Source organism: Cyanistes caeruleus, chromosome 6 (genome assembly GCF_971803275.1).
Source record: "Cyanistes caeruleus chromosome 6, bCyaCae1.hap1.1, whole genome shotgun sequence".
In the NCBI taxonomy this organism is placed as follows: Eukaryota; Metazoa; Chordata; class Aves; order Passeriformes; family Paridae; genus Cyanistes; species Cyanistes caeruleus.
Genome location: NC_141706.1, coordinates 45,010,549 through 45,082,637, shown reverse-complemented (window position 1 = coordinate 45,082,637; position 72,089 = coordinate 45,010,549). Strand labels below are relative to the sequence as shown.

The window sequence follows — 72,089 nt, the reverse complement described above, 5'->3', positions numbered from 1 at the left end:
TGTCTCTCCTGACAGGTTTTTTTCTTTTCAGTGGATATAAAATACAGAAATAATCACTGCAGCAGAAGTAACTCTGCTTTGTCATGAAAAATGCCTTAACCTCCAGGCTACAGGATTTCCTTTCTCTGTCCTTTTGTGATCTGACTGCATTTTGTGCAAGGCTTTATGCATAAGGCAAATTAAGCTGATTTTATTCATCTGAGATCAAAGAATAAGCATAATACAGAAGGGACAATTCTTGTCAAGTGTAAAGTCAAGCTGCACACTAATGGGAAAAATGTAAAGTAATTTACAGGAAGGAAAATCAGCATGCTGGGGAGGTGCCTCTAGAGGGTTAAATTATGGTATAGCAGAGGCTTTGAAGGTCCATTCTTTAATTGGAAGTTGTAGCATGATGCCTAAAATCCTTTATGAATCCAGTTGGGTGCTCTCTGGGTAAAATATGAAGGCTAGTCAGAAAATATGTGGGGTGGAAATTCAGTGTAGAACAAATCCATTGACTACAATCCTTTTCTCCACCCCTCCATGTGAGGGCACAGGTGCAGTCCCATCAACCTGCCACCTCATCCTTATACAGTCTCCTTGTACCTGACCTCTCCTCCCAGGAGAAGTGTCCTTGGCATGCCCAGACTGCCCTGAAGGATCAGGCATAAGCAGAACGTGCTCTGCCAAGTAAGAACACCTTATTTGTAGCTGACACACAGAAACTATTGTTCTTGGGTTGTTTATGCTTTATTCCCTGTGGCATCTGCTAATATATTCTTGGTCTGATTCTTATCTCTTACTGACACACATCAGAAGCATTTCTAAACCTCAGGGTGGAGAAGGGTTTGACATTTCTAGTTCAGATCAATATCACATCAGCAGAGATGAGTCAAACACTTGCAGCCCTCATTCCTGTATTATTTATCCACATTCAATTGTCTCTCACCTCTTATTGACCTTTTCTATTCAACTAATATGAAACCAAGGCCCTTTGAACCCAAGTGCCAAGCGGTGCAGCTGGATTTCAGGCTGCCTGTTGTCCTGAGTTATGGGCAGCTAAAGCAACAACAAGCAACATTCACCACTCATTCGTGCCTTACCTGGGAAAATACTGCTGAATGTAAACCAACCTCCCAAGGGGAACTTGGCGTGTTGGTGGAGTATCTAAATTAGATTCCTGCAGACCCTAACCTCTCCCCCCAATTACAGTGTCTCTGATGAGCACCAAGCACAAATTACAGTCATTCTGTTTCATACCACATAGAAGTAGACAAAGCTACGATGGCTGAAATCTGAAACCAGCAGAGCAGCGATGACAGCCCCTCCCTTCACGGGCAATCCCTGAACCCTGGCGATCTTCAAGGGCAGCCTCTGGCTGGCATCACTCTAAATGACGCCAGGAAATGAGGCCACTTTTTGTTTTCACATCCTATTATTCATGGCTTGTTCTAAATATGATTATATGGATACTAGGGTTGTTTTTTACCTTCAGCTAAAGAGTAGTTAGGGCTTTATCTTACTGTATGAATAGCTGCATATCCTTCTCAAGCGTTCCCAGAATATGAGGGGAAGAATAATCACAAGTGTCCGGATATGGGCAGAATGGGCATACACCACTGGGTACAGAATTTGCAGAGGAGCACTTTTCCTTTCTCATACACACCACCACAGAACAGAGTAACAACAGGCTCAGGTGGGACTCAGTCTGCACAGATCTACAGGAGACACAGGATGTTCATGTGTTTTCTGCAGCCCTGAGGTATTCATATCAGCAGAAAAAGGACTGTATCTTTGCTGCTGCTGTATCATATAATTCAATGGAAATATAAATCAATCAAACCTGGCCTAGCACACAACTATAATACAAAAATTAAAAAAACTATATTAAAATAGCAGAACCTGCTCGTGAATGAAAATTGTAGATCAAGTCTGCCTTGTGAATGCGTAATTGCTAATGTATGGAACATGTGACTATGCTCTGAAATTATTTTTCTCCCATGCCTTTAGTTTTAATAAACCTCAATCTTTGTGAAACATCTTCATATGTAATAACAGAGATATTCACTTCATTTAAATAGGGAAAAACTACCAGAGCTGCTAGGATTTTAACTTTCACTTGAAAGAAATGCAGGTAAGTCACATCCACTACTTAGAACATGAATCATTTCTGGAAAATAAAGTTAAGATATTAACTTAATTTTCTTATTTTAATTAGACAGAGAGTAACACCCCAGTCCTGACTATTCCATGCCCTGGTGTGTGGGAAGTCAAAAGTCAGACACCAATTCTTTTCTTCAGCCTATCTGCATTCAAAAGGGATTTCTTCCAGAGCATATAAAGAACTCCCTTGTCTGTATTTCCTGTAAAATTTCAGGCTCCTAGGTACCAACTGATGAGTATAGAACCATTTAGGATAGCAAAAGTATTGCTCAACACACATTTAGCACACAAGCGTAAAGGACAGTACTGCTGGCCTTTTTACATAATAAATAGGAAAGGAAAAAAGCCATGTGCCATGCAGAAAAACTCTCTTTTCCCCCTTCAACAGTATACAGATACTCTGCTTCTATGTCTTGCAAGCGAACAATGAGGAACATTTAAAACAGACTTTCTTGAGAAGGAAATGCTTTAAGAATTGCCATTATATAAAAAGGGAAAGGAGGGAAATGCATCAATAAAGTGAACCAAAGCCTTTTTAGTCTGTCTAGTCTCACAAAAAGAATGGCAATAAATATTTCCATAAAAGGTATGTTTACCTCCCATAATCTCCATGACAACAATTATTTCACTAGGCTCAGAATTTTCTTCCTTCCTTTTATTTTTTTCATTTTGAATTAGCTGCTTGTGTAGACAAGCATCTGCTGCCTCTCCATCTCACAGCTGCTCCTTCTTGCTTTTATTCTTACTAGTCTGTATCCCTTACCCATTTTCAAGCAAATACTACGAGACACTCTCTGAAATAGTCAGTCTGGGCAAAAGTCCAGGAAGTGAAATCAGCTCTTTACCAATAGATTTCCTTCTATTTTCCTTTATTTCCCTAGGAAATTTTGTCTCATCCCAAAAAGCCTGACAGTCCTAGAAGTTTGTTGCAGAATTACAATACTATAGGAATAGGAATTTACTATAAACGTAGGTGTTTCTCACTTCAAATGGAAATGCACTGATTTCCAAAAATGCTTTTATTTAGGTCAAAATCTGATAAAATACTGGAAACATGTAATAGTATTGGGGTAAATCTGAATTAGTCTCTAATTCTCCTCTTTTGTTTGCTTTTTTCCTAGGATGAGAGGACATCAGAACTCCAAAACCTATGGTTTACATTGGCTACTGATAGTACCCCTGTGGACCATGAAGCAAATCGCATAAAAGTGGCGTTGAACTTATCACAATAATGCTTTTTAAGGATGACCTTTGAACCACAAAGTAGCTTCAAGGCTGTGAACATCCCTCAGGACACAGTGTGTCTCCTGCAGATGCCTAAAAGGATATGCTTGAAGACCCACATGCTGACTTAATGTGGTAACTGCCTCTTTGGTTGTGACTGTCCTTTGCTCCACGTGGCATCAGGCTGCTGTGGGGGCTGCCCAGCTGTGCAAACACACCTGTGGGCACCAGCACCAGCTCACACACCAGTGCTGCCACATTGGGCAGTGGCAGCACATCACAGCCCCTCGGCTCCCTTTGCCACGCTGGTACTTTGGCACTGGTGAATAATCTCTCTTTTCTTTTGATTTCTTCCCTGTTTTCTTCTTTTTGCGTATACTCCCCATTTTCCTATTTTCCTGACTACTCTTTTTTTTTCTGTGCTGCATCTCCCTCTCCCTCTTCCTCTCCCTCTCGAGACAGGCACAAAAACAGAACTGAAAGCTCAGATTTTGCAACATGCAAAACAATGCAGCAAGCAACAAATGGACCTATAGGATATGTCAAACCACTCAAAGCTCTGACCACTGCTGGGTGTCTGTTATTCAAGGTACGGAGAAAAGAGAAGATGATGCAGGGAGCTTTGATACAATGATGCATTTCAGTGCTTTTACTATTTCTGAAATTGTTTACTGCAAAATAGACCATATGGCCATACCCACCTCCAGTTCTTGTGGACCCCCTCATGCCAATGTATACTCAACACAAAGCTCACATGGGACAAGACAGTGCTACATAATACAGGAGATGTGAGGAATTTGGAGGCTGGGATGGAACTAGTATGAATTATCCAGTCAACAAAAGGGAGGGAGCTAGAGTGAGAATGAAAAATATTTATACTCTACAGTATTTTTGGAAAAGATTTAGTGTATTTAATTTGAGAGTTCTGGAGTTCATTTCCCCTAGCTAATTACAGAATGGGAATCTTCTTTACTAACTCCATTGAAGATGAATGAAAGTGTTAACAGAATACACTTTTTTCTCACATACTTAGCAATGGAAACATGAACATAAAAACTGATCAGGCTTTAAGGGGAACATATGCATATTGGGTAATGGTACAGCCACATCAATGCAGTTCATCTGCTAAATGTTCCCTTAGCAGGTTAGTTATTAGTTATATTTTACACCTATGTCATAAATGTAACAGATATACCACTGTGTTCATACCAGCAGTTAAATATCATTCCTTGTTATTAAGTCCCATAGCTACGTGATAATGTCACTGGAAATTATTATTACAGTAGACAGGGACTTGCATGACCCCTGCTGGGTTGTCTTTTCCAAACTCTGTAAATGAACCTTGTAATTGACAAAGTCTTTTTGAGAGATGAATAACTAAATTCTTACTACCATGCAATTTGTTACAGTAAGGCAGAAATTCTTATTTTCATTTCCTATCTTGTTCTCTGGAAAAGTAACAAAAGCATGCTGGATTCCACCTGGCATTTTTACTCATTGTTTCAAGTTGTTGGACTGAATGCAGAGAAATCAATGAGAAATCTTGTCACACTGTTGAAACAAGATAGTTCTCATTGACTCCAAGATGGACTTATTTTTAAAACTAAGGTATTTTCTTAAAGAATAATACAACTGTTTAGTGAGAAAATACTTTGGCTAAATGCAAGTTATATGTGAAATGTAGGGCTGCCTTATTTGATAAAACATATATATATATTTATTATATAATAACATATATTTTTATATAATATAAATATATGCATATAAAATAAAAACAAACGTATTTTCTATAATATAAATATATTTATTTTTATATAATATAGATATTGTTTCATGGAGCACCTAGTGACAAAAGGAGGATTTAACGCATAATTTTTGAGGCACGCTGCCAAGTGACAGCAATTTTCACTTGTTTAAAATGCCTGTTTACATTAGGTTATTTAAATTATTACCTTTATCTTAGCAGAACATTGAAATATGGGGAGTAAGTCTTAACTTTACCCACAACAAATTCAGCAGAAGGATATCTGGATCTAGTAGAGATACTAGTTGGGATCAGAGGGAAGGAGAGAGCTCACAGGGACTGTACAGCCTGACCACTTGTAGACTCTGCAAGGCTGCAGCAAGCTAAAAGGCTGAAGCTGTGCAAACAGGCAGTGCTGCCAGAACACTGATCTCCACTTACTGCTCCCTGTCCATAGTTTCCAGCCCCAAACAAATCGGCATCATGTAACAAACCAGGTGATAAATGGAGGTGCACATCAGCAGCCCTCCTTTACACTAGCAGAAAAGATAGCTGCTTCTGCTATTAGATACTGTCTCCAGGTTTTATTGCACAACAGCTAGACAAATCTATTTCCAGACATTTTCCTGTATCCCCTTTGGGGAAGAGAAATTTACTGTCCTTATGCTCTACACATTTTAGTGTGACATGATCATTTTACTTGCCCCCTTCGAAGCAAGGCAGATCTCTTTTACTGCACCATCCATCTACCTCTGAGAAGTAAAATATGGCTTTTAGCAGGATCTGGATACTGTATCCCTCAAGAAGACTACTTCTGATGAAAATACACTCCCTTAGGCCCTAGCAGTAGCTAAGTATGTGCTGATATACGGATAACATATTTCCTGATTAGCTGCAAAAAGAATAGTTGTAATTTACCTTATAAAAATACAAAATGAATCCACCCTAAAAGAGAAAAGTAGTTTTATTAATTCAGCACTTCTCACACAGCTCCTTAGTGAAAACGTGTTATTATAAGATAGATACCGTTACATAATGAAATAAAAAGCCCCAATGGATTTTATTAAAATACAATTAAAGCAAGCCTCTTTTTTCAAGGGCTAAGATCTTACACGAAAAAGACTAAGGAATGACTACACCTAAATAATGCTTTAACTATTGAAAGCAACAACTACATTAGAGCTTATACATCCATCAGTTTAACATTCACATTTGTGTAATAAAGCCTTCTTTATATGTAGAAGTTTTAGCTGCCTCACATGCAGACTGGTACCAGCATTTGCGTGGGGGTAGTTAATCCTCTCTTTCAAAAAAGGACTTCTCCAGAAAAAAAACCACGAAGAGTGATTTCTTATTTACCTAAATGTAAGAACTAGAAAGAGCAATAAAAAAAAACAGAGGAAGAGCTGTTTTCTGGAGATCCAGCAGACCTGTTTTTTTAAAATATTTTGCAGGACATTCAAGAGCAATGACAGGAGAGGAGAGCAGGTATACAGGCAGGTCGAGTAGATGCACAGCCACTGCCTCTGTTTTCAGCTGACAAAAGCCTTCAGCTTTGGCAATACACTGTTTTCATCTTTCTGGGCAGTACAAGTTCTCCCAATGAGACTGGACTGCCCAGGGCACTGGTGGCTAACCTATTGTTTCTAAACTGGTTTGCCAGTTTGCTGGTTCATATATAGCCTAGGAAATTAAAGTCATGGCCTGTGTGAAATGAGCCAGCAATAGCCATCAATTACCTGGTAGAGAGGCCAGCCCAAGCAGCTCAAATCATGCCCTTGGCTGACAGCTGAGAAGAGATGCAAGGGAGTAAATGCTTTCACGGACTGAGCTGCATTCTCCTCCTCAGGGACAGAGTCCTAGGTTTGAAGAATAACATGAAAATTTTGGGGCTTCAACATTATTCCTTCTATTTATAAAGTTTAGCTTCTATTCAGCTATAATAAATGAACTCAATTTTGAAAGAGAAAACAAAGGGAAGCTGTAGGATTGCAGTGGAATATTAGGCAAAGCCTTGTAAGCATTCGCCAGTAAAATGGCAAAAGTAAAACTGTAGCAAACTCTCTTCTCTCTCAAACCTATCATCCAGATTTGGGGAAAATGGCTCAAAGTACTAACTTGACAGGTATGTGCAGAAGCACAGCTCTTGTACATCATCAAGAAAAGCAGGGGGCTTAAGGAACAATTTGTTTAGTTTGGGCACATTTAAAACTAGAAACAGTGAAGAACTAGGGATGTGAATAGCAAGTTCTAAAGACTCCTGATGCAAAATTAATTGCGTATTTCTGGCTTAAAATGCAGGCAGGCAGTAAGAATCTTCATGTGCTGATCCACACAGGCACATGGCTCAATGCCTCTGCCTTGGTGCTCTGTGGAGAAGAATGAATGCAGGAGTTAAAATTCCAGTAGGCAGCAAGTCTGAATACACAGCTGCTACAACACCAAATACTTTAACTGAGGTGGCCATAAGCATCTCGACGTCTTTCTTAACCAAAAATCCTATTTCATCTAGAATTAAACCAACAAGATCTTGTTTTGTTCTAAAAACCTATTTTCCATAAAACCAACTCTACTGGCACTCAAATGAACTGCAATTACTGAGAAATCATATGTTTTAAAAACTCCAGACACATTCTTTATTTTTTGCTTTTTTCTTCTTCTCCCATGCCTGCCACCCATGGTATTCAAATACTAGAAATTTGTATTTTTTATTCACAAAACCAAAAACATTGACATGGGTTTTTCCAAAGTAATATCTGGAAAGCAAAATGCACATATATGCCTGCAGTTTCATGCCACATAAAATATCTGGGAGAGACTCAGATGTATGCTATATCTGACCGTACGCATCAGGCAACAGCACACAGAAATAACAGTAAGGAGTAGGAAAATGAGGCAACATGGGTACTACATTCAGAGTAGGATGCAGAGGAACAGATGCAGTGGATCACTGAAACTCATTCAAGAGCTACTGAAGCCAGAGTAGGCACCTGAAGTATGATGCATTTAGGCCAGCCTGCTGGAAAAGCATGAGCTGAATCAGTTTTTGCGATTGTTAAATCGCCCCTGTATCGGGAGCTATGGGGTTGATTGCACAGCCTCACCTCACCAAGAAACCACTATCCTTCGAGGAAGAAATAACTGAGGCTGGACCGCTTTTCTCCGGAAAGCGCTGTGCAACAAGCTAACAAGATTGGCCCGGGCATCTCGGGGACTCGGGCCTGACACAGGGCCGGTGACCCCTGTCCGAGAGCTGCGGCTCTGGGCTTCGCCACCCTCCGGCCCTCCGACAGCGGAGAAGGCAGCGTCCTACCCCGCGGCTGGACACCCGCCCGCCGGGCTGGGCGAGCGCTTCCTGGCGGCGCCGGGAGCTGCTTGTCCCGGGCCCTCCAACACAAACGGAGGATGCCGAGGTCACACGTTTCCTCCGGCAGGTCCGGGGCAGGGCCGTGGGAGCGGGGCCGGCGCGGGCAGCGGAGGCCAGCCCGAGCCAGGACCGAACGCCACCACAGCCGCAGGGGCAGCCCGCGCCCCTCAGCCCGCCGCGTCCCGCCGCCGGCATGAGGCGGGCCGGGCCCTGGTGCCTGCTCCTGGCTGCGGCCTGCGCCTTGGGCCGGAGCCCGCCGCCCCCGCGGGCCGCCGTGCGCTGCCCGCCCGCCGGCGCCTGCTTCAGCGCCCACCTCGCCAACGTCTCCTATGCCGAGGCCCGCGGGGCCTGTGACCAGCGGCGGGGCAGCCTCGCCTGGGTCAGCGGCGAGCCGGAGCTGCGCCTGCTGCTGGAGCTGCTGGCAGAGGCGGCCGTGCCCGCGCCCGCGCTGTTCTGGGTCGGCCTGAAGAGAAACGCCCCCGCCTGCACCCACGAGGAGCAGCCGCTCCGCGGCTTCTCTTGGGAGGGCGTCGGGGGTGGGACGGACCCGCAGGAGGTGCCGGTGGCGCTCGGCCGGTGGCTGCAGGAGCCCCTGCGGTCCTGTCTCACCGCCCGCTGCGCTGGGCTGCACCTGGCGGCTGACCTCGAGCACGGCCGCAGCTGGGGCTGGAAGGAGCGGCTCTGCCAGCTGAAAAGCCCGGGCTACCTCTGCAAGTACCCGTACGAGGGTGCCTGCCCCGACCTCAGTCCCGCGGGCGCCCTCCACCTCGACTACCGGCTCCCCTTCGAGGAGCGCAGCGGCGGCCCCGGCTTCAGCCCGCCGGGCACCGTGCTGACGGTGGCGTGTCCCGGCGGGGAGGTGCGGCTCACCTGCCAGCCCGAGCCGGGCGGCTTCGCCTGGAAGGCGACAGAGAAGCCCCTCTGCCCCTGCCCCTTCGGCGGCAAGAGCTCCGACAGCGGGCGGTGCGCCCAGGCCGCCGGGTGCCGCGATGCGGGCGGCGGCTTCGCCTGTGCCTGCACCACGGGCGGCCCGGACGGAACTCCCTGCCCGGACACGGGGCCGGGCCCCACCGCTGCAGGCGGCCCCGCGGAGCGGTCGAGTGCCAGGGCGGAGGGGCGGCATCCTTCCATCCCGACACCCGGCGGTTCCACGGAGCCGCCCGCCACCACCACGGCCTCCGCCGGCGGAGAGAAGGCTGCTCCTCCGCCGCCCTCCTCCTCCTCCAACTACGTTTTCATCCTGGTGACGGTCGCGGTGGTGGTGCTGATCATCCTGGTCATGACCGTCCTGGGGGTGTTCAAAATCTGCTTTAACAAGAAATCCGAGGGCCGGGGGAACAAGGAACCGCCGGAGGCCGGCAGCAAGACGGAGACAGGCTCCGGGGAGCCCAGCGGAGCAGCGGGCGGTGAATAGCCCCGGACCGCCGAGGCCGCGTCCCTCGGGGCTGCGCTGAGCGGCTGCTCCCACCCGGGCCAGCGCTCGGCTCCCCACGTCCCTCCTGCCCCCGAGCCCTGCTGCCGCGGGGAGCCCAGGGAGAGGCGCCGCGGGACTTGGCTGGGCAGGGCTTGCACGTTGCCAGACGCAGGAGCGTGTAGCGACGTTCTTTTGAGGGGATTGAAGTCTTTGGACAGTCATGAGTTTTTGTCGGTCTGGAAAACAGTTATTTCGGTGCTGATTTCACTAAAATATAAATAGATCAGCCTGGCCGACAGAGCGATTGCAGCTGCAAGAATTGTGCATTTTTATCCTCTCAGAAACTGTTCTTCGGGTGCCTTACTTGGAGCAAGCATAAAGTGGACCAGTTTGAGCACTTGCATCTTGTAATTTAGAAGTCACTCCTTGCCCGAGTGCTACTTGGAGGCTCTCGTTTTCAATCTAATTGCTGGAACTTTTTGGAGAGGTGAACTGCCATAATTTTGGATGAAACTGCAACCCATATACTTTCGTACTGACATACTTAAAAATGAAAAAGCATTTCTATACTTAGAAAGTCATAAAACTGCTGAGGAAGTGAGAGGTTAATGGGGAGTCAGTTTTATACTTCAGCTGAGGAAAAGAATAAAGGATGATGTAAATCACTGCCCTGTTTTTTATTTCAGACTCGTTTTTATTGTAGCGGAGAATAAATTTTTCTGTTACAGTTTTTATCCTAAGTCGTGTTGTTGTAAAACTTGCTTTCTGTATGCAATATGTGGCTCCCTTAGAATTGGAAAAGGCGCTGATACACTCTACTGCAAGAGGAGTTAACGTGAGTCCAAATACATCATGCAAATCTCATTCCTTTTAGTCAGATATATTGTTTTCCATGGAGTCTCTTGAGAATAAGGGAAGATTCACCGTTTGTGCCCTTTTCTAAATGAGGTAAACACTTCCTCTGTGATTTCCCTTGGGAATTCCTGTAGAGGGGCTTTCATCCTGGCTGCTGAACTTGCTTTCTGTGCAGTTCAGAGTGCTGCTCACTTATTATTATTATTATTATGGTGTTGGTTTTCAATTAAAGTTGTAATATTAAATATTGATTCAAAGTTTTCTGAGTGCAGTTATACACAGCTAACTGGTCTCATCTAAGCTTCTTGGGGAAAATAGGGAAATATTTTCTTCCCTTAAGAGGACTTTAAACTCTGAAGTGATTCTTTAAATATACTTGTTTTTTTTCCTCTCTTAAGAACTGACATTCTGACTACTGCTTTAATTTTGACACTTTCTTGTTGAGTTTGAAGAACTCTGTTTCAAAAAAGAATGTTGTTATTATTACCTGTTTTTCTTGCAAGCAAAGACTTGATGATAAATATGGTGTAGACACCTGCTAAGGATAAAGAATTATGCACTGTAAGTTTTTTGTTTTTCCCTCTCCCTTTAATGGTTATAGGCAGTTGCTATCTGGGAAAGAGTCTTTAGCTTTTGGTAAGGAGGTCCCTGATATTTGTGAGCCATCAGACTGACTGTAGCCATAAATTCATTTGTATCATGACAGGAATTAAATACAGCTAGGTGAGAATGCTGCTCATTACAAGGTGACTCATAATCTGCATATTTTTCTAATCTGTTTATCTGGAATTTATATTTCAGAAGGCAGGAGGCTTGATTCTACATTCAGATGTGCACAGATTTGGAAAATGATTTAGCCATTAATTCCTTATTTCTTAACACTCCTGTTGCTATCACTGTAAGTAATTTCTTTTATGGGGTGGTGTATGTGGAGCTCTCCTCTTCTATCAGGGGCTGTATAAGCAAGTAGCAACTAAGATGAATAAGAGCCTCTCTAAATTATTTTTTTTTCTGTGTTTCAGTCTTTCTCACAGATAGCTGAGCTCTCGATGGGCCCTTCCAGGTGTGTTTTTCTAAACTCTAGGAACTCTCTCATTCTCTGTTTCTGGAGTCTTACCGAGCACACAATTAAGTGCTGAGTTAAGCATCTGTCTACTTATTTTGGCATCTCTCAGTATGTGACTCAGGCTATTTAGTTAAAATATACAAGTCCATGCCCTTGCAAGCCATTCAGCTGTCTCATAATTTCCATTTTTCTCTTCCTGTGAAATCATGTTTTGATTTGAGAGTTCTTTTTCTCACACAATTCAGGATCATGGGGCATTTGTCTAGAGGAATACACAACGGTTCTACTATGTTCCCCCAGCTTATAATTTGGCTCATCTGCAACCAGACTATTTTGCATCTAAGGATGGGATCCATCTTATCATGTGTAGACATCGCCAACAATTCATACAGACTTTTTTATTTACCTGGACTGTCTTACTGCTTATAGAGATAAATATGTGCTTGCAATTAATCTCATTTTAGACTAGATGCTGAAAACAGGACCAATGAATTACATCCTGAAAGTGCCCTTTCTCTGCATTGACTGTAAAGAACGCATATGGAGGCTACTTATATTTAAATGCCTGTAAAATATTCATTTAGAATTAAATCAGAAAAATCGGCTCACTTAAGTCTCCATCTGTGCAAGTCACTTTTCTAAAAGCAAGCTCATGGTGCCTTCTGTCTCTTCAAGGCATGGCTAAATGGTCATAATTTTATTATTGCTTTTATTGCTTTTACATGTTAGAGATTCTTGTTTAGTACATCTGGGGTTCTTTACCTTATTTTTGCAGTCAGTAGAGTACAAAACAAATAGCATTTGGATTTGTTTGGAACCTGAGCAGGTTTGAAATGCATGAATTTTTCTTTATCTAATGGTTCAGACCAAAAAGAAGATGGTTTGGGAGAAAGAATTGATAATTTTTGCTTTCCAATCTTGATCAAATTTGGTCTTTAGTGAATAAGAAACCAACACATATCTGTCATGCAACCATTGGTTCATATCACAACCATGATTCACTGTTCTGCAAGGCAGGTTCAGAACAGGGTTTGCTGTTTACATTCATAGAAGGAGAATAAGTAAGATCATAATGAATACATATAATCATAACAAATACTGGGATAATAAAAGTGTCTGGTTATGAAAGTGGATGCAATTTTTTTTTTAAAAAATGTAACACCATGTAAAAAACACATAACCAAATGCAAGTATTTTTCCAAGACATGACAAGGATAGAGACAAATCTTGACTTTTCTCTCATGTTGTATACATGTCCATTGACTAAACATTATATAAGCATATTATATTCCAACTGTTTTTCCAGCATAGGAAAAAATATTATTTCATCCCATATTGAACCATATAAATCACATATAAACTTTGTAACTGTGAATTTTACAATGTTTACATATGTAATGAAACAGTGGTAGCAGGAAACTGTTAGTCTACATTTGAAAATGTGATTCCTGCAAATAGGTATGTCCAGATCTCTTGTCTATCACAGTTATACAAAAAGTGTCCCATGTTGCCAATTTTGGATTTCCTTAATTTGTTCAAAGATAGTTTGACATATAGATAGGTAGGCATATAATTTTTCAGCTGCACATTTTATTTATGAAAAACTGATGAATTTTTAATTGTTTGTTTCATCAAATAATCAGAAATAAAATTTTAATTTCTACATATTTTTTAAAATAATGATTTATGCTGCTAAGGGCTTAATTAGGTGTTCTATGGCATTGGATAAGAGGATGTGGGAAAAATTTGAGTACTTCTGACATTTCTCCTTGTGTATCATATAGATTAAAGAATATTAAAAGTATAATGGAACCTGTGATTTCCCTAGAAATTTCCTATCACCTTATTTTTTTCATGTTTTAAATCCCAGTTATCTTTCCTCAGTTATTACAGGGAGGTCAATCTGGTAGATGCAATGTAATTACTTTTAGAAATAATATTATTTATTTCTTCAGTATGTGGACACTTACCAAGACTGTAGAGTGGCGATTCATCTATTTCTCTAAAGATACATAATTGACTCAAAAGGCAAACACAGCACAGCAACAGAGAAGTAACCACATTCCCAGGGCTTCAAAACATTAAAATTAATGTCTTTTCTTCTTTCTCCAATATGCAGCCTTGTCTTTGTCTTCTGGGCTTGTAGTCTGGGACTGGAAGACTTGAATGTGGATGTATAAAGGGAGTCATCTGTTAGCAAGTCTTTTCCCTTTTCTGTACTGCTGACTAGAATCACAGAATCATAGAATGGTTTGGGTTCAAAGGGACCCTTAAAGATCATCTCGTTCTACCCCCATGCTGTGCGCAGGGACACCTTCCACTAGACCAGGTTGCTCAAAGCCCTATCCAGCCTGGTCTTGAACACTTCAAGGGATGGGGCATTCACAAATTTGCTGAGCAAACTGGTCCGCTGTCTCACCACTCTCACAGCAAAGAATTTCTTCCTCATACCTAATCCATACCTACCCTCTTTGAAGCCACTCCCCTTTGGCCTATCACCACAAGCCCTAGGAAAATGTTCTTTTTCAGCTTTCTTGTAGGTACTGGAAGGTTGTTTGTAGGTACTGGAAGCCTTCTCTTTTCCAGGCTGAACAACCCCAACTCTTTCAGCCTGTCTTTGTAGGAGAGCTGTTCTAACCCTCTGATCATCTTGGTGGCCTCCTCTGGACTCCAGCATGTCCACATCCTTCTTATGTTGGGAGCCCCAGAGGAGAACACAGTACTGGAGGTGGGCTGGAGGCAGCAGTGGAGCTGCGGAATGCAGAGATGTGGTGATGGTCCTGCATTTGTTATGTCCTCCTCCTCCTTCCACTTGCCAGTCCTTTTGCATTCTGAGCCAGAAAAATGGGAAAACAACTACTATTATGTATTTTATGGATAATATAAGAGAAAGAAACTGCAGGTCCACAGAGATGAGGAGCTGAGGAGGGAAAGATGAGATAGGCAAGCACCCATCTTTACCAGGATGTATCTGTCTTGACCATCTTGTTGCATATGTTTTCAGGTGTTACTCAAAATGTGGTGGATTGCAAACAAAAAAGCATTTTCAGTCATTAAACCAGGAGCAGCACATGGGCTATAACCTGTCATAAAAGCATGTTTTTGTTTGTGGAATATAACCAGCAGGCCTTGTGTTTTTAGTTGATAAGAATGATTTACACTGTTCTCTGGAACATAACGTAAGATTATAAATACAGATAGCTTGAGTGAGATTTTAAGTGATCTAAGTCCATAATGTCTGTGCAGAGGAATGTGTTACATTACTTTTCATTCTTACGAGTATATATTTCTCTAAGGGAAAGGATTTTTCCCAGTCATTGTACTGAAGATTCTTTTCAAGTAAGAAATTCTGTAAATTTTACTTTATGATGGTAAAAGAGCACTGAAAATTCTTCTGTATTCAATTTCTGTCTTGTCAATATGGGATTCTTCTTGGTTTGTGTTGAGCAAAAAATTGTTAAGACTTTATTTTAATGATAAAGGAAAATGTCTGTGAAAATCAAAGCATCTGAAAAATCCAAGCTAAATTAACATTCAGAAAATTTTATTATCTATCTGTTTCTGCCTTGTTTTCCTGAATTTCTAGTAATTCCATAAAGGACCTAAATTGTCATTTAGTTCTTAGAAAAAATGTCTAGAGACTTTATAACCTTCAAAAATAACAGCCAGCTTTGAAAACAGCAGCTGACATAAAAAGCACAACTTCATATTTTTTGGTGAGTTGAACGTTCATGTATTTGCTGTATTTTAAACAGTGAAAGTTAGTTATGTGAAAGAGCCAAGTCCTGCTTTACAATGCCTCAACTGGACTCTACTTATTTTCCACTGTTCTTAACAAAATGGCCATCACATACTTGATTTTTCTCTGTTTCAGATTCCTTCTCTCTCAGTATCAAATATCCACCAGTTTTGCCTTCTTTTATATCCCCCAAATATCCTGCTTTGCCACTTTTTGGACCTCTCCAGTTGACTAGCAATCCTTTGGGCTTTCCATTGTGAATCTGAGCATGGGCAAGCGCTGTGTGAATGAGCCGAGCTTTTGCCGTAATCAGCCCGTGGCAGCGGCTGGTGTTGCCTGGCGTTTCTCAGCTTTAGGAAGAGCAGTGTAGTGCAGCACTGTTCAGAAGCTTTCCCTGGGCTGGGAGGGCTGACACATGCACTGACAACAGCACCATCACCAACTAGGTAAGTGGAGACAATACAACCCAATTGCAAGTCATAAATGCAATACAATTCAGATCCCAAGTCAGAAATCTGGTAATTGTTGTCCTACAGCCTCCCTGTGCAGTGAATTTGAGCATTTCTATCTGAGCCTTTCTAGTTAGGAAGCTCAAGAACCCACAAAGCAGCCCTTAGGCATCTTAGACAGTGTAAGAACTTGTATAGAAAATTTTTTTTTTTTTTTTTTTTTGGTTGGGTGTGGTGGGGCACAGGAATGGAGAGTAGAAGGAATTTTCTGTACATTTTTATAGCTTTTAAGGTGACTCTACCCATCATAGACATGATAATCATATAAGGACGAATGTATTCCATCCAGACTGGACCCAAAAATACATATACCTCAGGCAGGATACATCACCTTGCTATCTCTGTTTTATATCTACTTATTGCTCTGCCAAACCCAGATTTTAGGCTTTTGGAGAAACAAAGTTGGAAGGGAGTGGGCATAGTTAACTTTTATTGGAAAGCATCTGTCTTGTCAAAGTTGTGCTTGGTTTCTAGCCTTCTAGTGGTATACTTTGAAACACTCTCAGATTCACCAATTTTTCTTGCCATTTCTCTCCACAAAATGTAATATCTGAAAACACTTTTCTTAAAAAGAAATCTAATTAATAAACCATCCTTTCTTCCCATGGCTTAGCCTGAAGTTATCAGCAAAATAAGGCTATGTTGAGGAGGATGGAAGTGCTGAATACACAATTCAGTAGAAATATTTTATTCTCCTCTAGAGATTCATAATTCACATTCTTGTCTGTAGAGCCCTGGTGTCAAGTAAGGTTCCTAGGGATTGAAATCACAGAGTTTAGAACACTGGATTGGTATTTCTTTCTTGGTTAATTTCTTCTGACTTTTTGAAATTATTTTCTTGGTTCTTTTTTTTAATTAGGACTATAAGACATTAAATTGTCACTATTCTAGAAATATGGCAGAGTAAGGTCAAACTTTATATAACATGAATGTATTACATCACTGGGTTATTTTATTTCAATAAGACTTAGTTCATTATTTAGAATTAGGATGCTGATTTTGGAAACAGGTTAAAATAGAGTGAATAGTGTTCATAGAACATGCCACATACATTAGACATGCAGATTTCCAGAAACCACCGGAAAGTCTCTTTTAAAATTCTGATTCATTGGAAAGCTGGCATTTCAGAAATTCTTGCAACACATTCAGAAAACTGATTCTCATTCTCTGTGAAGAAATCAAATGGGTTTTAAGTGTCAAATGCAAAAAACCCCACACTCTGTGTGATGTTCTCTGCTGTAGGGACCATCTGAAGAGGCAGAACATCTGTGTGCAGCCATCACCTTTCTCATGCAGTGCCCAGATATAAAATGCCTCTGTGACTAGTCTTGTTCAAGTCCCCTAACTGTAGATAGCAGCCAGCCTCAGGATTCTGAGATGTGTTGTCTTTGCTACTGCGCTGGGAAGCCTGGTGAGAAAGAGAAGTGATGTCTTGTGCACCTTTGTTTGAGCGGGGAAATGCTGCGGCTGCTGTGTGCTGCCCACCTGATGTGTGTTCCATGTGAAGACTGTTCTCTGGGATGCATACCACAGGAAACGGTCCAGGCCATTGACTGGATACTGCTTAGAGCTGTCCCACTCCTGGGATCTCAGGCCAACAAAGTGCAAAACTTGCCTGTGTTCAGTGGCTACAAGGCCAATTTCCATAACAAAGTGAATGCAATATTTTTAAAATATTAAAATAGAAATTTTAAAATATAAACCAGAACTCATGGGGAAAAAACAAAAAAATTGCTAGTGGTTACAAATTCTAATTCGCCCACTTGCAGCTGTATAACAAGTCAAAATGTCACCAAGAAATAAACCACTGCCCTCTTTTTTTTCAGTGAATTAGGCATTACTTGAAATGATTTTCATATGAAATCTGAATGTCCTTATTTGCCATTTGAAAAGCATTAAAAAGAGTTCTGTTTATTTTCTGGTACATATTATTTAATGAGATTTTTTTTTCTTGGTAGTTATGTTCTACTGTTTAGAATAGTAACACAGAATGAACTACCTAACTTTCTTTCTAGCTAAATTGAATGATTTACTGCTGCTGATCACCTCTCCCAGAGTGAAAAATAGCAGGAACAACTGTTAGTTTGGGATAAACAGATTTTGTTTCCAGCTGAAACCACACAGAGTGTTTTAGCCAGGAACCGTAGGGGCAGTGCTGGCTGGGAGTGAATCAGCCCATCCATCTGAAGGCAAGCCTGCCATCTACTGAAGCCCCAACCCGACCTCTGCGATGTGCCTGGCAGAACTGAAACCAAAGTGCATATGCTGGTAGGTGTGCAGGCTTCCTTTGCAACCTTTACGAGGCAAAGAGAAAAAAAAAAATGAAAGAACAAAACCCAGTTCAACTTTTCATCAAAACTGAGTATGCAGTATGAATCTTCATGCTTTTTCACTCTTGCTTCATTGTGTCTGATGTTAAACAAATTTGACAGTAAAAAGTAGATTGACTCTCTCTTTAATCTGACCATACATAAGAATATGCTTGAGTGAAAAGGACCACAGAAGATTATGAGATTTATGCCATCTTGAAGATATTGTGAGTGAAAATTCAAGTGAAGCCCTGGCAATAGCATCATGGATATCATGGGGCATTTTACTGTTTTGACAGATGTTTGATTTCTGTGAAAAGTTAATTGTGCTAATAAAGCAATTTCATCCTTATTTCACCATATGTACACATAAAACATTACAAAATTTAGTATTTGTAAGTTTTCTTTAAATTGTGTCCACTAGGAAGTAAAAGAAAAGAAACTGTACAATTGTCAAAGCTTTTCATGAAATATTTTAATAAGGATGTAACAGTTTCCACATTAGCAATTTTTAGACTAAAAGGAGCTGACTCACAGTCCATTGAAGTGAATTAAGATTTTTTTTTTCTCTCATTTTGATGGACTTTGAATCAGACAACTTTAAAATACTAAATTTATACATTCATTTAACAGTACCTAAGTTTTGGTGAAAGAAATGTACAAAGTAGCATCCTGCTTTTTGCTGCTGAGAAAAGTTAAAGGGTATAATTTAACAAAAACCTGTAGTAAGTCCACCACCACAAATACTAGATGTCTTAACTGTCAACCTTACACTTAACACTGTACTTAAGCACTGCAGCTACGAGTACAATGCTATGGGTATGCTGCTACTAGAGATTTTTTCCAGTCTCTTGCTTGAAATTGCCAGTAGTTAGAATTAATACAACCACAGTATTGTGCTAGAGAAGTGATTTCTCACAGCACCAGGACACTTGCCACTGTGTGACACTGTTAGCATAGGTGGTAAAAAGCAAAAAACGTAGCTGCTTATTTCAACTCAGTCCATACTGACTCTTCTGTGTGGGGTAAGAGGGAGTAGGGATGGATAGAAGGTTTAGTTTGATCAGCTGTCATTTACCAAAGAAAGCTTCATCCATCTATATGAAATTTGTTTTGTCACAAGAGGAGAAGAGAGAAAATTCAGGAGAGAATTTCTGTGGGGGAGACAATGTAAATGAAAGAGTTAGAAAAAATGACAATGTTTTTATCTGGAAAGGAGCCTTCTTGAGCATTAGCCATTTTAAATGCAACCTTGCAAGTAGCCACCACAGATGTAAGTACACAGTATAAATTGCTTCAGAAAAACACGTTCACAACACTAGAATCAAATAAAAAATTAAACAAGAAGACATCTGGCACACATTAAAAACAAGAATTCTCAGAAATGAAACATTAAGAAGCTCTGGGTCAGTATATTACATTGGCAACATATGAAACCCATTTTATTGGGGTTTTTTTAGTGCAACAGAAGAAACTGGAGCTAGGGGTAATAGCTATTACTGAACAGCTACTTTTTCTGCCAAGTATTTATTTCAGAGACTGGTGGAGATTTTTAAATGACTCCCCCTTTTTCCATATAGGCTAAAGTGACTTTTCCATCACCCAGGTCATTCAAAAACTGTCTCAACTCCCTTCATCGCTGTGTCACAGCTGATGTGTGAGCAGGCTCAACATAGCAGATTCACTGACTAGTGCTCCTTTTAAACTTTATTATCAACACACTTAATTGTGTGTGTGGACAGAATCAAACATTTCCCAGCTCAGCAGTCCCCCCAGCTCCCATCTCAGTGAGTCCCAGCTCTCTGCTCCCTATGTGTCACGGGACTGCTTATCTCCCATTATCAGCAACCTGCCACAAAGCTCCAAAGCACAGCAATAATCAGATCTTTTCTAAGATCTTTCCTGCTCTGCTTCTGCCAAGAAGCACAGAGAGCCAAAGTCACAGTGAGTTGGAAGCTGTCTGCAAAGCAAATACATATCTCTGTGACTATGCTGCTTCTTTCTTGGGGACTTTTTGCTCCCTGCTTTCTTTTTTATTCCAAGGGGAGGGAAGGCTAGGTGCAGAGAGATGCTACACACTCCTTCCTGGGGGAGGGCAAGGTGTGTGTTGGGGGGAAATTTTTCCAGCATTTCTAATCTCTGAAGGGGAGGTGTGTACTGACAGATGTTGAGCAGGGTCTTTTGCAGCTGGGGGGAGTCTGAGCCTGAATGCTGGGGCTTGACTTGAGGCAGGCTCGACTCAGTGACCTGGGGTGTCCCACCAGCCAAGGGGAAGGGCAAACTATACAAAAGATGGAGGGAGAGTCACTGCAGGACCTTTACAGCCATTTGTCAGACACAGAGAGGAGTGGCACAGCCAGGCTACCAGACCCTAACCTAACCCATGAGAGCCACAATTCACTAAGTGGATGTCAAAGCATCAGAGAATGCACCCGCTTTCAAGGGCGGCAACCAGGTTGCAGGGGGGCAGCAAATCAAGAATGTGGGGTTTTCCTCGCTCTTTCTTGCGCCAAATACTGCTGGCAGTGGGCAGGACCAAAATCCCCTCCCTCCCAGCCTCCCCATGCCACAGCCCTGGCTTCGCTCACCCTCCAGCTGGGGGGCAGTAAGGGAGCTGGGGGACAGGAATGCTTCCTCAGAGGGTGGTAATCCTGGAGGTGCAAGTGCCATTCCTGTACATGCTCCCTGACTCCAAGTTGTCTGGGGGAAAGTCCTCCACGCTGTATGCCCTGCTCTTGAGGGCAGTGGCATAGTAGTCGATGGGTTCCTCTGCAGCGTTGTCCATCCAGCTGAGGCAGAGCAGCCGCTGGAAGGACCGCTTGAAATTGTCTGAGAGAAAACCATAGAGGATAGGGTTGGCACAGCTGTTGGCATAGCCCAAGATGACAGAGAGCTGGCTGATGGTGGCATCATCCTGCTCTACAAAGACATTGACCAGCTGCACAATGTAGAAGGGCATCCAGCAGATGACAAAGACCATCACCACCATCATGACCATGAGGGTGATCTTGCGCTCTGAGCGTTTGCGTTGCTGCCAGCCAGCCTTCAGGGCCACCATGCGCATCTTAGCAATGATGAGGATGTAGCAGAGGCAGATGGCCACCACAGGCAGCAAGAAGCCCATCAGAAAGGTGTAGACCACAAAGACCACCAGCCATCTCTGGGTGGGCTCTGGCATGAGCATGTTGCAAGCCACTGTTCCATCACTGTTGGCTGCTGTGTTGGAGAAGATGATGATGGGCAGGATGATGAGGATGGAAAGCACCCAGACACCCAGATTGACCATCTTAGCCACAGTGGGTCGGCGGTACCTGGCCGCCTTGATGGGGTGCACCACAGCGATGTAGCGGTCCACACTGAGCACGGTCAGGCAGTAGATGCTGGTGAACATGTTGATGGCATCCACACTGAGCACCAGGCGGCAGAGCAGGGAGCCAAAGGGCCAGTGGTGCAGCAGGGTGGAGGTAACCAGAAAGGGGACGCTAAGCATCAGCAGCTCATCCGCGATGGCCAAGTTGAGGATGTAGATGTTGGTGGCTGTCTTCATCTTGGCGTAACGTAGGATCACGTAGATGACCATGGAGTTGCCGCACAGCCCCACCAGGCACACCACGGAGTAGATGAATGAGATGAGGATGGCGCTGCCCTGAGACTCACTCAGGGTGCTGTTCGGAGCGCCGGAGGAATTCCTGCCGCCCGAGTCCATGCCCTCCGCCGCCGCCTCCTCCGAGGCGCCACCGGCTCCGCCGCCACCACTGTCGCTGCCGCCGCTGTCGCTGTCGCCGCTGTCGCTGCCTGCACCGCCCGGAAGCCTGGGGCAGGTGCCATTGGGGAGCATCCTCTGCCCGGACCCCCCCGCCCCGGCTCAGAGCAGCAGGCGTCCGCCGCCGGCTGCGCTGGGCACCATCCCGTCAGGGATGCGGCGGCTGCGGGACGCGGGCATCGGCAGAGAGGCGGCTGCCAGCGCCGCTCGCCCCGAGCGGCGGCAATTGCTGCTCCCCGGCTGGTGAATGATTAATAGCAGCGGCGCGTCACCAGCTAAGGAAAGAAGGAGGGAAAGAAAAAAAAAAAATGCAGGAGACGTAAGTGGGTGTCCCTTCCCACCCCCCACTCCCCTTGCCCGCCTCCCATCCCGCCCTCCTGTTCGCAAATCCGACAGCTCTAGGGCAGCCTGTTCCCTGTTCCCACTGCCCCACACTACTCAGTGCCCCCCGATCCAGCACTTCTCTCCCCACCCCCTATTGCTTCCCCCACCTCCCACTGATCCCCCCCCCCGTCCACCATCCTCTCCTCCCCTCCATTCTCTGCTGCTCTCCCTCCACGGCACCTAGGTCCAGACCAGGGGCACTCCTGGCAAAGGGACCGTCGTTTCTCCGTTAAGAAAAACGCCTGTGTCTTGCGTGGGGGGGCAGTGTTACCTGGGCAAGCATGGCTCATGTCTACGCAGCTGCTGTAACCCTCTCCTGGCACCGCACCATGTGCGTTGCCCACCTCACAGTGCTGGCACCAAGCACGGCACCGACCGACAAAGCACGAACGTTCAACCCTATGCACACAGTACTGTCCATGCCTCCTAACACCACCCAGCTCCTTGCTCCCTACCTTGCCCTGTCCCACCACCACCACCACCACCACCACCACCACTAGGTATCACGCATGAGCAGCCCTGCCCCTCTCCACATATTCTGTCCCGAAAAATGCCTCCCCACCCCCCCATCATATTCTAACACCCCGGCACGTTTTGCCTCTGTCTGTCACATCCAAGAGTGAGTGAATTTGCACACTGCAGCTTGACACGACTATTTACACAACAGTGGTGCCAAGACCATCTCATGCTGTCCACTCCTCTGTCCCCACACATCTGCTTCCAGTCATAGGAATCCAACCAAGCTCAACCAGTACATGCTGCCTCACCAGTGTTACAGCCCTCTCTCTTAATATTGTACCTAAAACATATGTATATCCCTGATAGGATTGTATCCACACCAGGGGAGTCTATAAACCCTCCTGAGCCTGTACAGTGACACAAGCCATTGGCATCATCTCCCTGTCACTACATAACTTCTTCCATGCTGTGCCCACTGACCACTTCCATACATTGACCTATTCTGTGCTATTTTTTACATACACCCTGATTCTAGATGAACATATATGCACCAGTAATACCTCATATTGTCATCTCTAGGCAGACACTGACACCTTAAACACCTCATCCACACCACTAGTTCTAAACACACATGAAATTTTCAGATAGTCTTAATACTGCATCTCTGTTCCCTGGCAAGCAAAGTTTTCTTAAAAAAAGAGCATGACCTTCCCATACACCTCTCTTTCTGGGCAATATGTTTCTTCTCCCAATATGTTATTGTTCTGAGTATACAATCTGTCCTAATATGCTTGTACATAACTACTAAATCAATTTTCATATATCACCACCATCATTCTTTATATACCACCTGATCATTCTGTATTAGCTAGACGTGGTTACTCACTAGTGCGCACAGACCCTCACTCTTGCTCACTGCATCAACACTCCCTCAGTGCAGGCATGCACACAAAATACTCAGTAAATGCTTATTTATTCTGTTGGCTGGAGACCCCCATCTGTGTGAGCAAAGCACACCTGTATGGGTAAAGACCTGTCTCTTCACATAAACTGCTGCCTAAGAGCACCACCCACTTTTGTCGAGAACAGCAGGTCCACATCACACAAATATCACCACAGTGCATATGCTGCTATATGCTCCCCACAGCACCACTATACTCAGCATCACACACGCATCCTTGCAACCTACGCATTTTACCATGCATACCCATCACCTCCTACTGTTCACACATCTTGTTATCACCGTCTGCCCACCATCACAATTATGCATATTATCACTACCCACCACTTTAATATGCAGATACATGCAGCATTACCATCAATTGATTACAACCAATCATCAGGAATTTATCTCTCTAGAGCTCTCTAGAGCTGTATATATCCTTATACCCCTCACTAGCACCATCTCTTCAAACACATGTAACCTCTCTGTATGACTTTCCTCATACCAGTCATCACCTCCAGTCATACACACCTAGGCACTCCCATATGATGGGCATGTGCTGTTTGACACCTTGTCAAGGGTATTACATTTAGCACATGCACACTTTAGCATGACCCTTACCAAGCTGTTTCATTTTCTTCTGTGTTTAAAGAGCAGATTGTGAATACATATAGATGTATATATACACCCCTACACATTATAAAAATAACCTTATTCAGTTTTTAGGAATTGCATACAAGTTCTATTTGGATGATTCTCTGTGACTTCTGAGGACTTTTTGTATTTATATTCTAGTATAGAAATGTATTTATTGAGCAGCCTTTGCAAATGTTCTTACCATTCTTAGGACTGTTCCTGTATATGGGGGTTTTAGATGTTTGAACACTTGGGGGTGTCATACAAATTAAAATTCATACTTACATTTGGGGTTTTAGAGGCTGTATGTTCTGATGTGTTAGCATCAGAGCTTCCAGCATACAGAGAAAAAAAAAATTATTTAACACCATGGAAAATTTTTTCTTGCAATGTGCTATCTGACACTGCTCAAATTTCTGAAATTACATAAATTCAGCTGAAGAATTATCTTCCTTAAAGTTTACATACTGAGAAAATATGAATCAGCTTTCAGTCATTGATATGAGAAGGAGCAGAAGTCAATAGCTGCAAACTCATCAACAAGAACATCTGGTTGATTTCAGCACTTTAGTCTGTTTGAAAACCTGTAGTTCAAATATAATCCAATTTTGGTTTACATTAGCATTTGTTTTAAGGGTCATTTACTTATGGAACACAAATCGAAGGGTTTTCCTCTTTCATACTGTTATAAATTGGCATTTAGACATTTTATTCATGCTGTTGCCCTTTTCCACATTACTTTGCCATGCTTGGATCTGGCCATGCCCTGCACCCAAAAGGGTCAGTAAAAACCCTTGTGTTGAAGTAGATGTGGGTATGGTGTTCTTTCTTACTGCATTTATTCAAAATAAATCACTTATAAATTGTAATTCCTGCAACAGTACTAGCCCCATTAGGCATCACACACATACCTGCTTGACACAAGTGCCCAGGAAAAAGAAATGCTATCATAGGCATAATTATAATAATGTACCCTGTGTTACAGCATGCACTGAGAAGGTCTGATATCTCCATTCACTGAAGTTTCCTTTGGATATGCACTATTTCACAACAGAGAATGTTATCACCTTCCAAAAAGGAATTGTCTGAGTGCCTGCTTAGTCACTTAGATCAATTCCTCTAACAAAGGTTATAGGTATTAATTTACTGAGAATTTATAGCTATTGATCTTTACAAATGTTCAGTGTTGCTCAAGATTTTTAACCTCAGCTATTTGATAAAGCAGAAATGTTTGATCAGAAATAACACATTTTATTATCTCAGTAATGATACACTGTCATTATAAATCTAGAATCACAGGACCTTTAGATTGGAAGAGGCCTTTAAGATCATTGAGTCCAACCCAGATCATTGAGTCCAACCCAAGATCATCGAGTCCCACCCAAATACCAACATTGGAATAGTTTTGACAATCAAAGGTTCTTTTAAAGTAGAAATTCTGACATAAACCAATTCTAACTTGGGAACATACTTAGAAATTTTATTTTCTTAGAGTTCATTATTTTGCCTAAGGACTTTATCTGGAAGGAGTGGACCAGAGGCCTAAACTTGTGTTTAAAATCCACTTGTCACAAAATGGGGAAGGACAGCTTGACATTCTTAACAGTCTGCAGGTTGGCCAAAGACATACACAGATACTTTCCAATTTTTTTTTGTAGTAACATCTGCCTCTCATGGATGGGAGGAAAAAGAGTTATCTCTCAAATATAAATAAACTTCTGGGCCATGCTGGGAAGTCTAGGACTAAGACTTAGGCTGTGCCTGGAGTTAGAATTAGTATTGAGACAAGAAGCCCTTAGCTCCAGTGGGGGTGCAAGGGGGAGGATCAGTGGAGGGGTAGTCTGTGCAAAGAGCTCATACCAGAACACTTGTTTGTGCCACTGGGGTAACACTGGGCATCTCAGGCTACAGTTCATCCCATGCCTATGCTTATGGTAAGGTCAGGACAGAGACCAAGCCAAGAGCTCCAGCTGGAAGGGGTTGAAAAAGGTTTAAAGGCTGGATAAGGTAGGGGAAGACTCCAGAGATGCTATCTCCTAACAGTTTTCTCCCCTGTGCTATAGGATGGGGACTCTGGGTAGGGTAAATATTTTGACTGCTTGTATCTGACCCTTGGACTGGGGCTAGAAAGGAGACAAAGCCAAGAGCTCCAAGGCAGCTGAACTTTAAGAGGGGCTGCTAAAGGGTGAGGAGAAGACTGCAATATTTTTTCCCCTGTCCACATTCTCCTACAGGAAATGGTGAGGTTGTCAGGTTAGGGTCCATTCCAAGCACATTGTAGGGTTAGACTTAGGTGAGGCAAAGCCCAGAGCTCCACATGATGAAGCCCTTCCCAGGGATAATCGGATCTCAATCCCTTCAGCTCCATCTGAAGTATTTGAGGCAGGACTGCCAGTGGCAATTAGAGTAGCTTGCTGGCAAATATTTTTCCTGATGGTGGCGAAAAGCTGACACTCAAAATCTCCAATTTAAAAAAGCCTACAAACAGCTCACAAGGCAGATGATATCTTTTCTCTCTGTCAAGATACATTTCAGCTAGTGAAATGTGTCTCGAGTATTGTGGCAAGAAAAAGGAAACAGTCATGACACATAAAATGAGGCCTATGGTAATTCATTAAATATTTAAACTTGAATATTAACGTTTTCATATGCATATGAACAGTTTTCTTCAGTATCTTTCAGCTTTTGATCACAGCAATGATGTGGTAGCGCATGAGACTGCTCTAATTTGCATACGCCATGAACTCTAAGTAAATTCAAAAGAGTTTTTGTGGGCTGAGTAATTTCAACAAGGTCCCACTGACTAATTCAGTAAAGTGTCTCCTATTCAGACTGTAGACACCCTGTGCACCACTCAAACCAAGTGTTTCATAAATCTTGCTGAGAAATTAATGAGTGAACACTCTTTTACAACCATATATTTCTACAAAATAGCAAAATGTCATATAATTTGGGTAATCAATTGAATTATAACCTGTTCAAGTTTTGTTAAAAATCGTTCAGTACCCATTTCAATTGCATATCTTTGAAAGTCATACATTTTTCATGACCTTTTGATTAAGATGGAAAATCTTGTGCTGCTTGAACCACTCAGATGTAAATTCTGTCCTTACTTTTTGACTGATACCATTAAATGTGCTATGAGTCAGCAGAAATTTTAACTTTTCATTAGAACGTCAAGATATTTTTAAAAGCTTTCCTTTTAATACAGCTATTGTATCTTAGATGTCATGATTAAGGTTGTAATTTTACTCTTAGCAGAGGGCCTAAACTTTACATCAGTTTTAGTTATGATTGAAAATGAAGTGCAAATAGACAGATGGAAGTGATTCATTACAGTAGTATGTTAGAAAGCATTTTCTCCTAAAAGAAAAAATTTGTAATTTATACCTTACAATTAATTGAGAAAGGAACAATTTTTCTTTAAAAACAGAAGTGTTAAACAAGATTCATCAGAGAAAGAGTCAAGCTGTTGCTTAGAGAACGCATAACTGAATCTTCGTGTCTTGATCCAGTTGCATTTATTTCAAACCTAGCTGCTGAAAAGTTAAAATCAGGGAGTTACATTGCAATTCTTCCCACTTCATCATGTTTTCTACTGTAGGAGTTAATAACTGGCATAAGGCACCATTATTTAAATCAATTATCCAGAAGCCATACAACAAAGTGCTTTCTACCACTAATTCTTTTTCAAGAAGAACTGTGCTGACAGCACACTCCCAAGTTCTCAAGAGCAAGGTAGCTGCCCCAGCAAATAAGATATAATATAGTATCCAAATCTGATCTCATACAAAGTTTTTCAAATCTGAATAATTTTGTCTACTGGTAGTTAAATAAATGTGTATAAATGTGTAAGTGGCTGGATCTTGGGTTCCATCTCTTGTCTCCTGTCAAAAAGTTACTCAGTGACAAGTGTCAGCAGCAGCAGCAGGAGCAACTGAAATGCTGCTGAGTTTTGGCTGTAAACACAGCCAAGGACAAATTGTATTTAGCAGATTTTCATCATGCCTAGCTAAAATGTGCCTGGATCAGGGCAAGAGTTTGTTGAAGAAAAAGCTGTTAGGTTTTCTGCTTCTTGGCTTTTGTTGAGATGTTTCCCTAGGGCAGATATTGCTCTCTGCTGCTTCATCCAGCCTGGTTTTTGAAGGGCTCAGTTAGTCTTCAGCAGAGTCTTTACAGTAATTGTTACATTTAAATGTATGCTGGTTGGATACTGTTACCCAGTGCTAAGTATTTATTTTAGCACTATAAATATTGCACTAAATGTAAGAGGAAAATGAGGAGTGATCAATTATGAATGGGGTGGGCTGGAGCGAAGGGGGGGTGCTGTTTGCACGCAAATAACTTTAAACAAATCAATAAATAGTTCTATGATTGAAAAGAGCAAAGTAAATTTGTAGGATAACCGCAGATGTTGTATGGCACCCAGTTAAATTTTATCACTTATTTCATATAGGTTGCAGAAAGAGTCCTCAGAGTGTGAGTTTTCATTTAAAGGTGATATGAATAAATGATACAGATCTTCTTGATTAATGGCTTCTCAGCTTTCTGAAACATGTTTATACAGCAAACAGTCATTAAACTCACAAATCTTGTTAAAATTTGATTTTCATCATATTCTGATGTGTAATTGTTTCTTTTCACTTGAGAGTAATGGGAAGCTATTTTTATAATAGAAATTATAACACACAATTAAAGGGAAATATTGTTACTAACAACTGAAGTTGCAGTACATGTCACACAGTGACAGCACCCATCTAGTTTGTGCTGCCTGAAGTTCAAGTCCAGCTGCACGAGACTGACTGAAGAAAAGCCTAATCCTATAGCTAACTTTGGTTCTCTATTGCTTGTACACCTCTGGAAATGGTTCAGCATTTGGGGAACATTATTTTATACACCTGACAGTCACTGAAAATATTTCAGATTTTTCTTTTTTTTTCAATCTGTTATCCAGTATTCTCATGCCCTGTGCTTTAAGCAGCCACCAATGCTACTGCAGAAGGGAATACTGTTGTGTTCTGGATTCAGTAGGAGAATAATGCTGATAACACACTGATGTTTTAGCCATTGCTAGGTGTTCCTCACTCTGAGTCAAGAGCCTTTCAGTGTCTCATGCTCTGGCAGTGAGGAGGTGCACAAGAAGCTGGGAGGGAGCCTGGCCAGGGCAGGTGGCCAAATGGGCCAAAGGGACATTCCATCAGTATATAAACTGGGGGAGTAATCCAGGAGCTGCTGAAATCTGCTTGGGGACAGGCTGGGCGTTACTCAGTGGGTGCTGAGCAATCACATTGTGAATCTCTTGTTCCTGGGTTTTATTCCTTTCTCTCACTCTCCTGTTCTTTACAATTATTGCTACAATCATGATCATTATTGCTATTATTAGTATTATATTTTGTTTTTATTATTGAATTGGTTTTATCTCAACCTGACAAAGTTAACTTTTATTTTACTTGATTCTTCTCCCCACTGGAGGGGTGGGGAGTCCGTGAGCAGCTCTGTGATGCTTAGTTGCTGACGGGAGTTAAATTATGACAGAGTGTGAAACAATAAAGTGTACTGTGTTATTTAACACATATATTTGCTGCCTATTTATATATTGCTGCCTCATAATGTGGACAGGGGTCAAAGGGAATGAAGACATTTCTATATCTTATGTAAAGGTACTATTAGTCATTTTCACAGGCAGTTGCACACATATAAGTGTCCCTGTTTTTCCATGATTTTATTTTCACCTCAATTTAAAACATTTCTTACCTATCCAGATTCTTTTTGACACACAAAACAGAAATTGTTTTCACTTCTTTCATGCTAGCTACCATCTTATTTATCCAGTTGCTGTAATTTTCAGACAGGAAATGCATTTTGCTATTTCCAAAACTATCTAAGGAGACGATGACTAGGTCAAGATCACAGAGCAGGCAGGGATGGTAAATGTCTGTTTCATCTCTGTCACGATCAATAATGTACCTTACATCACCTTAGAGTGCAAGCTGAGTGTGATAATATGCGAATGAAATACAGAAAAGAAGTCAGTTTTTAAGTGCCTGCACTTGTTAGATGTTCAGTCTTGAGCTCTTGGATTAGCGAGAGGGTATGATAAGTAGAAAAATATTATAGATAGCATCCATGTTTATCTTCCTATGTTAATAATGGCTCACATACTTTTTGGCTCCATTCAGAAGTAATCCTTTGGTAGTGGGATAGAGCCTGGATGAGCACAAATGAAGTCCCCTGATTTAGTGCCTGTTTGTGGTGGCGTTCCTGGGGCACATATTCAGCTTTTGCACTCAGGCACCAGTGCAAAGAGAACTGAACAGTGATGCTAGGAAATACACTTGAAAAGTGATCCAAATTGAACCACTGATTTAGACATGCCCAGAGGGGTTTGGTATGGTATGACATGCTCCACTGAATATTAAAGGCAAGCACTGGATTTTATATATACTGAACACTGTTTTAAACAGGAAGTTTGTAAGCATTAATACAAGGGATGTGAGACACTCTCTGGACCCCTCAATCTTTCAAATAGTGTGTGCTGAGAAAAAAAATTTTAGACCACCACCAAGATGGAACTTCTTTCTCTTTTCTTGTTTCGCTATGATGCTGTACACCTCTTCCCCAGTAGTTTGCATCATTCCCTTTTTTGTGCCATACAGTCTGTGGGGTTTGTACTGTTGGATTTGGTGAGTAATAGGACAAAGCATATATTTAACATACTTCTCATCCTGTGAAACTTGCTTGTCCACAGTATGCTAGGCCCTCATTTCCCCCAAAAGATGACTTTTCAACTGGTGCTTCTGAGATCAAACATGCCAATAACAGAAAGTTAAGAGCTGTGCAGTGTGAAAGCTGCCTTAGGAATGCCCTATGTAATCTAATATTTTGCTGTCTGAATGAATAATGGCAATCACTACTGCAGGGTCTGTGAGCTAAGCCCTGGGGGCTATGGCCATGCCTGGTTTGTCAGCATGCGTTTCAGTAGCCAGCAGCTCCTGCTTTTAGCTGCTGGGTAATCTGGCTGCCAGTCTCCAAGCTCTAGGGGAAACCACAGGGAGCAGAGGTCTTTATGTGTTCTCTAGGCATGGCCAAGACTCTTAAATTTTACCCTATGGCTCAGATACCAGCAGACATACACAGGAGATGAGAACTGCGAGACAACTCTGTTTTTTTAGAATGCAATACCGGTTGTATCCAGATAAGAGCAGATGTTTTGCCTTGTGGTTTTTCAGGATTCCCACAAAGACTCCCATGCAAAAGAAGGCAAATAAACCTATATGTGGTTACTGTTTTCTCTTATAAAACCTAGAATGCCTGAAAGATGTTTATGATTTTAAAGTCCTCAAAACAGAATGTATGGTATGCCAATCCAGTTGTGGTAAAATGTTCACTGAATTAACTGAAGCCAATATTTTATCTGAGGCAGACTGTGGAGAATGAACAAAGAACTGAACATTCCCTCTACTGATGGAAATAAACACATCACATAGTGCTAATGCATGATTATCAGGTAAGAAACCCATGACTATAAAGATGGGGTTTTCTAATTAGACTAGAGAGAATGTAGATATAGTATACCACAATACCACATTGCCGCTTTTTTAGCTTCCCCAGACTGAGCAGCTATCTCTAAATATGGGAGAATGAGTGGAGAAAAGTCTGAACTGGAGTATACCACTAGCAGTGGTAAAAAAACCAAGTGTGACTGCAGTTCCTTCCCTTCCTTTCTATCTCAGCATTTATTTCTGGAACAGTTTAAGGGAACAGTGGGCTATAACCCTGATGGACAGCAAAGTTCTGAGTTTTTAGTTCTTGGTAGCCATGGTCTCATGACCTCTATTGTGCTGTGGAATAGGCAGAATTATTTTTAGACTTATGAATTTGAGTTGGTCATAAAGTTAGGACATTATTTAATACTAACTACAGAAGAACAGGGAGGGGAGAATTTTCTGATGGCATTTGTTTTGAATGGACTTTATTTGTTTCCTCCTGTCATTGCTGGTCCTTACTCATATCAGCCCTGATGCTGCAATCTTCATGCACTTCAGGTATCATCTATTGCCACAGAAGCTGCTCTGAAACAGATTTTGAATGTTTAGTTTGAGTACTGGTTTCAGAATTGTCCCTTTTCAATTTGGTATTTGGTATTGAGTATTCCTCTGATTCTGAAATTAGGCCTTCCAGAAAAAAAGAAATGTTCATTACTGACTATGCATCATAAAACCCCTCTGCATATCAATTGTATTGGCTTTGACTTTTTGTACATTAGCAAATCCCATTGAAGGTTTAGGGTGTAATTGAATAGGGACAATTCTACTGACTTCAGTCAAAGCATTACCAGACTCATTTTCTGATATGGAGGAAAAAAAAAACAACATCTTTGGAGACTCCTAATGCTTATATGCTGAAATAATTTTAAAGCTGTTGTCTTACCATCTTTAAATAAACTCTTCCATAAAAGAGATATAAAAAAGATGCAGGAGATTGTTATAGAAGCCTGCCTCATCTTTTAACTTCTCATAAGCTGCTAACACTCAATTTGCCAAAAATTTTTCCTAAAACCTGTGTTATTTGGATAGTATTTTTAGAAATAAAATACTACTCTTCAGGTTGTGAAGTTGTTATTTTAAGGCGTATAGCTCTGTGGAGGAATATCCATCTTTGATATCATCAAAGTGAGCTATGTATTGATTAATGAATAAGATTTCTGCTGAATAGTGAGTGACACCAGGATCTGACATCTTAATGGATAAAAGTATCACAAGAAATCTTTAACTTCACAGGCCAATCTAAGTTTCCCAGTTTGGTCCTAATTTTTATCTACTCTGCTAAGATTACAGGGTTGGAGATTTACTAAAATATACATTCCACTTTGTTTCAGGTCTGTTCAATTAAAAGCCATTGTAAAGCAATGCTGTTTCTTTCTGCAGCTATGTAGATATCCAGTGAATATACCCAGGCTCTCCTCTGCCAGGGCCCAAATTTCCTGCTCAGCATGTTTCAGCAGTCGTCATTCACACAAGCTTCCCTGTGGACGGCAAACCTTCCATCCTTTCCATACACGGCCACTCCAAGAAAACAAGGTGGAGCTAGCATACTCATACATTCATAACTTGGTTTTCTGTCTAAGAATGAAAAGATGATTTCATCATCTGTACATTTCTAATTAAACTCAATACATTCCATGCATTAATGTGGTGTTAGTCCTGTGGTCTTGTAATTTGTGGACCTCTATTCTGAGCTGGGGTGGGTGGTAAACTCTCAGTGTCAGAATTTTAAGATGCACATGAATGGGCTGGTGAGAGAGAAGGGTATGTGCTCCTGTAACAGCTGAAGAGCTGTTCTTCAAAAAATTGTGAATAAAGTAAAAGGGAGATGGGTTTTGCAACAATGACCATTGACCTTTCTCCTTTTAGCAGTTTAAGGAAATGGGTTATGAATCAGCTGAACACTGTAGTAGTGGCTTCTTGCTTCACTTTAAGTTTTGTTCAATGCATATTTCTTACCTATTCAGTCCCTAATTTTAGCATTGATTTTGCTCTTATGATTTTATAGTCTGCATTAATTTATTTTCTTTCTCATAAGAAAGGCATTAAATAATCCTCCTAAGTGCAGTTTGAATTCACATATACGTACAAACCCGTTTCCTGTTGTACTTTTCTGAAAGGCTTACTCAAGATAATTTAATCTTTACTATGGGTTAGTTTATTTTAAATAAATATACAACAAACACTACAAACCAATGTGTCAGTACTTTCAAAGCATTTAAGATAGATATAGGAAATGGTATTTTTAACCTCTTAACTTTTTAAAACCATTTTGAGTTTTTACTTAATATTGCCAACTCTTACTTTGATGAACTAGATCTACTGGGCTTGTACATGGATGGAGGGAGATTTACTGTTTTTTAGAGACCAATAAATACACACCAAAAGGTCTCCTTTCTTCCCTTTTTAAAATGAAAATATTTTGAAGTGTACCCTGGGGTACACTTCTAAGGGGTAGGGTAAAAATAGGCCTGTGAAACATGTAGTGTAAGCTTTCATGGATCTGTCACTGGTTCATCACTCATCTTCTGACATATTTGGAATTCGGAAATCTTTACAGGAAAGTATCCAGTGTTGCCAGGGCAACATGAAACAGAAGGTAGTCTGCAAGAGAAATTAGTCATGTGTATTTTCACAATTTAGAGTCCCGTTGCATGCAAGGAATATGCCCAAGAAGAGCCATCCTTTGCTTTTGAATATGGCTCCTTGAAGGCAAGAGTGATGTGTGTACTCTCATGACAAAATTGGCCAAAAGTCCTACAGATACTTTAGAGAGAAGAAGCCATGACTGGCACAAAATGCAGATATTGTGCTGGAAAGATTTGTTTGGAACAAACAGAAATTTGAAGATACAGTTTGACTACTGTACTGATTGATCCTAATGTTTAGTTTTAATCAAGTGTTCTGGGTAGAACAGCTGAAAGGGCAATGCTTATTGTTTCACTGTGGTATCATTCCAGCAGTCTGTCTTGTTCTTCCCGTAAGGATGCAAAAACACAACTCCCACAGCATTGTCAGGGCAGGGAGCTTAATGACACTGAGACTGCTTTAGGCATTCAGGCTGCCAGCTTTGGGTGGTGCATGCTGGTTTGTGTTTTCTTGTCAGCCTCAAAATTTGACCAAGCTTTCTTGTTACTCATTTTCATTTGTTCCTTGATGGTTGAAATTTTGGGAAAGATTTAACCTCAATTTTTATCAGCAGCTCTATTAGTTTTATATTCTGTGTTTGGAATTTAGTTTCACATTCTGAATTTCTAGTCACTAAGATCTGAGAGGGAGCTGTCTTTAATCACATTCTGCTCTTACAGACTATTAGTTTTACAGTAGCAATAATCCTGGTCAAATTGATTTATTACAGCAATTACGGCCAATTTCAGGTTTGCTACTAAGTTAACTGCTGTCAGCATGACCTTATAACTCTTTTACCAATTCCTTAATTATAAATAATAATTATGAAACACAGCATGTTTCACTGCTGACAAAGATTGCCTATATCCTAATATTGTGTTATCAATATGAAGGCAGTTGGGGTAGTTAAGTGCTGCACAATCATTCAAGTGATCTTTATGACTTGCCAATTAAATAAGAAGTTAAATATATTTTTTAAATTACCTGAAAAGCTTAGCTCTCACCAAGTCCCTGTAGGCAAAGATCAGAAATAAGAAATTCTTCCCCCATTGCAGTCTACATGTATTCCACAATTTTTTCCCCATGTTTCTGTAAAACATTATGCCATCTGTAGAAAGACATAGAGCATGGAGTAGAAGAGCACAGCTTTCCCAAGACCTGAGATTATCAGATTTGCTTCTGTGTTCTAGCCATATCCGATGAACTGATACATTATTTTCACAGAAGTAAGAGAAAAAAGGATAATTCTCCTTTTTCTCTGCATTTCAATGCATTTAATTTCAACACTAAAGGTGTTCACTTCCTTTGATCACATCAATACCTCCCTGATACAAAAGTATTGTAAACTCCAGAACTGGCAGTGCTTGGTGGTCTCCTCTTCTCTGTCCATAGCATACAACAGTTCACTCTTCTGAGCAAAGAAAGACTTCAGTTTAATTATGCTTTGTGGTTTGAATATAGAGAAGTTATTTGTTCAACAGGAGGTTTGACTGCCTGATCCCTGTGGGGTGTAATCTCTATGAATCCATGAAAACATCTTTGTCATCTCCAACAACATCAACTCTCCCTTCTTATGCTGAGCTCCCACCATAACAGAGTTGAAAAGGGAGGGGAGGATGTGGGTGAGCCTCTTCCCCTTCCACCTTCCACAGTAACACACAATCCAGACAGAGGAAAGAGAGCAGCCATTAATTACAGCCTCTTTTTGGGGTCTTAATTATTTTAGTAATGACTGTACTAATATCCAGTGAGCCTGAGAAAAAAACATTGTCCCGTTATCCTGCATAGAGACACAATAAAACAGAATTCTCAGCCTCAAAAATTTGCATTCCAAAATGACAGAAAGCAGAAGGGGGAAGAGCATTACAAATTCCTCAAGAAGCTGGAGAAATGAGTGAATGAGCACTGGGTTTTTAAAGACATTTTGATATTTATACACTGAAATATTGGTGAGCTAAATATACACAGGAATATAAGACTCAGATCCATAATTTCTCTAATTACTGTAAATTAATTGCAATTATACTCAAAAATATTGCTAGCAATTTAAAAAAGCTTTTAGATGAAAATAGTTTAAGCCAAAGGATTGTATTAATAAAACTTAATGGTTCTGTGCACCAGCTCTCTGTTGGGTGACCTTCTACAGGAAGGACACTTGCATGTAGCCCATTCATACGAGCTTTATAAATGCAAGGCAGCAGAACAGTAAAAACTTGACGAGGCATTCCTTTGTCTCAATTTTGCTAGGCAGAAAAAGGATTCTCAATAAGTCACAACAATGGCTTTGTGGCCAACATACTCAGAGGGAAAAGGGCTGTTCTGAGTGCTTGTTAAGGAAGATTAATTCAGACTAAATGAAATAAGAGAGATTGCAGCTTTCCAAAGCAGTTACAATTAAACCTGACTAGCACCAGATGTCACCATCTAAAGGAAGCACAGACTGAGTGTGCTCAGCTTCATGAGATACAGTGAAGACATTTAATAATAAAACTCACCTATCCATAAATTTTAGACTTCTTCACAGTTAGGCACCAACTGAGCAGGGTTTTGGTTGTCTGAATTTAATGACTTGACAAAGGAAAGGGTTCAAAAGCTGAAACAAAATCTAGAAGCAGAAAATATACCAGCAAGACCAGACTTAAAAATTGAGTTCCTGCAGCTGTTCTGTGACTATGTAGGGGAATCCAAAATCCATCGGTATTATAAAAATAGTCATTAAAATTCTCCAGATACATGGAACTTTCCCATGCAAAAGTACAGAACTTTTCAGTCAGTTTCCCAGCCTAGTGTCAAAGCTGGCAGGGTTCCACAATTCAGCAGTTCCCCTACCTAGGCCTCCCGAGATCTCCCGGCAAGGATACAGATATCATCTCTATATTGTGAGAGAAAAATCTAGAATGTGCTGCAAGACTGGGAGGCCAAGAGAGGCCAACCTGCTCTGAAACACGGCCATATAGACCAAAATTCTTGCACAAGAAGTGGAAATCCTCTGTCTCAATCCTCTGATTCACTCAAACCATTTCCTTCTAATAAGACACCGTGAGTAGGATATCTGCTGTTGTGGATAGGGCAAGTTCCGTCTCAGATTGTTCACTCAGTTTTAAGATGCTTGGGAGGAAATGGTTAATCACTGCTGTAATCTCAGTGCATTTCATCACAATCTATAGAAAGGAATCTTTGATGGGGGAGAGTTTGCTTTATTTCTGACACAAAGCCTTCTCTCTTCTGCGTATGAACATGGTTCAACTCATAAGGTAGATAGGTGCTCAACACAAATGGGAGCTGGTATCTCAATGCATTTCCTTATCCATCTTTATATAGACTCTTGCCTTCTCTGGTTGCTGCAGTTTATATTTTTAGCTTTGCATTTGTATGCAGCAACAACCATGCTAAACAAAGGTTTATTCATATAAACAGTATCTGAAGACCCCTTATGACAAAAACCTGAAGAAATAGATATAATAAACAGCTTCTTTCCATTTAAGACTTTGCTGTTGCAACTATTTAAGCATATAATTCATTTTAATAAGTCCACTTTTTTCACTATGATTGTAAGTGTTAACAAATTTAATCACATGTATAATAATTTCAGGACTGAGGCTGAAATCTGAAATGACAAAACTGCATTCGTATCTATCATTGCTTGCAGAAAAAGGGTATGGTACTTGTAAGGCATTCAAGGTGCATTTTCTACCAAAAAAATCTTGAGGTACAGTTATCCTTTTGCTGCATCCAGTTGGTAACTTTTTAAATGAAATAAAAGAGCTGCTGGATGGCATAAATGTATCAGACATGTCAACACTAGGCTTCATTGTGAATTCAGCTAAAATGCTTCTTTTTTATCTCTGCTTCTTTTTTATTAGAGATATTTTTAAAACATTTCTTAGCATCATATCTGGTAGAATTCTTCATGAAAAGAACTAATAATACATTTACCAATGCCAACATGGGGTTTTCTTTTGACAGGAAAGTAATGAAAAAAACTGTCATAACTGCATATGGAGGAGGATTTTGCTGATCATGTTCTGTGATGGGGAAATCTGAATTGATATATTGCAGTCTGAAAGGGAAAAAATATAAACTTGGGAAATGGAAGGAAGTAACTAATACATTGTGCCCCTGCCCCCTTCATCTTTCAGTCTAGAGCTGAAAAGTCTAAAAAATTCATCAGCTGCAGCTTTCATGCAAGCAGGCAGAAAATAGATGTTCTCAGAGGCTTTAGAGACAAGGACCAGTGCACTGAATTAAAACCAGGCTCCAATGGGTAGCCAATGGACAATTTAGAGATTAGTATAATGTTTTTCATCTATCTTTTCTGGCAGACCGCTGCATTTTGAATCAGCTTGCAGGAATCCTGCTTGAAATGCTCAGTCCTAGCAGGCATCTCTACCTCTTGTGACAAAGATGTCACCATCAATCCACGTATGTAAATCTGCATCTTAAGAAGAAAGCTGCTGCCTTTTAGCCTGTCCAGATAGTAATAGGCTTTTCTGCTACAGTTGCTATTGGAATGCAAGAGCAAAAATGAACTGAATCACCCTGGAAAGCAGACCACTGAAGAAACATAAAATGTTCTGAAGCTTGAAATATCACCCAATGATGTTAAAACATATAACTATGGTGTTATTTTATTATCTTAAAAATGGATATTTTTCTCAAATATCAAGAAGTAGTGTGAACAATGGCAGTAGCAGCTTACTGTGAAGGTGTCATTCTTTGTATTTGTGAGAAAAGTGCAAATAATAGTAATAAGATTCTATGAAAGGACATCCAAATGGAATAGGATGAGAAAGGGTTTTTTTTCCTCTGGGAAAAGGAACTGTACAGATAGATATATTTTTCTACTTCCTACCTAATTAGCTACCACAGCCCAATATTGACAATACTGAGAGTAAGGTGGTACAGATTTGCTATGCACAATCCTCAAGGGAAAAACCTCTCTTTGATGTTCCAGATGAATCTCATTAATCCATAACTACCTATTGCACATTATCCATTTATGCAGTGCACCTGAGAGAGGAGGCTGTCTAATGATTTAGTTACTCTCCAGTTACTCTCTAGACTTAACTGAGTAATTTGACTCCTCTGGGGATTTTTTGTGTTCCTTTGCAGGTCTGATCCTAGACTGTTCAACAAGGAACATGGACTTAGTTTCTCAGAATGACACAGGGAGATGCTTGACACCAGTAGAGCTGCTGTCATGGTGTTTCGTGGAATTCAGAATAAGTGCTCACATGCCTTGGACAACAGCAAGTGAAACACATGCAATCAAAGAAGAGGATTTCCAGAAGCCAGGGAGCTAAGAAACAGCCAGGGATGCTCAAGGGTAATGTCAGCAAGTTTTGTCTCTGGAATGAGGGTTCACATTGACTCCAAGCCTGTGGGATATGCCTGTTGCTGCTCAAGCACCACCTACTAAATACATTTCTTAGAAGTAGAGAAACTACTTTAAAAAAAAATAAAATTGGATCCTCTCCAGAATATCCTGTTTTACAGGGATTTAAGTATGTCACAGGAAAGCAGGAGACCCATTTTCAAACCCTCCAAACTTGATGTTAAAATACAGACTGAGTCCCACCTTGTATTCTGACACCAGAGTATCTCTTGCTGAAGTCATGCCACTTTGTATAAATAGTTAACTACTCATTAATATCTGAGTAATTAGCAGTTATTGTGCTAGCACCAAGGCAAACACAGTGCAGTGAGAGGGTCAGTGCTGTTGGGGTTCATTTTTTTTCCTTAAGGAAATGCTTCTTCACAAATAATCTTTACCTCCTTAAATCATTGCTGAAATGAAATGATTCCAGGGAGTTTCTGAACTTACTTGTTCCTGCTATGTCACAGCAAATCTCAGATTCCTACTTCCTCTGTAGAGAGCCAGATCTGGGGCTGCTCCCAGGAGTGAGGAACATCATAAGGAATCTAAAGTATCTTCCTGACTGACAGCATCCAAAAATCAGTATAGCTGTTTCTGCTCTCTTAGGGAAATACCCCAGCTAATCAAAGAAATTATTTCTAAAAGGGAGCACTTACAGAAAATTGTGTCTGTAGCAATTTTTAAAAAACTGATGGATTTGGTTCCCAGATAAGATATAGTTTTGCTAATATCAGGGTTTCCAGGAAATGGAAATTGGGAATTCAAATAAGCTGTGCAGGCTGGAGTTTTCCCACCTTTACACTACCAGTGAGTGTTTTTCCAGCGATAAAGTGGCAAAGACATGGGTGTTACAACCCACACAAGGAAAGGTATTTTGTGCTATGACCTGAGTTCATGGAGTCAACCAAACTGTTTTCAACTGCTGTCATTGTCTCTCAAAGTAACAATTTTGTCAGTATTTAGATAAAAGAAAAAAGTTGAATAGAAATTAAGAGAGAAAACCTGGAGCTAGGTTTGTGAGCAAAATTTGTCCTTTTCAATCACAGCCATGGCAGTATCACACTTTGAAGCTTTTAAACATTAACCAAGAATAAAGAACATTTCCTGCTGTTTGGAGCACTCCTATTACATGATAAAGGTCTCAGCAGTTGAGAGGATTATCCTGATTCTCTCTTTCATCTGCCTCTCTTTTGTCAGACACAGTATTATCGCTTGCAGGCTCCAAGTCTCCAAGCAGTGAGTGTATTGCCTTTCCCTTGAGTATTGGGCATTCTTTAAGTACTTACACTCAGCTTTTTATCCTTTTCTGAGTATTATGTAGAGATCACATAGCAATTTAGGAAAGAAAAAAGAATTTGTCCTGTCTTGGATTGTTATGGAGCAGCAAGGACAGGATCCTAAGGAAGAGTGAGCCAGGAGCTGAGGGAGGTCCCAGCCCGGACAGTGCTCTCAGTGACCAGGACCCCATCCTGCAGCACCTGAGCACAGCAAGGCAGTGACAGGTGCTGGAAACATCCACAGCCCCATCCAGAGGGTTCCATCAGCAGCAGGAGACAGGGCTGCAGACAGGACTGGACACACAGGTCCAAAGGGCTCAAGTGTGGAATGGGACAGGGATGAGACAGAGATGTCTCTGCAGTGCAGCTTGTGTGGGGACTGAGGGCTCAGCCTGAGTTAAAATCAGGTTTCAAGGCCCACGGGCAGAAGATGTGGGTGGGAGTCCCAGGAGAGTCTGCTCAACACCATTAGGGCCACCAGTGCCCTCAAGGCTCTGACATGAATGTTCTATTAAATCCAGTAGAGACCCAATTCCACACATTATAATCTACTCCTGGTTTTGGTTATAACATCTGTCCTATCACAGACTTTCTTCTGGTAAGTTTCATGTGCTGATTTCACTTTCAAATTGTCACAATGAAAGTTTTGCCACTGACAAATTTTTTTGATAATCAAAAATTTGGAAAAGCTTGCTCCTTTTAAAGGTGCCCCAGCGCTGGAATACCACAATCAGACCACAGCAGCACAGCTCTCAAATGCAGGGTAAAGTGAATAAAAACAATTACAACAGAAAAAATAGGTATTTTGTGAAAACTTAATTAATTTAACTCAAACTAGGAATTGTACAACTCTGTGTGAAGGCTTTACCAGGTACTATTGAAAAGTCCATCAATGGTCAGATATAATTCATCCATTCACAAATTGAAATTAATAAACCTTTGTGTAAAAGTCTTAAATAAAATGCATTTATTGGTGTTTTTCTTTTATACAGCTTATATTCAGATTCATCTAATTAAAAGCCTGAAATAATTTAAATTATGTTTCTGTGCTTTCTAAATGGAAATCAAAGTCTTTACATACAAGAGGCCACAAAAGCTTTAATAATAATTAAAAAAAAAAGACTTATGAGCGCAGAATGACAATGCATAGAAGAAAAATATATTGGACTGAATAAAAATGCAGATAAAAGCTATTCAAGGGCTGTGGTTTTGGTATTATCTTGGTTTACTTTTTTCCTAAACATGCTGGATCTTTTTTCTTACTTGAGCTTGCAAAAATAAAAACTTCATTTTGATTTGTGTCTCATTCAGGGAGCTTCTAAGACAGCTGGCAAACAGTAAAGGGCACTAGCACAGTTTCCAGGAAGCTGCTGCAGTTCCCTCTTCAATAATGTGAAAATGATAAGGACAGGAGGGTTCACATTCCCACCGTGGCTGTGTGGTTTGGGAGCTGGTAATTGAGGTCTCAGTGACGAAGAAACAACTTCTCGTAAGTGGATCTATCTGGAATTTCAGGCAGGGAGAAGACTTTTCTGACACACATAATTCCCAGGTTGTGTGTGGCAGTTACTTGGGTACATGGACAGCTCTGTATGTTTTGCTGGTTAACATGAGGAAATTCTTAAACTGGTGCAAATTTACTCCATTTCATCTCCAGCTGACAGTTATTACATTATTACATACATACTATTAGTTAGTACCAATCAAAAAAGGGACACCCTGATTTCCTAGGAATATGAAAGAAAAGTATACCTGCAAAACAAGATTGGATATGATGCTTAGCTCCAGATTTCCTGCTGAGTAGTTTGACAGACGGTTAAAATTGGTTATCCAAAACACCTTGACTGTAATTAGTCCAACCACATATAGTGCATTTGCCAGCATTCCTTGGAATTGCATGTGCAAATTCTCATGTTGGCAGCTGAAGGCTACAGAAAGGGAAACAATCCAGGGCTTTAAACCTCATCCTGGAAAAGCCTGTACCTTTTGCTTTCTATTTTGGCAACTAAGACCTTTGCAGTCGTTGCTTTCTCTGTTGTTGTCATTAATGAGGAAATATCTCTGTCAAAAGGGTATTTTCTTGAGATTTCAACCCACACCTTTTCTGTTGTTCTACTGAGCTTGTAGGTCACCTCTATTTGCCATATGATACACTGGAGAGGAGAATGGGGTCACCAAACAAAGATTTTATCTTGTGAGTTAACTCAGTTTCTCAACTTGGCAAATGCAGAGGCTATACACTACAATTTTGCTAGTCAAACCTAGGTTTGTCACAAGGTTGAAGTTTAAAACAGACAGAAAGGTCCTGGCCCAAGGAGGATCCATTTTCTATATTAAACATAAGTGCAGAGCAGATATCATCCTTGCTCCACACAAATATCAGTGATTTTGCAGGGCACTGGCTAACAAAAATACAGTTTATAAAATGCTAAATTATCATTGCAAACCCTTTAACAAATTCAGCTTGCATTAAATTAAAACTTAATGTTTTGAGTTTTAGAGTCCACTACACAGGTATCAAGAAACTTAGCAAAAGACACAGCACAGATTGCATCCCAGACTCCCATGCTGAATGCTTTTCTCCAAAGGAGCCTGCAGATCAAATGCCCCCAAACTCACATATCAGCAGGCACAAATTATTGCAGAAATAATTTGAATCCTTGAGGTTTGATAAAATATGATTTATCATGTGAGATTTTATGCAGATAAATTAAATTAAACTAGCAAATGCTAAATGCAAGAATGTACATTTTATAAACATCACTCAAAATGTCAGTTATGTGTTAAGTGAGGAAGCTGAAACTCATTTTGTGATTGTGCTTTAGACACTGTACAAGCAGGGAGCAGCCACCAAGGCAGCCTCTGTCAGGACACACGTGTGCACAGAACATGGCAGTCCTCTCTCCATGTTCCCTCACTGCTTTGCAAGGAAAGGGGTGAGGTTGGGCTCCATGGGATGGAGGGTCAGTTCTCTCTCAGGCAGCAGCTGGCCCCAGTACAGGCTGTACTCAGCCTCTACAAGCTGATCACCCCTGTTCCTGTGCCAGCAGGAGGAGAAATTCTCTTCCACCTCTCTGATCTGCTCTTGCTGTAAATCCTTTCCTCATCACTCACACAGGCAGGGGACAAACAGACTCAGCACTGCACAGCTTCTCATGCTTCCACCTATTTACAGTGAAGAGGAAAGAGAGGAAATTCTCTGTAACTTGTTCAAAGACTTCCAAAGGGTTCATGGACACACTAGTTGAACTAACAAGAATCTGATGTGTCTCTTTGTCACTTATTGCTGCATGTTCTCAGATATAACCTGAAAACTTACACTGTCCCTGAGGGCAAGAAAAGCAAAGAGCAGTGGTGCCATTCTTATATTATCCATTTTCCTGAGCCATTCTTACTGGCTTGTGGAGTTTTCTTTCATGGCTCTGCTTCACCATCCAGACCTCAAGCAGCCTGTACCCAAGGTTTCTATTTACTACAGTTTTTAAAAAAAGGGCAAAAGTGGAAAATCCACATGAACTGGCCCAGTGGGACAGAGCAGTAGATGTACATGCTTAAACTTTTATTTTTCTTGTTTTCCTGTTTTGGGGTTTTGGCTGATCAAATGGAGTCTGCTACTCTTACATAATACAAGGGCTTTCTTTTTAGGCCACATTTTCAATGGTATTGGTTTAGAACTTTTAAGCACAAACAATTTCTTGGGATTTGAGTTCAAAAAAACACTTAAGCAATCTCAATCACAGAAAATCATCCTTTTAGTGTTGAGTTAGCTAACAACTAAACCTTATTAAAATCTGTCAAGAAGCCCTTCAAAACAAGAAAAAGCCTAAACTATTCCAGAGCATCCAAAAAGTAGTTTTCATGGTATTCTGAATCCCCTGAAAATAGGACTGTTATCTCATCTGTGCCTACATATTGCCATGAATATGAGTCTGAAATATTCTCAATTCTTCACAATCAAGACTGTTTCTTCTCAGAAGGTAAGACAATCTAGAGTAGTTCTTTCTTCTTTTTCTACTCCAGAAAAATATTAAATACTCTTAGAGAACTCACAGTCTCTAAAGTCAGTAAGACCTTTCACCAAAGTTTTTCAGATAACTGGGATAGTTTCCCTCTTAGTTATAGTACAGAAAAAGCTATTCATCCCAAAAGAAAAGTCAGGGTATTTAAAACAAATATATCTTGAAAAAAACACTTGCCATTCCTGAGCCTTTGTTAACGGTTCTAGTGTATCAGACACTGAATTGCAAGCTCCTGTGGGTGTGGGACACTGTGAGATCTTGGATTCTAGTTGGTTTCCAAATGTGTAAGTACAAAATAACAGGGAAAATTGTCAAGACTTTTCCCTGATATTTTCTAAAATATTTCATCAGCAAATTCAAAAGACTGCTGCTTCTTTCAAGATCTATACTTAATTAGTGTTTTATTCCCCTTAAACTTCTAATACTGATGTAATATATATTCAGGATAATATATATTGTCCAAAGGAAAAAGTCATTAGCTAATCAAAACTGATAAACATATTTAAGCAAGTATTTTTTTTTTTTTCACCTACATTACTTCAAAGTGGATGAATACTCTGTTCTTCTCTGATGAAAGAGAATGTGTCTGGTCTAGTTTTTTTCCTGGAGTTTGGTTTTTCTCTCTCTGTTACAGTGAATAGCTCTCAAAAGCAGAATTATCAAGTGAAATAAGAATGAGAAAACTTATTATACAGCATTTAATTATGCCAGACCTCCTCTCTAATATAATTTTGATAACATGGGATTTATAAAACTGCTGACATCAGTAATGAAAGAGAAAGAACAAAAGAATGCAACTCCCTTAGAAGTACTGCCTCAGAAGTTTGGAGCAGCACAAAATCCAAAGCAAGCCAGAAAAGATAAAAGAGCAGTATTTGTGTGTGTGTGTGTGCATGTGTCCATGCACACTTCTGAGGAAATGCCTTGGTTTTCAACTATTTTCTTTCTTCATCTGTCTGAATTCTTTATCACTGATGAAAAACAGCCACATAACATTCTGTACCCACAATGGCCACAGGCATTCTGGCCCTTTTTTTCCTCTCACACTGATGCGCCATGCATTAATTGTTGATTTTCAAAGGCTGTGAAAAGTTCATCAGTGATGCAGAGGGATTGCTGTAAATGCAAAGGAATTGTGTAAATGCAGAGTTTAAAAATGAAGCATTTCCTTAGTTTTGTGGTTCCATTTGCTTACTCCATTTTATAGCGTTGGTGAGATCCACTTGACAGCATGAAACAATATTTTTCAAACAGCAACGGTCAGCTTTGTCTTTAAGTGGTGACCATTTCATAATGTTACAGATAGACTGGAACCATGCTTGGGCTGAAATAACCTCAGTGCTTTGGGCATTAATGGACAGCAAGACATTCATCTTTCCATGGCCCAGATGGGTGCCCATCCTCTGCAACCTGTAAAAGGTGGAGCTAAATGGAGGAACAGAGGACGAGCGTAAAAGTCCAGTGAGTTCTTTATTCACAGATGGCCAGGCAGAAGTTGAAACTAAAGAAAACACATTCAAGCTCTGTGACACCTTCTTCCAGACTTCCTCTGCAGCAGCAAGGAAGGAAGGCATTTCTGATAAGCCTCATGAAACAGTGCATTCATTGATGCAGTTATAACCACAAATAGAAGGTGATGCAATTATAACCACAAAAGAACTTTCAGCAGGTAAAATTCATTCAGTTAAAAAAAAAAAAGTCCCTTGGGAACTGGATTTTAAGTTTTCACTGGACCTTCAGCAGGCTTTCTGCCATTTAAGGTGCCTAAATATTTTGGGTTTTTTCCCCAATTTCCTCAGGAGCACTTAACTCCACTTCTTTTTTCTATGTGTAAAGTGTCTGGAGGGTCTAAACCATTTGCTTACTTTTCTGATGTTCTGACTTGGTGTTAGCTCAGGGTCAGGCTCTTTCAGAAATCAATAAGGTCTAGCAGGATTTCCACATAAAAATATAAATACCATGTGTGTTTTTATAGATTTCTGCCCACTAATGAGGGGGTAAGTGTAAAGGAAAGAAAGGATTGGGAAACAAATGTAAAAGAATATGAAAAAGCTCACTAATATGATGTTTGCTTTTATACAAAATAGGGACACGTGGAATCATGGTTTGGACTGAGCTGTACTGTGGGATGTTATAATATACCTCTAAAAAAGAAGAAGTGATCAAGAGATGCTACAGCTACACAATACACCTGAAAGCTTAGATAATGGATCCAGATGAAGGATGTTTAGAACATAAAATTTATGTTCTAAAGTGTTTAGAGTAGAGTAGTAAGTAAAGTAGAGTGTTTAGTAGTTGACTTCAATAGAAATAATGCATGAGCTGCAGCAAAAAATTAGTATGGCAAAATGAAAAGATATGATTCAGATCTGAGGTGGGTGAAAAAGAGCAATTTATTGGTCTGATAGAGCCATGCCAAGTTACTGTAACAGATGACCTGATGTGAGTGCATTGACATATGCTGGTTGAAGCTTTCAGTAGAAGTAATGACAAGTAATTAAAAATGTTAAAAACAACCTTCAAAATGAAGGTCAGCTACATGTTTCTCAATCCAATAGGTGATTATTTCCTAAGAACAAGAATATGATATTTTTCTCTTAGTATTTAGCCTTCTAAAAGGAGACATCTCACACTATCAAGGAGATAGCAGAATCATTAAAAACCAAATAAAATTTGTCCATTAGAGAACAAGACTAACTTCTATTTAGCTAAACATGCCTGAATTGCAAAAACAAAATACATGCAAAATAATTCAATTACTTCTTGGCATAATATCCAGTATTCATCTTTAAACATCAAAACATATTAATTGCAAGACAAAATGAGTCAGCCAAATATAAAATTATTCGTGACTAAAAGACTGTCTCAGAACAATTATCTTCATGATAAAAAATTGTGACTTTGGCACAACATAAATTTGTAAATACCATTAGTCATAACATTTAGGTAAATGGTACACTATAACTTTGTACTTTTGATTTCCAAAATGAAGAAAAGATTCTTTCATCTCACACCTGCTCCTGAAGGAAATAGAGACCTGAAATAGTAGGCTGAGAGACAAAGAGCATTTCATTCTATCCCACACAAGCATCCTTCTGGGTTTTTTCGATAAACAGCTTGTACTCCATGTCAACAACATATCCTCCTAAAACTCTTAACAAAGAGCATTTTATGAAAGAATTCACTCTGATCAAAAAAATTCATCACAAAATAATATAATTAATAACATCCACTATTTTAAAAACTTGCAAGAAAATTTAAGATACATGTGATTTTTCCTCTCAAGCCATGTGCAAAAATGTTTACCAGACACCAAGGACTTGCCAACTCAAGATTCCACATACTATCTAACCATCCTTCCTGGGACAAATCCAATTATGAAGGCTTATCTGAAGAGAATGAAAAAAATTGCTGATTTGATGACTCTTAATTTTCAGGCAATCCATCACCTCCTATGTTTAGGGACACTTCTACACAGCAGGTCCAGAGAGCCTGTGTCTGCCTATGCTAACATCCCAACCCCACATCAAAAGGGGAGTGTGAAGCAACAAATTCTGAGACAGAATGTGACCAGAAGCAGTAGATAATTTCCTGAGTGGACAGAATTTTTGATACACGACTGTACAATCAACAGCTCCTTCAATAGCTTTGCTAATGGAAGTAGGAGCACCCTGGTACTCCCTCTCCAGGGGATAAACTTGGCTTCACAGCTCTGCCACTAGAAGCAGCTGTGTGAAGGCTCCTATATTTGCTTCATGCAGTCAGGACTATGATTATGAAGTCAGTGAAGATAATCTAAATGAAGCCAGCTGATTTCTCAAAGGAGATGAGTGTGTCATTTGTTCCCAGGCAGTCTATAGGGACAGTGACTGGAAGAGGTAAAACATAATTAACATAGCTGTTTAATGTCAGAAAGAGTGCCTTTTCACCCTCTAAGGAATTTCTATTACTGAAGATGGAAAAGATAAGCTTATTTGTCCCTTCAGTATTTCCTATCAGTGCTCACCCCTCCAGGACTGACTTTACTGACCCCTCTCTTCAGGCACTTTGATGTACTGGATAGAGAGTCCCGTTGCCCATAAGGCTATAGATTGTACCAGGCAGCCAGACATGTAAAAGTAATGCATTATCAGCTGAAATCTTGAGTGGATATAGCTAGAAATTCTTTAGAAATAAGCCCTTGTGACTATATCTTTAATGGTTTCAGGTATCTGAAACTTAGTAGTGTATTATGTTTAGTTCGTTAGAGGTCACCTGTAAATGATGGTTTGCTCACACAGTAGGAATGAAAAGAATTGTTAGAAAGTGGAAATCAGAATAACAAACATAAAGAAAAGAGGTATTTTGTATTCTTTAGTTCCTTGTGCAAGGCTGTGCTTGTCACCTTGCAGGGAAATGCACATATTGGTCTTTTAAAACATATGGTGCAGAGCTTGTTGCCGGTGAAAACAATATCCCACTTCTCTTCAGACCACAATCATCAGTCTCCCCTTCAGGTACAAATGCTGTAATCAGCCATTTGAAAAAAGCAAAAATTGAGCTGATTCTTAGCAACCCAGTTGAGAGTGACACAGTACAGATTCTTCCAGGAGAGCATTCTAAGCATCCTTTCAGATTTTATGATTTGAAAAAGAAGATCTAAAAATGAAATTCTATCAGGATCGAAGCCAGTGGGCGAAACATCACTGATTTTACTGCAATAAGAAATTCAGCATTCATTTTTGGCATCTTGATGTAAAGAGTTTCTCTGTTCAATAGTATCTCCTAGGACACATATTTTATGATCATTTACATGTGCAAAGAGACATCTGAGCTCAAAGCAAACAAATGCATGTTTGATTGTTCAGCCTGCCTACACAATAAAGTTTCCAGGTATGACAAGCTTGTGTGTAGAAAATTACATTTGTTTAATACATTTTATTCAGAGTTGTGAAGTCTTGTTTTTATAAAGTGGTTCTTTTAGATTAGCTCCTGCTTCCTTAAAAATCTTTCTTCCAGCAGAATGAATTTCAGCCTCACTGCTTCTTCTAACTTGAGAATACTGTCTACTTTATCATTTCTATCTGAAGGACAAAACCAAGAAGGATTAAGTTAAAATTTTTCTGTATTTTTCTGCTAGAGAAAATACAGCACTCCCTTGGTGTTTGTAGGTTGTCAAAAGAACATGCAAGCATGATTCCATGTTCTCTCACGATTGCTTTGTGACAGTCCTCAAAACACTGAACTACAATGTTAATTTCAGCATCATCATAATTTTGACTTCTGGGTTTGGTTTATCCTTTAATTGCCTTTTTTATAGGCTGTAGAGGCTTCCTTTCAAAGAATTAGACGATGAATACATTATAACCATTTAGATGTTTTACTGGACCCTGTGCCAAGACGTTTAAAATTAAAGTCTGTCTGATCCCCTTGCATGCTGTGTGATCAAATAAAGCCTGATGTCATGACAACTTGCTTGGCCTTGTGTGACTTAGTTTACAGACCAGCTGGAGCATAAACTCATTAGAAATGCCCACAGATTTATGTAAACAGAAATGGTGAAGTCACCTATGCCCAGTTTCTATATGACTGGGTTAAAGTAATCACACCATGCTAGAGCTAGGTGCTGTGCCCAGCTGGACAGGCAGATATTTGGGTAACAGTGCCAGCTCTAAGACAACAGAATAGACATGGCTCAGGTTGGAGAGCATTGCTTTTTCACTCAACTGAACAAGAGCTAATGGTCTCAACTATGCTTCCAGGTCTTGCTGTGCAGCTGTGTTAGCTTTAGTGGGAACCGAGGAATTACCCTTGCCTGACTGATTTTAACATCACAACTGTACGTCAAAAGCAAGGTTCTCTGCTATTCAGCTTCGTGAATCAAACTCAACCCACACCAGCCTGGTTAGTGAAGAGAGATTAGATGTGAACTGCACTTGGAAGTGGGGGGTTCTTCACTGGTTTAGTCTGTCAAAGACTATGATCTTCCTCACTGGCTGTATGAAATAGGATCAGTAATGTAAATAAAAGGATGATGTGTGCCTATTCTCTCCTTTGACTCGGGGCTTTCCTGTTCTACACCAAACATGGATTTATTCTGGCACTGGAAGACATCTCATCTGAGCAGATGTGTATTTGCTCCCTGATCAAACAGTACCATTGGCACATCAGCAACACAGGGAAGAGCAATCTCACTGCATGAGGTGTGGGACACATGGTGGGCATCTGCTGGTGAGATGTGACACATGCAAGCATCCACTTACCTGCCCCAGGTGGATGGCAGGTTGCTTGCAGGAGAGGCAATCATCTGACAGGACAAAACCTCAGCGTGTGGTTTTGGGCACTTCCACAAGCCATCTGTGATCCACCCTGTGCTCACTGAACTGGAGTTTTGTCTATGAGTTTCATCTGATTAAGGTACATGAGCTGTCATGAACTGCCTCCCTCCTAATGTTGCAGAAGTGTCAGCATACTTGATAGACCCACTGAATTACAATAGCAGTAATAAAGGGCAAATAAAGCAGCAAGTCAGATGTTTTTTACTTGAATTAGCCTTTATGGTAAATACTTAATTTTACTATTGCACTGGTTAAGAGGTAAAGGCTGACACTTCTGTCAGTTACATTGATGATAAGTGATGCTGTCTCCATAATAAAAATTCTCACTAGATGCAAAGTTTGCCAGGACCAACTGTACCAAAATGTATTTTTTACACTATCAAAAATTGCAGTTCTGAATTTAGTTCTTGTAACATATAGGTCAGTGAATAAGGTGACATGAGCCATAAGCCAGTGGAGGTTCAAAAAAGACACTTTTTTCCCCCAATTACATCTCATCTGACAGTACTATCTTCAGAAGATATATGCCAGAGACTATCAGTTATGGGGAATATAGGTTTTCCAAGAAGAAGTATTAGTGGAAATGAGTAGAAGTGTAATCAGTGGTTGACAGGCAAATTTTCCAGCAGTCTACAGGGACCAATTCAAGACATTTTAGCATAAAATGCAGAAGCTTCTTAAACAGAAAGCTCTTTTGTCAGATGCAACCTCTGTTTGATGATATGTGAGGGATGAACAGGGCTTACATGAAAGGGAACAGCATAAAATGAACTTTAGAACAGGTGAATAATTCTGCAGTGCTGTACCCAAATGTAAGTGCAATTCATTCTGAGGTGCAATTGATATTTATCAGTTTTCTTACATCTGTGTTTGCATTTTTTCATTTTTGGTCAGCTCTGAGTAGCTATTTCTATTCTGAGATTCGAAAAGTTTTATCATCTCTTCATTTAATATTTTTGTCTGATGATTTTAAACATTTATTTCCATCCTGTAGTTGCTTAAGAATTCAAATTTCATTTGATGGTGGGATGTTACCTCTTCTATACCTTGACTTCCAGTTACTTCCCTGTGGCAAGAACTTTACAGCATTCTCAGGAAGAAAGTTATACTTGGATTAAGCAGCAAACAAATCTTCAGAAATATCTTTTTCTCTTACAGTTCATTTTTCATTATATTTTTAGCATGATATTATAAGCCAGCATACTCATTGTTCATTATTTTCTATAGTCAAGGGCAGTCCCTGATTCTGTAGCCTGTTAATTATTAGAAAGTCTGCTCCAATTTAGTAGTAGTTTCTACTTCACCACAGCAATTTTTTTGAATGTGACAGGTAAGGGTGTGTCAGAACACTTTTTATATCACACCCTTATTTTCACTTGTCAAAAGTCACAGGGTTGCATCCGACAAAGGAAATTTTCTTCCACATACGCAGCATTTGGCATCATCAGTCCTTGAACTGGTTCTTGAAGTTCCATGGAAAATATGTATCTCAGCTGTTTACAGCCCTGTCACATATTTTGGGTGATCGCTCCTCCCAGAGCCAGCAGTGGTAATCCACTGTTCCCACAGCAACGCAGCAATCTTCAGCCTGACTGAGAGGCCATGCTTATTACCAGGCACAGCTAACTTGTAGGAATGCATCCAGTTTATTGCTCTAGAAGGTCACCCTTTCTATGATGATATAGGCAATTAAGTGTCATGGTTCAATTTCAGCTGGCAAATAACTACCCTAAGTACCTTGCAGCTGCCCACTCATTTCCCTTTCCCTGCCCACCCCCACCAAGGAGATGGGGAGGAGAATCAGGACAGAAAAGAAAACAGAGTTCATGTATTGAGATAAGAACAGTTTTATAACTGAAACGAACACAGCAGTAATTGTAATAAACATGAGAGCAAGAGAGGGAGATAAAACCAAAGAACAAGTGATGTACAGTACAGCTGTTCACCACCTGCTGACTGATGACCAGCCTGTCCCTGAACCACAATCACAATCCTGCTCCTGGCTAACTCCCCCCAGTTTATATTCTGGGCATGATGTTCCGTGGTATGGAACATCATTTTGGCCAGCTTGATCACCTGTCCTAGCCAGGCTCCCTCCCAGCTTTTTGTGTACCTCATCACTGGCAGAGCATGAGATACTGAAAAATCCTTGACAGAGGGTAAGGGCTGCTTAGCAATAACCAAATCAGTGTGTTACCAACATTATTTTCATACTGAATCCAAACCACAGCACTGTACTAGCTACTAAAAAGAAAATGAGCTTTATCCCAGCTGAAACCAGGACACTAAGTCACAGAAAGTTAAAAGTTAATTAAACATGATTTTAGTTGTCACCCAAAAAGATTAATTCCCCTTTCATGCCATCATCATTCCTTCACTTCCAGGCATCCATCGGACATGAGGCTGAAGATGAGACTAAGTGTTCTCCCTAACAGCAAACTCACTCTTGTTACAGATGGAACTGAAGGAGTAACTGAGTATAAACTGGAATCACAGAATCCTGAGTTGGAAGGGATGCAAAAATACCAGTGAGCCTAACTCTTGGCCCTGCACGGAACAGCTCCAGAATCACACCATGTGCAAGCTTTAAAATCTTGTTTTATTCTCCTTTGCACAGTAACATCAACTTAAATATGGGGTTTGCTTTATCTGGTTTGTCTTGGACAGTGATGTTCACAAATGTGGAGTCTATCATCTTTGATTGTTTATTTATGTGAGAAAGCCAACTTTATTCAGTACAAACACTTCAGGAGTTTTTGCATTCTTCCAGAGACTGAATCTGATCACTTTTCTTGTGCTTTTTACTGACCTAAGACAAACTGGTTTTTTTCACCCAGTTGAGCATGTTTTCACATGCTGTCTAGGTCAGGGCACAGTAACTGCATGTCCCAGTACCACAACAGCAACAAAATCAGCTGATTTCGGGAGTTTACAGAATTCAACATGATACATTAATGTAGTAAGTGCTGAAACTTAAAATGGGATGTCTTGACTGAACTGCAACTGCAGGTAGTGAATTATAAATGTTAGAAAATCTCACAGGTAGTGAGAACTGCTCTGTCTTTGCCTGCTGTTCTCATTGAGCAATGACTAGTAAGTGCCCTAGTTGAGCTATTTTGTTTTCTAATTTTCCTGGCTGTGCTAACTCCTTAAATGTGTCAGAGAAAAGTACTAGCTGTAGGACTGAACCATTCTTTTCCAGCAATCACTGAGGTTAAAAGCAATTAAGGCATTGTACTTGGAAAAACTCAACAACTGCAGCAACACTCTGGAAACCTTTACATAGGTATAACATAAGCAATATGAGGCATGTTTTTTCTCCATTTACCAGCCAGAAGAATGTAAATATCTTACTTTGAATATGTTAAAGCATACAGCAAGATCCTTGTGAGATAATAATTTATTATTTTAGCTCTGCTTACTCTTAATCATGAGTTCAAAGGTTCTTTCAGACTGACCTTTCCAAATGTCAGTGTTTTAAAGCAAAATTTATGGGATGTCTTAATGCATCATTAGATTTCCTATGCAGAAAAATCCTGACCCAAAGTCCTTTGAAACCCATTAGAAGTTCCCATTGACTAAACAGCATTAGGTCAGGTCAATAATTACTAGAACTGAGGCTAACTCATGATCCTGTATCTAAGCACAGACCATCTTTTAAGCATGTTCAAAAGTGGTGCTAAGCTGGGATCTCAGTCTCATCTTGAATATTTGACTTGTGTAAGGTAATGGTAATAAACTGTTTGCATTTTGCTGTACACAGAGATGTATGGATCTAGAGGGAGAGTTGAAATGAAGGTGCTAGCAAAGATCTCAGATTGCACAACACTGCAAAGTCAAAAAAAGAGCTTGCAGGAAGGAGCAGCTCTCAGACTTCCAGTGTTGTTTTGTTTCCTGTTCTCCCATACTTTAAAAGCAAAGGGCTTTCTGACTCTTCATAGTCTTGACTCACTTTGAGAGTCTCTCAATGCAAAGGAAAATGCATTTTCACAGACCAAAGCTAACTTTCTTTCTAATTATTCCCAGAAAGAAAAAATTACCTACAAGAAAATTACATACCAGGAATTGTAAAAAGAAAATGAGATGATAGAATCTTTCCCTTATTATACTATTTTTTGAGCCTAAGGATAGTGAAAACAAAGTGCTCAGCACTCCGAATTCTGTCTGCTTTTTTCTTTGAAGGCCTCTGCTTATCCTATGTGTTGAAGCAGAGATGTGCAATTTAGCAGTGGGTTGCTTTTATATCAGATATGTGTTTTTCATCTCCCTCAGGAAAATCTGTCTGTACCTTGGACCTACTGAATAGCTCAAGATGATGGTAATTCAAGCAATAAAACCCTTCAGATAATTGATATGTACAACTCCAAGTACAGTAAGTGAACAACAAGTTTTTGCTGCATCCAAATTTACAAGTTAAATCAGATTATGGAAGTGAACACTACTGAGCAATGGGGCTCTGCACAGCTGCAGAGACTGCCTGGGTGACTCTCAGATCCAAGCAATGGCAGGCAGCACTGTCCTGTTGTTATACCATAAGGCACAGCAGAAAGGAAACATGGCATTGGAAATAAAAATTATAGTGATCACCTTGTCAGAAATCTGAAAAATTTTCAGACAGTATAGTTCTGCAAGCAAAGACAGATAGTGCAAGTGAAATAAAGATCAATTGTGCAAGTGATCATTAAAGCCTCTGCAGGGGGCAATAAGTATTGTTTTGTTTTGCAGAGATTTTCATATATTTCTTTCACCTGATATAGGCAAACTTACTACTCCTAAGGAGCAATTTTTTGTCTGCTTTGGGAACTTCTGCCTTCTAAATAATCACTTGAGTTTTTTGTGTGAAATACTAACTAACTTTAAAAAAAGTTCAGAATGCTTGAAATAAAGAATAGCTTTTTCCAAATGGTACAAGTACCTCAGCAAATCCTCACACCAAACTGCCTTTGTCACAAGATTAAAATGCAATATCTCTTTGGTCGGGCTTGCATTACGGAAATAGATTTTTGTTGTATGGTGGTTTTTTTTCCCCCTCAGTTCTATTTCTAGCCCATTTTAAATGTCAATACAACAGAAAGGGGAGTTTAAAATTTGGGCTTGGTTAGACATAAAACAGCACTTGCTTTGTAGTTCTTCTCATTTTTCCAAATGTTTTGACATAGAAAAATGGTTGTTATTATTTTTTCATCTACTGAATTGATCCTGAAATGTTTGCTACAACATTCCCAGTACAGAAAATATGGTTATTAAAAAAGGCTGGAAAGTATTGAATTAGAGGCAAAGGTGTATTTCAGAGGTGTTTTGGTTTAGTGTGATAAGACTGTTAGGCATTATATTGCTTTTACATGTCTATGGTGAAGTGCTATTGATTTTTCCTGCCGAGATACTAATCTCATAGGCATTACTGAATAAATACAGTAAAAATAAGGCTAAAATTCTGTTTAGCAATATTAAACATTAAATACATAAAGGCAATAGGTTATACTTTCAAAATGAAACCTTAAAAAATGCTTTTAAAGAAAGCCATTCCCTCCAAGAAGTGGTTTTCAGAAAGCAAAGGTGGGTCTGTCAAACAGTTCTGTCTAACTTAGGGTGCCTGAATTTATTTACTGCCCAGAGGCAAGGCAGTGGTGCCATCACAGAATCTAAGTTGGCTAAACACATATAAAAATCTGGGTCAGCAATGCTTCACCATGCTACAGGCTAAAATATGGTCAAAGAATTCAAAACAGGTTTTTGTTTAGTGCTCAGTTTGACCAAAAACAGGATGGAAAAGGAAAAGGAAATGTGTGGCACAGTAACAAGCACCTTTCTTATTTTTACTTCAACAAACATTTGTTTTCAGACCAACAGTGGGCTGAAGTGGGACCTGTTAAAAAACAGAGTCCATGGCCAAGATAAATCTGCTGGGGAGGGGAGGGGAGGGGAGGGGAGGGGAGGGGAGGGGAGGGGAGGGGAGGGGAGGGGAGCTATCCCCTCCATGGTACAGGTGAAGGACCACATGCCATCATGTTGAGCCTTATGGAGTGATTGAGAGAAAGTTGAGTATTAGCTTTGTGTTTTAGGAATAGATGGTCTTTTCCCCTTGCATGTAGGCTGTGATGCTCATGGAGAGACTATTAGCAGAGAAAGCCTGAGAGATCTGGATCCAGCCCCCACTGATTTGTTTTGAAAACATTGTCATACAACACCAAGCATCCAATAGAATCCCTGGTACAGGGCAGTGAGATGGGGTCACTGTTTCAACAAGCCTGAGGCACGGAGGAGTGGAAAGAGAGATTTGTCTGCTGTGCACAATACGATGGACCTGCTCTCTGGAAGGGTGGTATGGGTCTACAGCATGGCTGCAGTGAACTTTGGACTGGAATGTCTTTTCCAGGGCAGTCCTCAGAAGCTGTTTTGTGGAACAGTGGAGATGTGAACAGCATGAGGGGATTCTCCATCTTGTCCTTTGGAAATAGACCTAAGCTAGGTTATTTAGCCAGTTCTGGTAAAAGTTTTCCATTGTTATGTTTTAACTACAAACATTTCTGGCTGAATAACATAATAAAAAAAAACTGAACTGAGGTTTGGTTCCACTTTCCTTTTTACCTTTCCCAACATCACTTCTCCACTGTCCTCATTTAGGGCTACTGTTGCAGTCTGGGACATCTTGATAAAGTCCCAGAAATTTAGAGGACATATATTTATTGCTTTGGTTTCTGCATCATCTGTTGCTCACTTGTCCATTAAACAGGGTATGGAACATAAAACCGCATACAATGACAATAAACAAAAGACTGGGGGATAAGTAGAATAGCTTTTCAACAGTCTTTCAAGGAAAAAAAAAACAAACCAAAGCAACAACATGCACCTGCTCTTGTGCTCCTGCTCATTTTTACTGATTATGCACTTAGTCTTTATCTGTAACACCTAAGTGAGGGTTTGTGTTTCAGCCTGACCTCCCTGGCTCAGCACTTAGCCACCCTGTCTTACGAGATCACTGAGGGTCAGGAGTGCACATCCTTTAAAACCTGTGTAGAAATATTCTCTGCACAATACTCCACAGGATTGTAAGAATGAAGAGATAGACAGAAAACAGATTAAGCCTCAAGGAATTCAGTGTTATTCCAATATAAAATATTTCAAAATTTAAGAAAGAGTATGGATCGTGGTTAGGTCCATGACATAAAGGAATATGACTTACAAGACTGAAAGTAACTACTGATAGTGACATTATCACTACTCTCCAAAGTAAAGGAGCACACGTTTCTTTGAAGTACTAACATCTAATTAGGATCAAAATATACAAAACACAGAGAAACCTTGAAAATCAGACCAAAAAAAAGGCTGGTTTGAAATTGAGAACTGACTCATCTATAAACCAAAACTTTAAGGAATTGAGACACACGTATTTTGCAAAGATAGAAATTAATATACATAAATGAAAACCATAGGTTTAACATATCATCTATAAGCAGATAACACTAAAGTTAACCTGTTGACATTTCTTTATTAACTCTGTACATAACCCAAAAAAAAAGCCTTACCCCACAGGAAATCTGCTTCTCATTCCCTTTTGTGAGATAAAATGTTACCATTCCTGTTGCTTTTTATGAAGACAGCAGTGCAATGGTATAGCAGGACTTCTTCATGTCAGGTTCCAGGAAGACTTTCTATTTTGGGGTAAGTACATTGTACAGTTCTCTGTTCTGCTGATTGCAGAGGTTCATCTTGCCTCCTGCAGTTTTGGCACACATACTTTGTCTAACACTTTATGTTTCTACTAGACATGCCAGTGAGCTGTGTAGGAGTACTTTTGCCACTGAAACAGGCAGAGGGACTTTCTGTCACTCACATTCCTTATTGTTTTCCCTGCATTGTTTGGGTGCTCAAACTCTACTTCTCTGAATTACGTTAGGCAGATAAAAACACTTATAAGTCTCCTGTTAAAAACTTCCAAGTGACTAATTTGTTGTCGGCATGGCACAGTTATCTCCATCTTCTGTCTACCTCAACCTTCTTTCTCCCTACAAAATGTTCACAGAAATTCAGGTGCATATTAAATTAAAGCAGTAAAGGGAAAAGTTCCAGCTCTTTATGAGGATGGAGATTTCACTCACAGATACATTGCTGGGTGGGTGTCCTATGGTGATTCTTCAGGTACCTGTGTGACTCTAAACTCCAGATATTTCAATTTCCCCTTTCCCAGTGTTTTCCCTCTGGACACTCTTACCTTCTCACCAAGATATTCCACAGCCACAGGAATATAGGAAATATATCCTATTCCACAGGAATAGGAAAGGGCTTGGGGAAGGGTTGAAGTGCTTTTGGCAATCTGAGGAGCTCTGGGTGAGCTGGGAGGCACTGAAGATATTTATCCTCCCAAATCCAATTTCTGGGTCTCCCAAGAGCAGTCCACACTTCTCACTAAGACCTCTTTCATCTCTTCCCCAAGCCCTTTCCTATTTCAGTCTTTTATGATGGAATAACCCCAGTCTTTTAAAGAACCTGCCCTGGGTCACTTCACCAGCTCTGATTTTCTCCACCAGTCACAACCCCAGGGTACGATTTGTGGCCACCTCCCAGCTTAGTGTGAGTATATCTGCTGTACTGCTCTCTCCACCTGCTGCTCTGCCCACATGGCTGCAGATTTTTAATTTCACAAACACTCACATTTCCTGTTAGCTGCTTGTATCTTCTGCCATCTCCCATTTCCAGCTGCCAGCCTGGCTTCTCTGGTCCTGGTTGTCCTTGATCAGCAAAGCTTCCCATACACAGACAGCCAAAAGCCCACGACCAACATTTAACACAGCACCAGGTAGGACTCTGAGGGCAAAAATAAAGACTTTACACAAACAAAGTATCTTTCTGAAGGGGTATGATGTGTGAAGAAGATGAAATACTTCCACCCTTTACCACTCCACTTAAAGATCGCGAGTGCTGGCAGCTGCAGCCAGGGCAGTAAAGCTCCCTCGGTTTTCGGTTCAAGGTTGTTGAGTGAGGAACGTGCAGTGAGTTATGAGAGCACAGTGAGAGGTGTGTGGCAAAGAGTATCACAGCACAGTGTGGTGCAGTGCTTATTTGAACACTTGGGCCCTACTCTCGTAATTGCCTCTAACTGAGAGTTAATCAGCCACCAGAGCCAATTCCAGCTGTCCCAGTTATCCAGTGAGAAGCCTTAGAGGTGTCCCAATTAAACACAGTGCAAATACTATAAAATATGTGCATAAAGGTGGCTCCTAGAGAGGCCTCTTGATTAAAAAGACATCATTATTTCACACCTCTGCTAATTAGCACTGACAGTTACTCTGATTTCAGAGGAATTTGATTGCTCCCAGCGTATTACCACACTGACAACTGCTGCAGTCCTGTACTCTGCTCCAAATGTTGATCTTGAGAACAATATTCTAAAATGACCTCACATCACCTCTGATAGTTTTGCTAGGAAACACTGGTGCATTAATATTCAACATAGCCAGAAGTCCTCATATCAAAGGAAAGTAACTATATAACTACAGAGAACAGAAATTTTGGTTCTACAGTTCACATAACTTTAATTTCCTTATTGCCCTGGTTTTGCATATCATGCTCTAGGTCCTACTGCAAGTTAATCATAGACTGACTATTATTAGACAGTGTAAAAGAAAAAAACCAGAATTACAGCAGAAAATTTATCATCTTCTTTTAATTAAAATCTTCAAACTTCTTCACATTTACATTAAATTAGGAGAAACAAGATCTGGATTTTGTGATGGTCATGCCTGGACTCCACTAATCTGAAAAATAATCAAATGGCAGTGATTCCATCTGTCTGTATATTATTTAATCAAAATATGAGCAGGACAACTGACTACCGAGAAGTTTCCCTGAACTGCAGACCCACTACTTAATCAGGTTGTTTCAATAGATTAAAAAAACAAAACAAAACAAAAAATCCCCACTTAATTTCAGATGGAAAAGAAAGACTGAAATTCTCTAATATTCAGAGCATTACCCACACAGAATCAGGAATAATGGCACAGCAAATTTATTTTTCTTCTGTTTTATTCATTGTGTAGACCTTACTGGATTTAGCACAGAACATGCAGCAATGTCAAATACTATGTATTAAAATATATATCCTACTGGCAATATTTAAAACCTCTTTTGAATTCTTGCTACAAATATCAAAGCCATATTGAAGCCATCAAAATACATGAGTTTTCATCTTGTGCACTTTTCTAGATACAGAATGTGCACATAATTTCTGCCTTAAAGTGAAAAGTATACATAAAGCATGGTTTGATTTTCCTCCTGCCTTTGGCTACAGGTGAACAAATCTAGGTGAATTGTGTCAGTACTCAGTGCAACAATTTTTTTTCAGAGTATTCTTACAGAGTAATATTCCAGCTGCTAACAGTGTCTTTAAAAGGCTGAATGGCACCTCAGCTTTGTGAAACACCTTTGGTCATAACATCTTACCTAGACTAGCTGCTGCCACTTGAGCAGCATTATATCTCCTGCATTATATCTCAGCAAACCCATTTACAGCAGGAAGCTCTGCTGGTACACCTGAGTTTAACCCCTTTGTGTGGGAAAAGACTGATCGATAAAGCATACTGTGCTGTTCCAGCATGCAATAAGAAATATTCTCAGTTATTCTGAACCATTTAATGCATCCAAATAACTGTGAGAGTTCTTCGTGATAACTATTCTTCCATTCTTGTTGTGACTCAAAAGACATGATTGCCTGACAGCTTTCTGCTTTTACAACCTTGTGCTTTGAAACACACATTTCAAATTGCACTATTTCTTGTAATTGCATCTTGCCTGAAAATGAACTTTAAAGACTGAAGCTTAATTACATGGTGTTGCTACCATTTGCTAGTTGTCTTTTGTTGTATAAGTACCTGAGATAATTTTCCAGAAATATGGTAAGCATTTTGGATCTGAAAAGATGGTACTTCTTTAAGTTTTTTAATCATAGATTTGGGAGTTTTTTCCCAACCATAATGAGCTCTCAGATCACTAAATATTAAGGAGACACCAATATGGTTTTCACTGAATTTTCTGCCTTTTACTTAAAGTTTATGATGAGTCAATTAGTTATACAGTACTTGTCCTTGGAGATGGAGTGCATTAAGTCAAGCCAAGAAAAATTTGACAATTCAGCCTCCAATTATTATCCTATAAGTCTGGCAGTCATGTAATCAATTCTGCAATCATTTTGTGAACAGTGTGCTATTCATATGGCAAAAACATCTTGGTGTTTTTTTACACATTTCCTAGACTTCAGATAATGTGTTTTTCCCTGACCTGGGAATAGTAGAATATTTCCAATTTTGTGCAAGTCCAGAAAGTATGAAAATCCCCGTGACTCAGATTCAGATTAAATGTGATGCTAAAAGAAAACTGCAGCAATTGAACAGCTCTGTATCTCGTTTCAGTGACTGTAGAAGAGGTTGAGAGGATTAGCCTAGAAGCACATGCATTCATAGCAGATATCCATAGGTAGGTGATATGGATTCTATTTGACTGGAAAGGAAAGACAGACAGCTAACTAATGCTAGGAAAACATTGATGTGTCTGATACCAGAATTATGCAGAAGTCGTTAGATGAGCATAATAGAAGAGACTTCAAAGTGATAGAGGAATCAAGGAGGATATTAGGAGTTCTCAATAAAGTGGTTTGTTTTGGAATGCATTAAATATGTGACAACAGTTCAGACTGTATGTTCCTATAGTCCATTTTGGGCACCAAGTCCCCATTAGTCTCAAAGAACACCTTCTGCTGAGAAATACAGCTTAACAGCTGCTCAAGCCTCCATCTCCATGCAGGTTTCTGTGCATCAGCAATCATTGGATATGTTCAGTGGTAACAAAAACCAGAAAAAACACCCCACCCAAACCAAACAAAACACCCAAACCCACTATAGCCAATAAAGAACTCATAGACTTAAAATGGTCTTTTAGGATATGCTGAGTGCTTGGCTACAGTTTCACTAGCATGAAAGAACATAATACCATTGAAGATTATATCAACCTGACTGCCCATCTCTTCCAACTTCTGAAAGAATAGAATTATATTGGACAGGTAATGGTAAGGATGAAATGCATAATTATGCTCAGTGGAATATGTTCCGTTGAATAAAGAAAATGGATTTTATTCAGGTTGCAAATACTTACATCAGAGAGTATTTTTAGGTGAGGTGCCAAGAAAATAAGCTTTAAGAGAAATAATCAGTAAAATCATCATTCAGAATACTGGTATTTTGTTCCAAGACTCTGGGAAGACTTCAACAATATCGATTTTGCATGCTTCAAAACACTGCCAAGGTCAGCTCTCCTCAGAAACTGTGACTCTGTGCTCTCTTTGGGTCATTATCTACACTAGATGCAAAGTATATAAAGAGTACAAGACTCTACCTGCACAGAACAATCTTATTTAGCATGTACCCTGCACAGATGAGAATTACTGCTGCAGTAGCATAGCCTTGCTGAAAGCTCCAAAAATATAACTAGCATAAATTAGCTTTATACTCTAATCAAAGAGCAGGAGTAAAGCCTGTCTCCTAGCTCAGTGGCTTAGTCACAGGTTTTTCATTTTCCTTTACATTATATATTAACCTCAATACAAGTACTTGCACTCCAAACATTTTCGAGTAGTACAGTAGTCTCAACAGACCAATTTGTGTTCATCAGGTTAAATATATGTACATGGTTAATAGGATGGGAATGACCAAGTTATTCCTACATTGGGAGGTAGTGTAATATCAAGTTCTTTAAGCAAGGTTTCCCTTTGTAAATAGGGAAGAGTTTTGATTTATAATTTATTTGCATAGCAATACTAAAAGTATTTTCTCAAAGCATGCCACTGAAGTGTATGAAATCAAAGCTACAGTGTATATATTCCAAACCTGAATAATGAAATAAATGCTAATATTGGAGACTCTAGAATGGGCAAATATCATCAGGGTATAATCAGTAGTAAAAAGTAGGAGTCTTGAAAACACAGCAGACTGTAATTAAAATAAAAGTATTTGTTTGCCTAGGTTACAGCCATAACTTGGAGCAGCAACATCCAACTTCAGCTAATTATTTCAAAAAGGCTCTGGCATATGTGCTGAGGTTCACTGAGCTTTGTATTTAGTGAAGCTTATGCCCCTTGGACTGAAAATTCAGCATATTAAAAAAACACTGCTTTCTGGGCTTTGATATATTTCTTTACAGGTTTGCCTGGTAATCTTTATCTTTGGCTCAGCTTTGTGAAATGACAGTATGGATGGGAGCAAGTGAATTCCCTATTGCATTCAGAACAGATAAAGCAAGGATCTCCATCCCCTTACCATCCATCTCATTAAAATGCTGAGTATGGTCACTCATTATATTTCAGAATCATCTATATCATTTGCATGTTACCCATCAGCCACTTGATGCAATGGCAGGCCATGACTCCAAAAGGAAAATAATTTTAAAATAGCTTTTCTGGTGAACTGTGAACTAGTTGTCAGGAAGTTTAGTAAGTCTTTGAAGGATTACAGCAAACCAATGAAACACTCACGTGTTAATAAATCTTAAAACAAATGTAACAGTCTCTCAGCTACATCATCACAGGCCAGTAAGGAAGCAAAGTCTTTTCCACTACTCGGTCAAACCATGAGTTTTATCTTTTTTATCTTGGTTTATCTCCCTGGCCTCATTTATAGATGTATTGATCCAAATAATGCAGTAGTAAAAAGCAGTATAGGAAAAGAGAACAAAAAAATGTTCCAGGTGGCAGACAGGGAGGAGAGGGGAGCGAGCTCTGTGAGCCAGAATTCCAGGTGAAGAGGGTGGCCCATAGAACCTCACCCCTTGAGTTTTAGCTGGAGATAGGGGCACACTTTGGTTTCTGAGCATTCTACCCCAATACTGAAGAGGCCAAAAATGTAGGAGGAAGTATGTGGGTCACATACAAGCGAGAAGAATGTCTCAGTTCTATGTGTGTGTCTGACACCTAAGCACTTGTCCTACTTCAACCTTGGCAGATTGCTCTTGCTAATGTACCCTTGTATCACATCTGGCTGTCCTGCTCTTGCTCCCCCTTCAGCCCTTTTCCATTCCCTTCTCTGACACTTATGTAGCAAGGGACAGGGGACAGGAGATGTCCATGATAGGGGCAGCTACCCTCAACTCAGTCTGCATAGGAGAAAGGGAGAGAAAAGGGCCCCAAACAAGAGAAACCAGGATTCATAAAGCAGGAGAAGGCAGCAAATCTGTTGTTGCCCCCTTTTTTAGTTTTCACTTTCCTGAGGAAAGCATTCCTGTAGGAGCCAAAGAAAAATCACTACCCATGCCTTACAAGACCCTGGACCACAGCAGGAAAATGAGTGAATGAAAAAAGCCTCAGAGAGCCTGCCTTATATTGCAAGCAATTTCCTTTCTCATTGGTTGTAAAAGGCTTGTCTTGGACCTTTTTTTGAATTCTGCATGGTGTGGATTCCCTGGGTTGTGTGGCATTCAAAGAGCAATTTTATGTGAAACATTTTTAAAAACTGCTTATCTTTTTAAAGAGCAGATAAGTAAGAGTAGCCAAGGAGGATTTTCCACTCCCTGGCTGAGACTAAAAGTGGGCAGCCACCTGCTTACCTTTTGAGAACATTTGTGGTACAATATGCCATTAGCCAAACTCTTTGTGATGAAAATTCCAGGTTTCAATTTATATATGTAAGAGCTCAGCCAGTGAAAGGCTTATTGCAGTTAATATACTTTCCTATTTATAAGGCACCCAAAACAGTCTCTAAAGGATCACAAAATCAGAAAAACTCGTTGTCTAGCTCACTGCTCCTCCTGTAGTCATGATGAATGGTGATTTAGTCTTCTGAAAATATGATCATCTTCAATGCTTTTTTTTCCTGTTTTCTAGCATATTCTGTTGAGGTTATTCTTGGCTGATAAAATAGGAAACATTGTGCTTCTACAACTATTTCTCTCTATTTTACACGACAATATGACATTTTGACACATACAAAGTGACAAAATCACAAACCTCTGATGATCCTGTGGAACAGTTAAACGGCTTTGTCCTTGGTTAAATAAATGCAAAATCTAGGGTGTTGCAAGATGATAATTGGTTGATGGAAAACAAATATTCTAACTGCTTGGTGCCAACCCACTGATGTACTTCAAGAACTCAGGCATGACTCAGAGTGGTGCGCAAACTGACAGTGCCTTTATTACAGCATGGCATTGCATTTTCCATTTCTCCAAAGAAGCCACAGAGTGCATAAAACAGCAGCTCTGCTGTAATTTTCACTCTGCTTTTCCATGGCCCACTTCCACCCAGCCTTTAGACTTTTTTAGATCCTAAAAGGGGATCAAATTGATCCATGAGGGTGAGCTCCTTTTCTGAAAGCTGCCTCAGATTCATGGAGAGAGTGAGAAGACTTGGATTTATCCCTTAGTATTTAATAGGCTTTGTTTTCACCCTGCTGTGGTATCTAGTTCTGGAAATTCAATTATGTTCTGAAAACAGAAATATATCTTACCTGTAAAGGAATGGGGAAGTGTTCTACTAGTCCCATGGTAAATGGTATGAGCATCACCACTGTACAGAGCTATACCAAAAAGTAATAAACAGTGTATTCATAACTGATTTTAAAATTCATCAAATGAACCAAAAAAAACCTGGAAAGATTCATTCCAAACCTTATTTTGCTTTTCAAGAAAAACTAATCAAAGATATTTCATGTCACTGACACTTTGTACAAGAATCACTTCAGGTGTATTCTTGGAGAAAAATAAGTGAATTAAATTATGCATAACATTCACAGAGCAGTTGAAGGAAATGCTATATTTTGCAGTTAGCAATCATTCAAGGCTGAGCAAGATTAAGCAGAGAGGAGAAATTTTGAGCTGATCACAGGCTGAGGAAATCCAGACACAATTCTTACAGCCTAAATGACTGCCCTGGGCAGAAAGGAATAGCAGCCAGTCAGCCTCAGCTGCTACATATTTTCTGACTGGTACAAAATAGTGACTTTGTCTCTAAGGTAGATCAAAATTCTAAAAGATCGGCCACTCAACAAGGAGGAAAAATACCCAAGTACTTTAGAGAATGTTGAATTGTTTTTACTAAATAAAACAGCTCAAACAAGTGACAGTGAGAAACCACATATTTTATCTGGTAATAACACCAGAATAGTTGTGGCTCAGCTGTCGTGCCCTGAAGGAGAACCACAGGTAAGTTTAGATCTTGCACTGAATCATGAATTGCGTTTTCTGCTGGACAAAAGGAAGTTGAGAACTTCTCCACCATTTTTGTATTTCTAGCCCAGAAAATATATTTCAACTTACACAGCAAACGCCACTTCGGATCATGATATTAGGGTAACTAAATATTAAAACATAAATTTTGCCACAAGCTTAGTTTTAGCTGAAAGAAAAAATGCTCACCTCTAATGATAACACAGTGAAATTGCCTGAGGGTTAAAATACCATAAATAAAGGACTTGTATAATAACAGTGACTACCTTACTGTGCTGGGAAGGTGTGGGAGTTTTTCATTGTTATTAACTGTAGCTTTCTGAGGTCATTTTGAGAGCCTGTCTTATGTGAAAAATGTTTAACTATTTTCATGCAGCTATCTAAAGCATATATCAAATTCATCAAAAATAATTTGAAGGTGCAACTACTGTTAAGGAGTACTGTGGCTAGACTTTGATCTCCTATATCACTAGGCATAGAAATGGAAAACTCAATTTAATGAAAATAAATGTGTGGTATTAAGACTGAGGTCAGTAAAGATAATACACAGTATATATTTAATGTCACAACCACAGAGTACATTGACCAGTAAACGAATTAAGAGCTATGCTATAAATAATCTTCATGCCAACATCTCAGCTCATCAATCATGGAAAAGTAATTCGTAAGGGTACTAAGAAAGCAGACTACCTTTAGCTTGTTTTGCTAACACAAATGATCTTCTGCACTGGGGATATGTAGTAGTCCAAGCTAAGTAAAACACGGCTTGTTGTTAATTTAGCAAAACTCGGACTGGAAAGATTAGTGCAAAGACTGTAAAGCAAGGCAAGACTTAACTGAGAAATAATGAGAGGCATCTGTTGTGGTTTAACCCCAACCAGCAGCTTAGCCCCACAGCCACTCATTCACTCACTTCTGGTGGGATGGGGGAGAGAATCTGAAGAGTACAAATGAGAAAACTTGCAGGCTGAGATAAAGATAATTTATTAGGAAAAGCAAAATCCACACATGCAAGTAAAGCAAAACAAAGCATTCATTTCCCACATCCCGTGGGCAGGCAGGTGTTCGGCCATTCCCAGGAAAGAGGGGCTCCAGCACATGTAACTACAACTTGGGAAGACAAATGCTCTCTCCAAGCATCTCCATTTCCTCCTTCTTCCCCCAGCTTTCTATGCTGAGCATGACACCATGTGGTGTGGGTTATCTTTCTGATCAGTCAGTGCCAGCTGTTCCAGCTGTGTCTCCTCTCAACCCCATGTGCACCCCAGCCCTCCGGCTGGTGGGGAGGAATGAGGAGCTGAAAAGGCCTTGACTCTGGCAAGCACTGTTCAGCTTGCTAACAAAAATATTTCTGTATTGTCAACACTTTTTTCAGCACAAATCAAAAACACAGCTCTGTACTAGCTACTGGGAAGAAAACTGACTCTACTCCTGACAAAACCAGCAAAGCATCACAAAGGAAACACATGGGGTAAAATGGGGTTACTTTTGATGTTCCTCAAGGGTAGATGCAGGCACTGAGTAGCTTTAACATTTCCTGTAAAGACACTGGTACAAAGCACCGAGTTGATAAAGTTCCCTGAATATTCAACAATGAGTATAAAATCAATACAAGAGCCAGAACATACCAAAAAATAGAACTAATCCTGAAGATTAAAATATTAGGAACAAAGTCAAAGTTAGCTGTATGAAATACAATATCACGTACTAAATGGTTGTTTACTAGGATTTCAGGTGTCAGAGGCAGTCCCTTTTCTGCCTTCATGTTGTTCTCAGCTGGATAGACATGCTTTGGAAGGCACAATCAGAGCACACCCGTGCTCAGCAGACAGCATAGCAGTCTGACTAGCAGCCTGTGCTCAGAAGGCTGGGAGAGCAGAGTGGGAATCCAGAATCAGGCCTTCCTTCTGACAAGAAAGTTAGGCACTCAAAACCATTTGCAATACAATTATCAGGATCTGTTGTTGGAGATATTTTGTCTTGTGTGAAACAGTTTTATGTCAAATGAAAGAACAGGAACTCCAGTCCTCTATTATCAGACAGATGCTTTCTAATTTACAAGGTCATGTGCATTCTTTCTCCAGCTTAATGAATACCGAGGGACTGAATAGTTTATGTAATATTTGATGACAATTCAGAGACTTGGCTGAGAATTACCTGCTACACAATTGTCATGGATTGCAGTATTTCTTTCAGTGATGACTGTCAGGAGATTGTTTGTAATTCATAGAGAGGAAGCCCTTGAATCTATCTTGCATTTCCACATTAATACTATCTGATGAGCACAAAGCTGCCAACCCTACCCAGTTTTTGGGGAGGACTTGAGCTCCAGGTGAAGCAGGTGTTTAAATGTAACACAGAGATATCTAATGACTTCTGTGCTCTTCTCTGCAGCATTTTGAATTGGGCAGGCTGGACAGCATCCTGCTCAGCTTGGTGGCTCCTGTGAATTCCATTCTCTAGTGAATGTAGGTCACAGAGCACAGAGATGACCAAACTTGCAAGGCATGCTTTATCCCAAACAGCCATGACACCAAAGGATGTTCAAAGCATGTATGTCTTTATGTCTTTGATCCTTCTCTGTTCACTTTGAAAATAGTTCCCAAAGCATTAGTTACAGCAGAACCCCTCAGTTCACAAGACAGTAAGCAGAATAATTATGGGTCTTTCAGTATAACCCTTTGAAGGCTCTTTTCTGTCTAATTCTAAATTGGAGTCTTTATCCCATATACTCTTTTCTAGGTAACAAATCTAATAATGCCATGTGTATTTCTCTTCCCTTTTCCCTACTGCTCTTACCTCAGCCCTGCAGGGAAAAAAAAAAAGTTCTGTTTTGAAGTGCCAGATCACAAGACATCTGCAAAGCAACTTAGCTCTGTTATTTTTCCCCCTGACCTTTGGTCCTTACACCCCATTTCACTCCTGTTTTCCTTCAGAACAACATTTCTTTATATAAAAATAGAAGACTCAGTTCACAAAAGAGATGGATGAACAAGTCATTCATGTCTTGGATGCCATCCTGGAACCATGTGGTGTCCCACTGTTCATGTCTACACTCACATCTCACTCAGGTCTGATGGGTCTGAACACAGTGATTTAGACTCTTACAATTTAGGCTAGTTGGAGGCCTGTATCTACCGGTGTCTCCTGAGTTTCCATACTGGCCCCACTATGGTTTATCCTACTCATCAATGACTTGGGTGAAGAGGAGAGCCCTCTTCATCAAGATCACTGATGACAGGAAGCTGGAAGGAGTGACCAATACCCCAGAGGGCTGTGCAGCCCTTCAGAAGGACCTCACTCAACAGGCTGGAGAGGTGGGCAGAAAGGAACCATCTGAAATTCAGCAGAGGCAGCTGCAGGGTTCTAGGAAAGAATAACCCCATGCACAGGATAGGAATCAGCTTGCTGGAAAGCAGCTCTGGTAAAGGACCTGGAGTCCTGCTGGAGAACAAGCTGCCCAGGAGCCAGCAGTACCCTTGTGACCAAGAAGGCCAGTGGTATCTTGGGGTGCATCAGGAAGAGCACTGCCAGCAGATTGAAGGAGGTGATCCTGCCCCTCTGCTCAGCCCTGGTGAGGCCACAGCTGGAGTGATGTGTCTGGTTCTGGGCTTCACAGTACAAAAAAGACATGGAGCTCCTGGACCAAAGATGGCAGAGGGCTACAAAGATGCCAAGGGAGTGGAGGATCTCTCTCTAATATGGACAGGCTGAGGGAGCTGGGCCTGTTCAGCCATGAGTAGACACAACTGAGAGGGGACCTCATCAATGTACACAAGTATCTGAAGGGAGGGTGTTAGAGGAAGAATCCAGGCTCTAGGCTCAGTGATGCCAAGGAGTTGGACAAGAGGCAAAGGGCAGAAACTGATGCACAGGAAGTTCCACCAGAATGTGAGGAAGAACTTTACTGGGTGGGTGACCACACTCTGGAACAGGTTGGTAAGAGCATTTGCAGGGTCCCCTCACTGAAGATGTTCAAGAGTCATCTGGATGCAATCTTGTACAACATGCTCTAGGATGACCCTGTCTGAGCAGGGAGGCTGGACAGCTTTGCCCATCCTGTGATTCAGTGAACTGGTTTCACTCTTTTGTCTATCCCAGAAGATAGTTCCCTTCATCACTCATTTACAGTACAGCATCATGTTCTCTAGGATCCCATGTCCCAGT

At 40.4% G+C, this 72,089-nt stretch overlaps 2 protein-coding genes across 3 annotated transcripts; both read right to left on the bottom strand.

Annotated features, from left to right (window-relative positions):
• Nucleotides 1-6,059: 6,059 nt before the first annotated feature.
• LOC111929998 (collagen alpha-1(III) chain) lies at nt 6,060-13,472 on the bottom strand. The gene is made up of 2 exons (XM_086895197.1): nt 8,218-13,472; nt 6,060-7,482 (listed from the first exon to the last, which is right to left on the bottom strand). The coding sequence occupies exon 1, from the start codon at nt 10,114-10,116 to the stop codon at nt 8,233-8,235; it is 1,884 nt and encodes a 627-aa protein (XP_086751323.1). The 5' UTR covers nt 10,117-13,472; the 3' UTR covers nt 6,060-7,482; nt 8,218-8,232.
• A 5,355-nt stretch (nt 13,473-18,827) lies between these two features.
• On the bottom strand, nt 18,828-59,526 carry SSTR1 (somatostatin receptor 1). Of its 2 annotated transcripts, none has more exons than XM_086895198.1 (2): nt 59,246-59,526; nt 18,828-22,410 (listed from the first exon to the last, which is right to left on the bottom strand). In XM_086895198.1, exon 2 carries the CDS (start codon nt 22,208-22,210, stop codon nt 21,008-21,010), a length of 1,203 nt encoding a protein of 400 aa, XP_086751324.1. In that variant the 5' UTR covers nt 22,211-22,410; nt 59,246-59,526; the 3' UTR covers nt 18,828-21,007. The 2 variants fall into 2 exon arrangements, with proteins under 2 accessions (XP_086751324.1, XP_086751325.1); XM_086895199.1 differs by lacking the exon at nt 59,246-59,526 and adding an exon at nt 22,791-23,003.
• Between the last annotated feature and the right edge of the window lie 12,563 nt (nt 59,527-72,089).

Coding starts and splice junctions, on each gene's coding strand:
- LOC111929998 (XM_086895197.1), bottom strand. CDS start 10,116: ATGACTGTCCAAAGACTTCAATCCCCTCAAAAGAACGTCGCTACACGC.
- SSTR1 (XM_086895198.1), bottom strand. CDS start 22,210: ATGCTCCCCAATGGCACCTGCCCCAGGCTTCCGGGCGGTGCAGGCAGC.